At 44.4% G+C, this 72,089-nt stretch overlaps 1 protein-coding gene and 1 long non-coding RNA gene across 4 annotated transcripts in view; both read right to left on the reverse strand.

The window, feature by feature from the left end:
• Positions 1-6,700: 6,700 nt before the first annotated feature.
• p2rx3b (purinergic receptor P2X, ligand-gated ion channel, 3b) lies at positions 6,701-29,707 on the reverse strand. 2 transcript variants are annotated; one of them, XM_056584979.1, is made up of 12 exons: positions 29,139-29,707; positions 27,527-27,662; positions 26,409-26,480; positions 26,012-26,081; positions 19,553-19,646; positions 19,385-19,462; positions 18,840-18,981; positions 18,503-18,639; positions 9,299-9,392; positions 8,753-8,818; positions 8,523-8,600; positions 6,701-7,976 (listed from the first exon to the last, which is right to left on the reverse strand). In XM_056584979.1, the coding sequence occupies exons 1-12, from the start codon at positions 29,258-29,260 to the stop codon at positions 7,863-7,865; spliced, it is 1,203 nt and encodes a 400-aa protein (XP_056440954.1). In that variant the 5' UTR covers positions 29,261-29,707; the 3' UTR covers positions 6,701-7,862. The 2 variants fall into 2 exon arrangements, with proteins under 2 accessions (XP_056440954.1, XP_056440946.1); XM_056584971.1 differs by lacking the exons at positions 18,503-18,639; positions 18,840-18,981; positions 19,385-19,462; ... (3 more) ...; positions 27,527-27,662; positions 29,139-29,707 and adding an exon at positions 11,037-12,860.
• A 40,939-nt stretch (positions 29,708-70,646) lies between these two features.
• The window catches only part of LOC130378043 (uncharacterized), a 3,288-nt gene continuing 1,845 nt past the window's right edge, over positions 70,647-72,089 (reverse strand). Inside the window, exons 1-3 of one of the 2 annotated variants that reach the window (XR_008894453.1) lie at positions 71,112-71,273; positions 70,892-70,960; positions 70,647-70,812 (exon numbers count right to left, since the gene is read on the reverse strand). This is a non-coding gene — a long non-coding RNA (uncharacterized LOC130378043). Of the gene's footprint in view, positions 70,813-70,891; positions 70,961-71,111; positions 71,274-72,089 lie in introns of those variants that run through there. The other variant, XR_008894454.1, reaches the window with a different exon arrangement.

The raw sequence follows: 72,089 nt of genomic DNA on the forward strand, positions 1-72,089 counted from the left end.
TTTGGTGTGAGCCAGGATGGTGTCGCAGACCTCTTCAGACAGCCTCTGCTTCACCTCTTCTGTCAAAGCCGTCCTTGGTCAGCGGTTCCTGATGGCTCTTGCAGCTGGTCAGAGTCTCTGAATGCAAACAAACCAATAATGTGTTTGTTAGGCTGTGTTCAGTACTGTAGTCTATGTGATGATCATGTTCACACTTTATCCAGTAAAAAGATGTCAGCATACCCACTTAAAATGGGCAGGAAGGCATAATGTTAGTGTTAAACATTGTTTTTTATCTATTGTGTTGGTAACCTCACTCATAAATCTATACAGTCAAGTATGCATTTAGAAAAAACGATCAAATATCAATATAATATGGGCAACCTTTTATATGTGGTTGTTCAAGACACACTGAAGGCATGCTGAATATACCCACTTAAAATGGGCAGGGATGCATAATCTTAGTGTTAAAAACTGTTTTTAAGCTATCCATTGTGCCTCGCCTAACCAGGATGTCCAGCACAGAGTAAAGCATTCTAGATTACACCACTGGCAATATATTATAAAAAAGAACACAAATACAATCTCCTTTCATGCATATGTTCTCATAACAAAGCTTTGCTTTGAGATGGATCAAATAATATAAATGTTATCTTACCTAATGGTCTGCACACTGCTTGTGAAGCTCTCGAGGGGCCCTTTGATGAAGACTGCTGCATCAATGTCCTTCTTTTGGAGCTTCTGGTACAGAATGTCGACGTGCAACGTTTTTTTTTTAAATTTTGGTCTTGGAGGTCCTGATGGTTTTAATGCCAATTTATCTGAATTGGATCGTCGACTAAAATAAACTTCTTTCAGAGACGCAACGGAATTGCAGACATCCGCAGCAATGTTGAAATTAGCAAGTGACTTGATCGAAGATATCCCTTCGCGCTCTTTGCCCAGTTGCGTATGACGCAAGCACGTTAGGGCGAGTCCCAAATCCCCATTGAAAATGCATTGAAGGCTCATTTTCCGATAAAGTTTTGACATTAGTTTAATATGAGTCAACGGAGAAGGCTTGGGCGATTTTCCACGTCAATGAATTCGCCCAGAAAGAGGCGGGACCATTAGAAACGCGACTTGAATCTGACGATTCTGATTGGACAATGACAGGTAATATGTCTAGAACACTGAAAACTACTTTTGCTGCGATAGAATTTGTTAGAAAAAAAACACCATCCGCCCCTGCTTGGTATCCAAACCACTATGGATGCACAAGATATCGTCGCTATTGGTGCTGCTGCTTTCCTGTGCCTGCGAAGACGCCGGAGGAGGAGGAGGAATTGGGTCCACGAGATCCTTCAAGGTCGTCTTCAGCACGGCGAGTTCCATCGGCTGGTGCAGGAGCTGAGATTGGACGAGGGCCGGTTCCAGCGCTACTTCAGGCTGGACAGGGAGCAGTTTGACAGCTTGCTGTCGAAGATTGGGCCGCTGATCACAATGCAACGTAACAACTGCCACCGCCCGATTCCACCCGCGGAGCGTGTTGCCATTTGCCTGCGGTTCCTGGCCACGGGGGATTCCTACCATACAATTGCCTACAGCTACCGTGTGGGCAGTACTGTGGCAATCATCGTTGACCAGGTCACCAGGTTCATTTGGGATGCCTTGGTACAGGAGTACATGCCAGTGCCCACCACAGATGATTGGAGCAGCATTGCGGAGGGCTTTCGTGAGAGGTGGGCCTTCCCTAACTGCCTTGGATCAATCGACGGGAAATATCTAGTTATCAGGGCCCCAAACAACTCAGGATCCCTATACTACAACTACAAGGGAACCTACTCCATCGTGCTCCTGGCAGTGGTGGATTCACAGTACTTCTTTCATGTGGTGGATGTGGGCAGCTATGATAGGACCAGTGATGGTGGTGTCCTGGCCAATTCCATCTTTGGCCAGGCTCTGCGGGACGTCACACTTGGCATACCAGAAGATGCTCTGCTACCAGGTGCTGATCATTTGGGACTGCAGCCATTTGTCTTCGTGGCAGATGAGGCCTTTCCGCTGCGCCGTGCCCTCATGCGGCCTTTTCCGGGGACCCACCTGTATGGCAGCCGCAGGGCTTTCAACTTCAGGTTGTCCCATGCTAGGCTGATCGTTGAGAATACCTTTGGTATTCTCACCTCCCAGTGGCGTATGTACAAAGGAGTCATTGGGGTCAGCCCTAGCAATGTGGATGCCTGTGTGAAAGCGACCTGTATACTGCACAACTTCATCAGGAAAACCACCAAGCCAACAAAACGACCACAACCACGACCAGGACCATCTGCAGGACCATCTGCAAACCGTGAAGCTGCTGGCCTGCAGCGTATTCACAGAGCAGGCAGCAACAACGCCACACGGGAGGCCCCCCGTGTCAGGGAAGCGTATGTCTCCTACTTCTCCAATGAGGGAGCTGTTGGCTGGCAACCTGGTGTTTGAGCATTCATTTAAAACGGCTCTTTTAAGAGCCACCAAAATTCAACAAAGAGCATGACTTCCATTTCTGCAATAAATAATACATTATGTGGTAGCTATCCTATATGTTTGATCATCTCACCTGTATATACATAATTCCCAGTGATCCCAGTGTTGCCACAGTCAATGCAATACTCCCCAAGTGGCTAAAATAACTAAACTAAAGGGTGAACATAGATGGCTCCTACACATTACATTGTATACTACATTATAAACCATGGTAGTTGCAGTCATTTAATATGTCCTCAAAGCATAGGCCTATATTTTACAATAACATTGTCGATTTTAAAATAATAAACACAACAGCTTGTTTTTGGAAATATTTATTCAATTTAACAAATCAGCAAATGCTGATAAAAGTGCACATGTGGGAACGTAACAAACAAAGAAACAAACTTGTGTACATGTGAAAGAGAACATCAAAAGAAAGTTGTAAAATTGAAGTGTGTGTGTGTGTGTGTGTGTGTGTGTGTGTGTGTGTGTGTGTGTGTGTGTGTGTGTGTGTGTGTGTGTGTGTATATATAAATGGCATGTGAGGGAGAAGAACAAGGTGCAGCTTACAGCACTGCGAGGGTAATAAGCTTAATATAACACCCCTCACAATGTTGTCAGCTGCACCCCGTTCCCCTCATCTCACATGTCAACCTCACAACACTTGGCCTCGTACACCATCCTGTACATTTCGAACTTTAGATCCTCTCGAGTCTTAAGAGACAGCTTTTTGAAATCCTCTTGGAGGCTTCGAAAGAATAGTGAGACAGAGCCCTCTGGAGGACTCTGACTCACTACTCGATTGCTAACAGCCTCTATAGCTGTGATGAGCCTCTCCGCATCAAGTGCATCACGAGTCTGGTCTCTGCCTCGTCCTGTCTTTCTCCTGCTCTTTCCTGCTGCCTGCTCCTCGGCCTGTGGTGCTAGCTGGTCAGCGGCCTGTGCTCTCTCTGGTGCCTCCTGGTCCTCGACCGGTGCTCTCCCTGGTGCTGCCTGATTATCGACCGGTGCCTCCTGGTCCTGGACCGTTGTTCTCCCTGGTGCTGCCTGGTCTGTGTCCTCCTCACTCTCACTCTCACTCACTGGCCCTGCCATGTTGGTCTGGCTATGGCGGTCTTCCATGAATGGATCTATGAAGGCCATTATGCGGGCATACTTCCATGGCTTCCCTCCACCTGCCCCTGCACCACTCCTCCTCCTTTCCTTTTTCCTATTCTTCCTGTAGGTGTCCCTGAGACCCTTCCATTTCTTGATGCACTCATTAACTATTGAACACAAAACAGAAAACACAGCTGTCATTATCATTATCATATATTGTTTCACTTCTTATGTCAAATGACATATTGTAAGTTGCTTTGGATAAAAGCTAAATGGTCATTTGTCAGCTGTCAATTAAACCACATTGAAGTGAAACGTTTGTTCCGTGCATTATTAATTTGCATTAATATGCGTGCATTATTCCTTTGCACAACGTATTATTCCTTTGCACAACGTATGTATTTTCGATATTTGAAAACGATATCGTCCCATTCAGAGCAAGGGAGATTAGTATGATAGGATCTCGGTTACATATGTATCGCGCCTATTTTACAATAATCTCAAACGTTTCATTAACTCGCATACAGACCAACCAACCACACGTGACACCTCCGCCCAGGCCAGAGCCTTTTTGTTGCGTTCTCTGAAATGAAAAAGGCTCGGATCGTACAACACCGGGTGCCCAGTTACAGCCGCGATTCATTTTTCCGTCGACATTTTGTAGTCAGTAGGAACCAAAACAGTAGGTATAGGAACCAAAGTGCCGGTGTTCGGTGTTCCCTGGGATCCACGCAAGCAAAGAGCGTCTACATTACGATTGGCTGTCAGTGTCTGGCTGCTGAAACGCGTCATAGTAATTTGCATAAAGTTAAACAGTTTTCGACTTTTTTTGGACGCTCTGGTCGCTGAACTTTGGCCGCTGGTAGCGTTGGTCGCTTTGGTCGCTCTTGCCCATAGAAAGTGAATGACTTCCGGCGATTTGGTAGCTCAATTCGCTTCTCGTGTGGACGTACAGTAAGAAGTCTGTGTTTAGGCCCCGTCCACACGGAGCCGATTTTTGGGTGAAACCGCATAGTCTTGTGCGTTTCGGCCGACCGTCCAGACGGAGCCGGCGAATGGAGATTTCTGAAACCACCCTCGGAGGTGGTTTCAAATCTATCCGGACCTATGCGGTTTCTTGTTAGGATTCGTGTGGACGCCTGAAACGCATACGATGACGTCATTAGCCCCCCACCAGCTGGGGGACGTCAGAGTTGCGTTGAATTTTTTATATATTATTTTATTTGTATTCTTTTTGTAACTTTAAATAAAGCCCCTTGATAAATGTAGTTACTAACTGTACATTAAAAAGGTTTTCTGCTCAATTTAAAAGGTTTAATCTCAGGCTTGATGCGCTCCACTTTTTCTGTGGAGAACCAGCGCCTTGAATATTTACCACAGCGTTTCTTCAGCTCAATGCGGTTTCGCAGTGACTCCGTCTTTACGGATATATTCCTGAACCGCATAAAACAAAACCGGATCGTTTACGCCCGTTTCGGCTCCGTGTGGACGAAGTCAAAACATAAGTCAAAACATCGGTCTTCAGCTTGTGCATCTCTTGGAGGGGCACATATGGCGACACATTAGTGCCATAAAGCACTCATGTGATAAAACATGCATTCGGGCGTATTATATCATATCACACGCGTAGATATTAATTGCGAGCGCGCGCACGCACTCAGAGCGCTGCTCCCCGAGCGAGGAAAACAGCTCCTCGAGAGCATTACCTCGTTGCAAGCGAGAGCGGGAAATAACTTCGGTCGCACAAAACAGCCTCAGCCTCTCGCGAATGATGTTCTGCTCTCGCGCGCAAATTTAGTTTTGGCACTATGGGGAGGGAACCAAGGCAGGGCGGGCTTTCCTATGATTCGCCGTTTCTGAAGCGCGATATTTGATTGACAGCCCTCCTCAGCCCTCCTCTCATTCAATTCTGAATTGTACAGTAAATGGCTGAAACGATAATTACGTATTGTAACTCTAGATTCTATGAGTATAGGCGCAGCCTTTTAAGGCTATCGCTATTGGGTTATCCCTAGGCGTGAGCCGTAGCACTGAAAAATGTGTAATCCCCGCCCACCGACAGCGTGGGCCTCAATTACGTCCGCGTGCGCCGTGCCTCAAAGACGTCAGCATTTCGCAGATATAGTCGGGCGCCGGCGGACGTTCTGCTCCCAATAAACAGCTTTTCTTCAGCTATTTAAAGGACAATGAGGCTGAAACTTAAAAGGCTGCGCCTATACTCATAGAATCTAGAGTTACAATACGTAACTATCGTTTCAGCCATTTACTGTACAATTCAGAATTGAATGAGAGGAGGGCTGAGGAGGGCTGTCAATCAAATATCGCGCTTCAGAAACGGCGAATCATAGGAAAGCCCGCCCTGCCTTGGTTCCCTCCCCATAGTGCCAAAACTTAATTTGCGCGCGAGAGCAGAACATCATTCGCGAGAGGCTGAGGCTGTTTTCTGCGACCAAAGTTATTTCCCGCTCTCGCTTGCAACGAGGTAATGCTCTCGAGGAGCTGTTTTCCTCGCTCGGGGAGCAGCGCTCTGAGTGCGCTCGCGCAGAGTTAATTTGCGCGCTCGCAATTAATATCTACGCGTGTGATATAATATAATACGCCCGAATGCATGTTTTATCACATCAGTGCTTTATGGCACTAATGTGTCGCCATAGGCACAGGGTGATTCCCATCAAGGGGTCTTCAGCCTGCGGAGCTCTTCGAGCGACAGGCTGACTCCCATCTAGGCCCCATATGATAGGCCTATCATTGTTTCTGTTTTTTGAGGATTGTTGTTAGTTTGTTGTATGATCGTTGTATGTCACTGTACTGTTTTACCCAAATGTATGAACATAATTGTTATAAGTTCGCTATGACTCTTTATTCTACCCAGTTCGGTCAGGTTATGATTGACATGGCTCAAAATTCCCGCCACACAAGCAACCGTTATATTCCCATAACACAGAGCATATGGCCTTTTGAGAGGACTTGGTGGAATGTGTTTGAGTAGACCTTTCTAGCAAGTTTATGATTCTGAAGAGGCAGGCTCTCAGACATCTAACTCAGCACATCCAAACACATTCATGAGTTACACGTTCCTTTGATGCAGTTGTTCTGCATATTATTAAAAATAAACACAGAAAAACATTACCCTTTCCAGAAACTGTACGTTCCCTTTCAAGATTTTATTTAGGATGTCAAACAATAATGAGGCATTGTGATGCATGTGGAGCTCATTTAAAACCAACCTGACAAGTTGTCAGGGAGAGAACATGGTTATGGAAGAGGGATGCTGTTAAATGTGCTAAATTATCAATCAGTCGCCAATCATCATCATTTTCATCAAGACAAGAGAAATATATCCCTTTTGGCATAGCATGTGTGAGTGACCAGTATCTGTATAATCAACCTGTCAACCCAAGTCTACCCATGGGTTCAGTTCCTCAGCCCTGTCCTGCCAGCCAGTGGCCTCTATCATGTAACGCCAAAAGGGATGGAAAAAGTATAATAAGTCATTTGACCTGAACTCACCAGGATACTTTCTGAGGCTGTTGGAAGGCACGCCAGGCATTAACATGGCTCTGATCAGGCATTATTTGTGAACAACTGTTTCTCGTACTCCTGCCCAATGTGAAAGGCTTTCCTCCAGCTTACTAGTCAGCATTTGGTTGTTCACTTGGCAAGATATGGCCTCATTTATGGTGACAAATGGCCTGTTAGATAGTTGTCATGCTTTTCCAACATGCTTTATCCCTGGCACTTGTTTTTTTTTTAGACAAATGTTTGGTTAATTGCAGAAGAGGAAACTCAGTTAGCCAATTTTCGAGTTTTTCAAGGCACTTCCAGTTTCCAGAATCCTTCGGGTAATTACTCAGTTCTATATATTATGTCAGTCTAGTCTAGTAATTTCATAGAATGCATTAGTAATTTGTTCTAAAACAGGGCTCTTTCCTTTCTCTTTTCTCAGAAAATAATTGTTGCAACCACAATACTAGTCTGCAATGCTGACAACCCATGTGTATTGGCATTGTTTTCTAATGCTATATGATGGAAAAATAAGGTTTTCCCAGAGCTGGAACTTTTTTTCCCATAAATGCTACGTTATTTTGCAATTAATGATAACCTATAATTACATATTTCATGGAATAACCTAACTAATTTAATACATTTTAAGAGGAAGATAAAAGTTTATATGCCTGTATTATTCATTTCTCCTCTAATGAGATGCTTTTGAAAGATCCGTAACTCATCTCATTTTACTGCCCTTGTCCCGCCCTTTTGCTTTTACCACTTCTGGTATTGGCTGTTGCCCTAATCCATTATCCAAAATGTCCAAAGGAGAATGAGTCAGTGGATTGTTTCTCATCATGTCTCAGCGACAGCTGGGAGCGATACAAGCCGTTGATATGGGAGTCGATCTCGGTGTCTGACACCTAAAAAAAGATTCAAGAAAAACGTTGGACCATTTCATAACACTCATTCATTCATTGCACTCCTCACCTGCATTGTGCTGCCTTAAATAACAGACAGATGGTGAATGCAAAGCTCATCATTAGGTTTAGCTGATAGTTCATTACGATATGATTGTACTATGGTACTACTTCACTGCAGAAATCTCTTTTGTTCAAAACTAGAGGGAGTGCCACCAAACAACGAGACCCAGCTACCCCCATTTAGATGGGGTTCATTCAAACACTTCTTCTATCTGAATCAATATGGGTTGGTGGAGAAAGAAGTGAGAAGGTCAGTATTGGCAGAGGGCATTACTAAGAGCTGGAAAGGAAGGGACGTAAAGCCGCCGCTAGCTTTTGAACTGCCAAATGGTTCAAAGCTGTGAATGGGTTGTGTTTAGTATGACACATCGTTTCAAAGGCTGAAGAAAATCCATGGCTGCAGTACAGGGTTGTGTGTATGTTTATTAGTGTTCTGATGAGACGTGACAGAGCTATGGTCGCCTACTTGCTGGGGTCTGGACTTACCTCTTCAAACTTCTTGGCTTTATACTGATCGGCCCCTTTCAGGAAGTTGAGCAGGATGATGTCACAGAGGACCGTGCCCTGGGAAGCACACAGAGACAGAGAAATAAAGTTAAACCCAGGAATGGATCTGGCTTCGTACTGCTCTGCCACATGTCACCTGTGGCCAACCAGAAGGCAGTAGGAAGGGTGCAACTTGGCATCGCGGTCATGTGACCCTGAAGGAGACTCACCACGCCAACAGATGTGAAGGCCGCCACCATGTTTATGAGTGTGGGGATCATGTTGAACTTTCCAGCCTGTGGATTAATACAGTTTGTTTATTACATGAGCGCTAGTGACCCAGTTCCCACTCTTTATAGTCAGTCAAATCCTTATTTTTTATTTAGCATTAGTTTAATTTCATATGAATGTTAAGGTTGACGATCACTGGTAATAATAATAATAATAAGGTCAGCATGCCTCCAACCCTAAAGAGAGGTTTAACAAGAAAAAAGCCAAACACAAATCCCCGCACACAAAGACAGACAGACAGACAGACAGACAGACAGACAGACAGACAGACAGACAGACAGACAGACAGACAGACAGACAGACAGACAGACAGACAGACAGACAGACAGACAGACAGACAGACAGACAGACAGACAGACAGACAGACAGACAGACAGACAGACACACACACACACACACACACACACACACACACAAACACATCAACACAGACAGTCACAAACAAACTTAGACCAACACACACAGATGCACAAACATACACTCACATTTCCATTGACCAGCACATCAAACCTGATAGCAAAGGCTTTGACTAATGTACGATAGTCGGTCCCATTGTCCATTTTGTAATACTTGGCAAACCTTTACATACAAAAAGAAAATTAGAGTGAGCAGAGCCAATACTTTGCATAAATGATGCATTGGTAAACACTGTAGTAAAACAATAAAATCATAATATTTTATTTTATGATAAAGTTTGAAATGGTTGAATCAACTCAGTGTTACGGTCATTGTAAGTAAGTGTTTGTATTCGGTTTGGTGTGGTATGGGGTGTGTGTGTGTGTTGGTGGGTCATCACTTGTGTTATTGACGTTATTCTTTCGCATCTAGTTAATCAAGATAAGATCACTGAATTATAAGGCTTGTACCGTTAGACTCCTTGGAGTCTCTTTCATCGAAATATTGTTTGTCTAGATAGCTTGCCTTGAAAAAGATGGTTTATGTTAGCATTTAGCTTCTACCGGAAGTACACCGGATACGTAAGATGCACCTAGCCTCTAGCTACATAAATGGGGGTCCCCACACACAAACGCCCGATGTAGAACAATCGTATTCCCAATCTATTAATCATCATAGCTCCAGTCAAACAAGAAATAGAAGAAATATTGTAACCGTTCAAGCTTAACATTGTGATTCAAGGTTGACGTTGATAGGCTCTGCAACGTCCAAAATGGTAAGATTGTGTGATAGCCACCATTGGCTAGAGCGGGTGACATCATAACTAACTCTAGCCTCAACGTATGAGGCCAACTGAAAGTATACGAAGCAGGTTTAAAATTAAACAGTTGATTCTGAAAAAACGATATTGAAAATCTGTTTTAATATATTTGAAGATTAAGGCCAGACATGGCAGGTGAATAGGGTAAAAATGTTCAATACAAGGGATCACCATGAAACTTTACCAGTTGATTACATACATCATTATAAGAAAAAAATGTATTACAAGTCTTTGAAGTTTGCATATTTAATTATGCTAATTAGGCTGAATCTCATTAAATATGCACGTTTTTGCATATATTTCCGGTGCATGAATTTTAAACTGTGATAAAGCCAGGACCAAAATTCTTTTTTTATTTTGTTTATATATCAAATGACAAAAAATCCTCACATGGATTTTAGGATATCTGCTTTTATGACCTGGGAAATCAAAATATACTATCCATGGCCTTAAAAACCCTATTTTCGCCATGATTTCCAGGTAAAATGACCCATAAATCTGGCCAGGAACAATTTATAAATAAATCCATGTGTAGATGTCTTCATAACAATGCTATGTGTGAAACTGGGAAGTGTGGTGTACCTAGGTTCTACATAGGCTGAGAAATGTGCACCTAAAAATGGAAAAACACTCATTCTGAGAAAACGGCATTTAAAGATTTATATAGGGGATTTTCATACATTTATACAGCAAAAATCTACTAGAACGCAAAATAAAGGCTCAAGCTCTTAGTCATAACAGTTTTGAATATATAAAGAACATTTAAATAAATAATTTAATAACATGGCAGCCATAGAAAGCCAACAACTGCTGTAACAGGCTGGTTAATTATACGGTATTGTGCAGGTGAATAAGGTAAGATTTGAACTTATACATACTGTATCATCATGAACCAGTTCATAACTTAAATCAAAATGATTACACAAAACATGCAATTCATTTTTTTAATCTAGTTTAAGTAGGCTATGGTAATTAATTGATTTGCATATACAGAACATTGGGCCTACATTTCCATCCCTGCACCATATGTCGCCCCCTCTTCCTGTTCTTGCTGGTGCCTTTTCACTTTTCTTTCATTGCTCTCATGTTTTCTCTTTCCCTTTGTTTGAGGAGACAGGATGGCATTTGCCTTGGTGACCCTCAGCATGTCAGCTTCCCTGATGGTGTTTAGGGTGATTGTTGTGCTCTCCAGCCACAGGTTGGCCATCACATTAAGGATGGCTGACGCACCCTCATTAAAAGATGATATGGCCATGCTTACAGCCGCCTCCACTCTGTTTCTCCCCACAAACACTGTTTTTGGGCAGCGAGCCCATATAACTGAATTGAGGCACTCATTGTTATTTTGTGTGCCCCCATGCTGCATTTTTTGCAGGAGACTGTCACTTGACGTTCGGTGATAAATGGGCACAAGTGTCTGACCCACTTCCCGGGACAAATGGTTTTTTGAGTGAAGCGAGTGGCTGTCAGGGGTCTCTCCGTTGTCTTCCGCCCTCCTAAAGAAGCACCACTGGGGGTTGCATCTGTTGTGCAATGGCACTTCGTCAGTAGACATGCAATGGAGCAGGCCCGCCCATATCTCAGACTTCATGCCCTCAATGTTTCCCTGATTATTTAGAATGGCCCCCCTGTAAAAATTTTGTAGAGATTTGCACTTCTTTGCCGTGAGTTTCCCTGATCCCTTGCCACCCAATTTTTTGCCTACACTTATCTTTCTGAGTGCAGTGCCCATTCTTTTGTGAGCATGGTTAATGCACTCGAGTTTGGTGACCTCCTGACCCGGGTAGGGCTTCAGCTCTACTACCTGCCGGAATGCTGAGCTATCTCCATCCGACAGCATCTCCGTGTACCTGAGCTGATGACGGCTCACTGACCTACCCCACATCCTTTTGGCAGCCTCCTGCTCCATGGCCTTGCTGGAGCCAGCAAAGTTTTTAGCGCAGTCAGCCTTGTGGCCTTCTTTCCAGCTGTCAAACTCCTCCTCACTGATTTCTCCTGCTTTCAACACACTGTTCTTACAGGCGCATGCATGGCAGTAAGATGACAGGATCTCGTAATCTATAACGAGACCTGTCAGGATGTCAATGCAGACACCCACACCGTAGTGTGAGGTGAAGCCTCGCTTCTGCCAGGTCCCATCGAAGGAGACCCCAATGTCTATCACAGCATCCGTATCCTGCCTCAGTGACTCAGCCACCTCCGGATCCATATCTGCATACGCCTGCCTGATGCTCTCCCTGGCCTTGTGCAAGGACCCTAGTCCCCTCTCAATTTCTGCCACTAAAATTAAAATACACACTGTGTCAACATCTGCTCATTTTATTATGTCCTTTTTTTTTATAACATAATCAAAAGAATAACATAATGTATTATTAGCCTAATATAATATTATCTGTTGTATGGTGTATTATGTTTACTACTAGTGGTGTAACATAATTATGTTGGATGTGTATTGAGTTAATACCTATCTACCATAATAATGTGTACATTTACCTAATACAGTAGCCTACATATATTTATTATTACTAGACCTACATTATTATCATCCAAGTCTGTAATCATTCCTCATCTTTCCATAGCCTACCTGTAACTCTTTTGTCATGTCGCTGGTACGTTTTCAAATGAAGGGAAGGGATCCCCAAAACCTTGCTGATCTTTTTCAGCGCAGCATAACCCAAGCCCAACTCGTGTGCCAACAGCACCATTCGCACATTTACGTCAAAGGCGACGTCTCCGCGGGTCTCACTTTGCAGTCGTGTGGATGTATACACGCTTCGCCGATACCCACCCTCAGCTTTACAACGGTTGCACTCCAGAATCAGGCTACTGCAAAAGCCCTGGTTTTTTTGATCAATGTTTATTGACAGATCCGATTCAGCACAGTTAGGACACAGAAGATCATTTATCATCTCATTTAGACGAGAGACATGGACAATCAACCACTGCTGTGTCGCGCAGTCAGTGGCACCCTCTATCACCTCACGGTTAGTAAACAACTTACGACCGGACGCGCTGTTCACTGGAGGGTTATGAGGCAATTCGGCCGGCTGATATATTCTCGTGGATCTTGCTAGACCCATTTGTGTCTTTCTTTTAGCGGACAATTTAGTAAGACGAGCAGTGGCGGCGCCAGGGGGGGGGCTAGGGGGTGCTAGAGCACCCCCTAGATTGGCCATAGCACCCCCATAGCACCCCCAAGAAAATAATGGTAAAATAAGAAAAAAAAATAATAATCATTCTGAGTTCTTAATAAAATGTATTGTGTGATAATAATATTTTAATCACAAAAGAAAATAACAGATTGAAATAAACAGATTGTTCACGTAGCACGACACAGACACGTGGCGTGCCGCGTGCGTGAACGTGATTGTTCAAATGAGTAGTAGGCTAACGGCTAAGTAACAGTAATCCTGGCGATCGGTCAATTAATTTTAAATCAAGTGGTCACAAAATCACGAAAATGGATCGGTATTTGATCCGAAAAAATCCTCGAGTTGAAGGAGACGTTCAAGAGGAAGAAAAAAGGCAGGAGGTAGTGGATGATTCTGATGTAGAACAAGAAGAGGAAAGTCCTGGTCCAAGTAGTCAACCCTTCACCTCTACTGAGGGCGCCGCTGCTAGCCATGATGCTAGCACCCTGGGTGACTTAAGCATGAACGCCCAGGATGGTCCGAAAAGACCAACATTACACAAATATCCAACTCGGATGTTTGGAGTCCAGCAAAGAAGTTTCTGCAAGGGCTGGATGGAACCATATCCGTGGTTGGAATACAGTGTATCCCAGGATGCCGTCTTTTGCTTTGCCTGCAGGCATTTTCTCGGTGGAGGAGGGCACGGGTTTCATCGGGAGCCAACGTATACAACCAGTGGCTTTCATAACTGGCGGAAAGCAACAGCATCTTTTAAGGGCCATCACGAAAGTATGGGACACAAATTTGCCATGGAGGCATGGACTGAGTTTAAGCTAAAAGCTAAAAGCAAAAAGCGGTTCAAAAAGAACAAATATGCTGGATAAAGGACATTCGGTATTGATCCAGGAGAACAGAAGGTACATGATGGGCGTTGTGGAAAGCTTGCGCTATACTGCCTGTCAGGGGATCGCACAGCGAGGCCACATTGAAGATGAGGATTCAGCAAACAGGGGTAATTTCCGCGAGTTGCTGTCTGTAATTGGAAAATTTGACAAAACCGTTCAGAAAAAGTCAGATAACAACCCGTCAAATGCAAAGTATGTGCACCATGACGTGCAGAATGAGATCATCAATGTAATGGCAGAAATGATTAGGAAACAATTAAGGGATGAGGTTAAGGACGCTGAACATTTTGCCATTTTGGTGGATGAAAGCAAAGACATCAGCAAAAAAGAGCAAATTTCAGTGATCGTGCGTTATTTGAACACGGAATCAGAGAGAGTGGTGGAGGAATTCTTGCATTTCACCCCAGCTGATGGACTAGACGCAAACTCGCTCTTTGCAAGCATCAAGCAGACGCTCAGTCGGTGCGGTATTGACCTGAATTGTTGTGTTGGCCAGTGCTATGATGGTGCCTCAGTCATGTCTGGATGTAACAACGGAGTCCAAGAACTTTTCAGAAGAGAGGTGCCGCAAGCAGTTTATATACACTGCCATGCTCATAGGCTTAACCTGGTGTTGGTGGACTGTGTGCATAATGTAGATGCTGCCGCTGAGTTTTTTGAGACGTTGCAAACACTGTACAAGTTTTTTCGGGGTCAGTGGTGCACGATCTCTTTCTGAAGAAACAAAGGGAACTTTCAACGGCACAGCGCATAGAGCTGAAGAGACTGAGTGACACTCGCTGGGCATGCCAGTATGATGCTATCTGTGCAGTCAAGAGAACTCTCCCGGCTATCATCGCTACCCTGCGTGACACTGTTCGCGACAAGAATGCGAAACGGAGGACAGAGGCTAAATCTGTCAGTTCCCTTATGGATGAGCAGTTTGTTCTGCATTTAATTCTTTTTGAGGATGTTTTTAGAACTACCAAATTCATGTCCGATGCGCTACAGTCTCCCAATTTCGATCTCTTGACAGCGGATGACCTGGCCCAATCTGTGATCACGGCCATATCGGAGAAACGTACAGATGACAACTGGGCAGCAATCCGTAAGCAGGCAGGAGACATGTGCGTTAATACCGGGATAGCTACTGTACATCGTGAGAAAAGGCAGACCCAAACAGCTAAACATCTGGAGGGCTTTATTGTGGAGGCCCCGATAGAAAGACCAGGCATGGGCAGCATGGATGAACTGAAAACTCAGTCATTCTATCCTGTCTTAGACAGGTTGTTAATGGAACTCCGGCGACGCTTTTCCATCGAAGCAAATGGTGTACTGGCAGGCTTGCCAGCCCTAAGCCCTAATCACCCATCATTCCTTGACAAGCAAGTTATTCTGCCCATGGCTCGCCATTATGGGGTCAGCGAGGAGAATTTGTGTGCAGAACTCCATCAAGTTCGCCGGCTCCTGAAAAGGAAGGAAGAGCAAGGATGCACCATTAACAGCAACCAGGAGTTCCTATCCCTTATGCGGCCTTACAAAGACGCCTTCGTGGACCTCTACAAATTGATCTCCATATCTCTGACCCTGCCTGTAACATCTGCGAGCTGCGAGCGCAGTTTTTCTTGTCTGCGTCGCTTGAAGAGCTACCTGAGGAATAGCAGTGGGGATGGCCGAACCAGTGACCTTGCACTTCTGGCGATTAACCCTCTGCGAGCACGGGCTTTGGACATCGACAGGATCATAGATGCCTTCGCTCTCAACCACAACAACAGGCGCATTGTCCTGTTATGAAGACGTAGGTAAGTGAACGATTTTTCCGTGTTGTCTGTTGCATTCTGCTGGGTTTTTGCAATCGGGTTTACAATGTGTTTTTCTGTCACATTGTTCTTGTTTAGGTGGAAACTGACACCTGATCTGCTGGCTTGCCTGGATTTTGGTTTTTCTTAAGGATTTTAAGCATAGTTTTGGGTGCACTTTTTGATACACTTTTTGATATCTTATTATTGTGGTTTTGAGTGCCTACTGTTTGGTTTCATGTTTTGATTGTGACCTAAAATAATATAATCTTTTTGAAAGCATTTCTGACTCTTTGCCTGTTTAAATTAATTATATCTGACGTTCTAATCTGCCGTCTTTAGTTAGAAGTGTATTGAACTTGGTATGTTTAGTTTAATTTGTCGCTCATGGTAGTGGTGACCTGGTAGTCATCTGGCGCAAACTTTAATCCACACACTGAAGTAAGTGAAGTATTTCGGATTACGTTATCTATAACATGCTGCATCCATTTTGACCGTCGGATATGAACGCGGCTTTGTGCGCGTCCGTCAGAAGTAGCCTACTGACAATAATAATACGATCGATTTGAATGGCGCTTTTTATGTACCCCAAAGACCCGTTAGAGAGCAAACGTGTAAACATATGTGACGATATGGTGGGGAGGTGTTGTAGTAGAGAAAAATGAGACTCATATGATATCACCCTAATTTCATAGCACCCTCAGTAAAACGCCGAGCACCCCCATAGCACCACCAGAAAAAAATCTCTGGCGCCGCCACTGAAGACGAGGCATTTCTAAAGTTCCCGCGGCCAGCTAACACGGAAATGTCAAAAAGACAACACGTGAGGCACTGAGCGAATCACGTTAGCAGAAAAGCGCCGTCAGCCAATGAATCGACTTTAGTTCTTTAGGACGAAATGGATGCCGCGGCTGAACTAAATCAGTGAAACAGACACATAAATGTGTAATTTTGACGTTTTCTTTACGGTAGTATGAAAGATAACAAGTTAAAGAGGCAAACTAGCTCAAAATCTCAAATTTGACCAGGGCATGAAAAAATCGATATTTCACCTGCCGTGTCTCGCCTTAACCTAGTTGCAAAGTCTGAAGTAGTTGAATTGTCAAAGATAAAAAAAGAAAAATAATTCAACACTAGCGCAGTATTTCAAGCTAATATGAACCTTTTAAAAGTGGAATGTAATGTCTAGGCGGAAAATTGTGGAAGGCGTAGGGTCATATATTGTAGAAATTTAGAGACGTTTGTAGAGAATAGTTGAGCGCTGCTTGCAGCACTTACCTAATAATTATTAATATATACATGTATGTATATATATATATATATATATATATATATATATATATATATATATATATATATATATATATATATACAGATTACCAGTGGCGGTGGGTCAATCGAGAGCACTAGGGTGCCGCCCCTCCGTGAAATATTCACTTGAATATATCTGCCAACTATGAATCAACTATTATAAATACGAAATAGATGAACAAAAATACATAGCGTTTATCCTCGTTAATTGTGCGATAGACTACTTGCCACTGCCAGCAACCATTTAAATGCGTCTGAACGTCAATGATTTGGGCTAGGCTAGTTATTGGTCATTAAAAATAAAGCCCTCCTCCAATTCAGGGGCGCCGGCCACGTTGAAGTCAATGTAAGCTTGCAAACTATTTGCTGTCTGTCAAGCAAAGACAGCTTTTCATTGGCGCAAGAAAATTTGCCGTCGGGTCGCACCAGTGTGCGCCCTAGGCCAATGGTATAGCTCTTCTTTCGTTATCAGCACATGATTGGACCATTCAGCAAATCAATCAAATAGGCTACCTCCCTAAGCAGCATTCGCGAAACACAACTACATGTAGAGAAGAGATAGATTGCTAATTGGCAGAGAGTGGTAAGCACTTTCCAACCAATTCAGTGGAGGATTTGGACTCCCCAAGCAATGTTATACTTAAAGGAGGCATTATATACCACTAGGTGTGAGTGTGATTAGCCTTACAAGCCGTTTCGAAAATCTACCTCATATGACATCACTAGTGGGCGTGTCCACCTAGATCTGTGCTAGATAGATGAGCAACGTTTACTTCAGTCCACTGGGAAGGCTGGTAGACTGATCTATCCAGCACAGATCTAGGTGGACAAACCCACTAGTGATGTCATATGGGGCAGATTTTCGAAACGGCTTGTAAAGCTAATCAAACTCACACCTGGTGGTATAATATGTATTGTTTAATAGGAGCAGGCAAGTTACATATTCATTTAGACTTTCGGCCTGTAGCCTATAAACAACATGAAGCAACTGTCCCATATTTCTAACTGCATTTTGAGACTCACAAAAAAATGGACGCTATAGGACAGTAATCATGATTTGTCTCAATATCAGAATAACAACAATAGGTCAAATAGAAATGGCTGTTGGAATGGCAATAAAGTAGGTCTGTATATGCTTTGTAAGCTTGTCCAGGCCCTGCAAGTCAGTATGTAGGCTATGAATCTGAATTAATAGTAGGTAATAGGTAATAGGTAGTGGCCATGCCCAAAATGCACCCAAATACAGGAAATCAAATCTACCAAATCATTTATTTTTTTTGAGACCCCCCCTCTATTAATGCGCCCCACAAACATTTTTGATCAACAGCCGCCACTGGAGAGTACTAACCTGAAGTTGTAACCGGGGGAGATAGAGTTATTCTGGGACATGGCATCCAGGCGGGTGAAAGAGTAGGACGGGCTGCAGTGTTCGTCTCCCCGGTCCAGGTCACACATCCACGCAATCTTGATCCCTATGACCCCTCCCTGGAGAGAGGGAGATGCATGTGAGGAGGGGAGAGAGCTACAGATACAATACATATTAATATATATGAGAGAGAGAGAGAGAGAGAGAGAGAGAGAGAGAGAGAGAGAGAGAGAGAGAGAGAGAGAGAGAGAGAGAGAGAGAGAGAGAGAGAAAGAGAGAGAGAGCATTATGTTCTGATTTATGTGTCCATAATATGTACTTTATGCGCCAGTTTCATGAAGTCCTGCTGAGCGTATTGGATCACGTCTCCGACCCTGAAGATGGGGCAGTACTTGTGGTGGACCATGTCGAAGTTACAGGAAGAGATGTAGCTCTTATTGATCGTGGGGAGAAAGTTCCCCCTATGACGTGCACACACGCATACACACACACACACACACACACACACACACACACACACACACACACACACACACACACACAACCACACACACACACACACACACACACACACACACACACACACACACACACACACACACACACACAAAATCAGTAACATTCTTTCCATATAAAATACACTGATTTGTCTGTGTATGACGCAATTTGACATAAACTACAACTACACACACACACCCACACAAACACACACAAAGACACACACACACACACACACACACACACACACACACACACACACACACACACACACACACACACACACACACACACATCCCAGAATGAAACAGCTGGAGGTATGGGTATGCTGATGGAGGTTGGGACGTAGGTTGGAACGAGTCCTACTTGGTGTAGTCAAACAGTGGGAAACGTATGCTGTTCTTGATAAAGATGGTGAAATTCTCCACCTCCTTCATCGGTTCGCTGAGAGAGAGAAACAAGGATGTGAGAGGGAAGGATTGAGGTGGGAGACACTGCAGTGGGACAAGGCAGAAGGAAGGTCAACCATCTTACGTCTTGATGTAGTCTATCTCTGCCGGGCACCAGCCCTGGATCTGGCATGTCTTCATGGTGTCGTTGAAACGAACACACTTCCCTGTCGGAATCCCTGCAATGGACGTGGAAGTAATGTAAACAAACACACACACACAGGCACAAATACAATCACACACACACATACACCAACCCAGTCGCCAAGAAAAAACGTCAGTGGTGTACGTTTCCATGAACACTGGATACGTAGCATTTCAACGTAAAAAATAGCGTGTTACACCTACAGTATCCACGTGTGCCGCTGTGGAGGCGGGTTTCGGGGTTTGGGTTTCACGGCTTTCGCGGCAAATTGTGGACACGATTGTTTAGGGGGGGGGGGGGGGAGACTGTTGTGGACCGGGGAGGGGGGGGGGGGGGGGAGACACGTTTGTTGAGGGGGGACGACGACACACGATTGTGGGGGGGGACGACGACGACGACGACACGTTAGTTGAAGGGGGGGGGGGGGGGGACACGTTTGTTGAGGGGGGGGAGACACGTTTGTAGGGGGGGGGCACGCTCGACAACGAGAGTTGGTTTTTATTGAACGCTCGACAACGAGAGTTGGTTTTTATAGAACGAGACTTCAACACGGAACAGCTGCGCGAAACGATGGTCACGTCACTCTCGGTGACGGTGTCGACAATAATGAACACACGGACAATGTTAATAGAACAACACACAACCACATAACATCCCGAACCCATTAACCCCACTTAATCCTAACAACAAAACAAGTTAACAAAAGCCCCATTTGTCAACTGAGAACCCCAATTCCCAGAATCCCCCGCGGCTCCGGAACACGGCGTAGCTTATATTAATCTTTATTATCTGAATGGGAAATGCAATATTTTAGGACAGATACACCATTAAACGCGTTTCTAATGACATTTCTAGCGAGAAATGTACATTTTCCTTACATAATCTTCAGTCAGTGAATGTGTATGATCTTTATTAATCTTTATTATCTGAATGGGAAATGCAATATTTTAGGACCGATTCACCGTTAAACGTGTTTCTAATAACATTTCTAGCGAGAAATATACTTTTTAATTGCATAATCTTCAGTCAGTGATTGTGTCTGATCTTTAGTTTTATAGTTATTAGGAGTTGATCGGCTCGCTCGCATGTTTCAACGACGTCAGGTTGCTTTCGCTAAACTAGCAGCTCACGTGCTTCCTGCGTTTGTGTTATTAAACTGTTACTTTATGTAACTTTTAATGATATCATCTTGTTAGAAACACGTATATCTGAGAGCCAACCCAGTCGCCAAAAACATACCTACGTTGACAGTGTACGTTTCGTGAACACTGGATTACGTCGCATTTCAACATAAAATAGCGTGTTATACACACACACACACGCACGCACATGCACAGACACACACACACAAGCACACACACGCACGCACAGACACACAGACACAGACACAGACACACACACACACACGCACACACGCACACGGTGCATTTCGCTGCTAAAACAACAACAAAAAAATATTCCCTCAAATATTATTACTTTCAAAACGTTGGCCAAAATGGCCAATAATATCTTTTTTTTTGGGATGCTTCTAGGACATTTTGGGTGGATTTTGAACGGTATGTGGGGGGCACGTTTTTTGCAGGACCTGGCAACCCTGCGCTGTTGCCCGAGATCTGGATCCACCCCGGCGTGGCGCTGTCTCCTTTTGACCTTTTGACCCCAGACTTCTGGGGGAATAGCTGAATCAATTCATTAGTCAATCAGAAGCATGTAAATATCTTTCCGGTGGGGTAAGAGGACGAACAAGGTGTCCTTCAACATCTACGCTTCCAGGCGATTGCAACGGTGCCACACATGAGCATATTCGAACATGTTTAATGGTAGTAATTAGCTGTCGAAATTGGAGGCCTTAATCAATACTGAGCAGCTATTGATTTGCTTCCCGATAAAGATTTGTCACAAATGACATGTTATTTAGCATCTACACGTTGAGCTGAGTCCAATGACACCAAGAACGACACTCTAGCTAATGGTAACATGTATTTTACATGGTACACCTAGGTCTAGGACAGGATCTCGGTGTAGCAAGAGGCCGAGCTTGATCTCATTGGACTCAGCTTAACGTGTAGATGCTAATTAACATGTAATTTGTCAAAAATCTCCATCGGGAAGCAAATCTATAGCTGGTCATTATTGATAAAGGCCTCCAAAATCGACAGCTAATTACTACCCCGAAACATATTCAAATATGATCATGTGTGGCACTGTTGCAATCGTCTCGAAACGTAGATGTCAAAGGACACCTTGTTTGCTCTGTTGCACCACCGGGAACATATTTTCATACTTCTAATGGATTGATTCATATTTTAAGGTTCTCGGAGTGAGACTTTAAGTGGCTGCAGCAGAAGTGTTGAGACGAAAGATGATATCAAGAGATTTATAGAATATTCCCATTCACATTATGATTCTTCGTTGTAACATCCGACCAAACATCCTTTACATTCACAGAGCGAAGATTATGGAAGTCCAGGCTCAGCAAGTGCTCCATCTCGTTGCACCTGCACCCAGCGGCTCGCTTGCAAGATTTTGGCCTGAAGTTCTTCCCAGACCAACACCCTAGCCATCCAACATGCATATCTGAGAATCAGGCCTCTCTTTAATAATGACATAAAGTTATGAGAGAAACACACATTAACTTTTTGTTATCTCATAAGCGGCGTGGTGCCGGCTCCTTTTGACCTTTTGACCCCTGACTTCAAAAACGTGGCCACAGGCCAGCTGTGTCTACACACCTTTAGCCACAAATGTACACCTCCATCCCACAAAAAATGGGGACTAGAAACTAACCTCTGTCTTATGTACATTTACTGTACTGTTGGAGGTCACGCCCCTTTGCCGACCTTTTCGAGATAGCTAGGGATGCTAAAATGTTTACACACATTTCCCGGGGCCCCGTGTACGACATATCCGAGATTTGGAGTTCTAGCCCTTAGAGAAAAAAAGTTTTCCCAAATGGAGTGTCATTTGGACAAAGCCCCTTAGAAGTGTAGCCTGCAAGACCTAATGGTTCAGAATGTGGTGGAAAAACAGTTTTTGAGATAGGAAGGTCCTACCACCCTGAAATTTTAATACCTTATTCTAGGGCCTAACTGGGACCTCCGCACCGAAACTTGGCCCGGTCGGACCCCGAGGGGAGGAAGGGGGGGCCCTTCCTGCCCGAGACTTGGCCCGGTCAGACCCCGAGGGCAGGCCCCCCCTTCCTGCCCTCGGGGTCCGACCGGGCCAAGTTTCGGTGCGGGGGTCCCAGTTAGGCCCTAGAATATGGTATTCAAATTTCAGGGCGGTAGGACCTTCCTATCTCAAAAACTTTTTTTCCACCACATTCTGAACCATTAGGTCTCGCAGGCAACACTTCTGAAGGGGCTTTGTCCAAATGACAGTCCATTTGGGAAAACTTTTTTTCTCTATGGGCTAGAACTACAAATCTTGCATATGTCGTTCTCGGGGCCCCGGGAAATGTGTGTCAACATTTTAGCATCCCTAGCTATCTCGAAAAGGCTGGAAAAGGGGCGTGACCTCCAACAGTACAGTCAATGTATATAAGACAGAGGTTAGTTTCTAGGTCCCATTTTTTGCGGGATGGAGGTGTACATTTGTGGCTTAATGTGTGTAGACACCGCTGGCCTGTGGCCACGTCTTTGAAGTCTGGGGTCAAAAGGTCAAAAGGAGCCGGCACCACGCCGCTTATGAGATAACAAAAAGTGAATCTGTATTTCTCTCATTACATTTTGTCATTATTGAAGAGAGGCCTGATTCTCAGATATGTATATTGGACTGTTAGGGTATAGGTCTGGGAAGAACTTCAGGCCAAAATCTTGCAAGCGAGCCGCTGGGTGCAGGTGCAACGAGATGGAGCACTTGCTGAGCCTGGACTTCCATAATCTTCGCTCTGTGAATGTAAAGGATGTTTGGTCGGATGTTACAACGAAGAATCATAATGTGAATGGGAATATTCTATAAATCTCTTGATATCATCTTTCGTCTCAACACTTCTGCTGCAGCCACTTAAAGTCTCACTCCGAGAACCTTAAAATATGAATCAATCCATTAGAAGTATGAAAATATGTTCCCGGTGGTGCAACAGAGCAAACAAGGTGTCCTTTGACATCTACGTTTCGAGACGATTGCAACAGTGCCACACATGATCATATTTGAATATGTTTCGGGGTAGTAATTAGCTGTCGATTTTGGAGGCCTTTATCAATAATGACCAGCTATAGATTTGCTTCCCGATGGAGATTTTTGACAAATTACATGTTAATTAGCATCTACACGTTAAGCTGAGTCCAATGAGATCAAGCTCGGCCTCTTGCTACACCGAGATCATGTCCTAGACCTAGGTGTACCATGTAAAATACATGTTACCATTAGCTAGAGTGTCGTTCTTGGTGTCATTGGACTCAGCTCAACGTGTAGATGCTAAATAACATGTCATTTGTGACAAATCTTTATCGGGAAGCAAATCAATAGCTGCTCAGTATTGATTAAGGCCTCCAATTTCGACAGCTAATTACTACCATTAAACATGTTCGAATATGCTCATGTGTGGCACCGTTGCAATCGCCTGGAAGCGTAGATGTTGAAGGACACCTTGTTCGTCCTCTTACCCCACCGGAAAGATATTTACATGCTTCTGATTGACTAATGAATTGATTCAGCTATTCCCCCAGAAGTCTGGGGTCAAAAGGTCAAAAGGAGACGGCACCACGCCGGGGTGGATCCAGATCTCGGGCAACAGCACAGGGTTGCCAGGTCCTGCAAAAAACGTGCCCCCCACATAACGTTCAAAATCCACCCAAAATGTCCTAGAAGCATCCCAAAAAAAAAAGATATTATTGGCCATTTTGGCCAACGTTTTGAAAGTAATAATATTTGAGGGAATATTTTTTTGTTGTTGTTTTAGCAGCGAAATGCACCGTGTGCGTGTGTGCGTGTGTGCGTGTGTGTGTGTGTGTGTGTGTGTGTGTGTGTGTCTGTGTGTCTGTGCGTGCGTGTGTGTGCTTGTGTGTGTGTGTCTGTGCATGTGCGTGCGTGTGTGTGTGTGTATAACACGCTATTTTATGTTGAAATGCGACGTAATCCAGTGTTCACGAAACGTACACTGTCAACGTAGGTATGATTTTGGCGACTAGGTTGGCTCTCAGATATACGTGTTTCTAACAAGATGATATCATTAAAAGTTACATAAAGTAACAGTTTAATAACACAAACGCAGGAAGCACGTGAGCTGCTAGTTTAGCGAAAGCAACCTGACGTCGTTGAAACATGCGAGCGAGCCGATCAACTCCTAATAACTATAAAACTAAAGATCAGACACAATCACTGACTGAAGATTATGCAATTAAAAAGTATATTTCTCGCTAGAAATGTTGTTAGAAACACGTTTAACGGTGAATCGGTCCTAAAATATTGCATTTCCCATTCAGATAATAAAGATTAATAAAGATCATACACATTCACTGACTGAAGATTATGTAAGGAAAATGTACATTTCTCGCTAGAAATGTCATTAGAAACGCGTTTAATGGTGTATCTGTCCTAAAATATTGCATTTCCCATTCAGATAATAAAGATTAATATAAGCTACGCCGTGTTCCGGAGCCGCGGGGGATTCTGGGAATTGGGGTTCTCAGTTGACAAATGGGGCTTTTGTTAACTTGTTTTGTTGTTAGGATTAAGTGGGGTTAATGGGTTCGGGATGTTATGTGGTTGTGTGTTGTTCTATTAACATTGTTCGTGTGTTCATTATTGTCGACACCGTCACCGAGAGTGACGTGACCATCGTTTCGAGCAGCTGTTCCGTGTTGAAGTCTCGTTCAATAAAAACCAACTCTCGTTGTCGAGCGTTCAATAAAAACCAACTCTCGTTGTCGAGCGTGGCCCCCCCCTACAAACGTGTCTCCCCCCCCCTCAACAAACGTGTCCCCCCCCCCCCCCCCGTGTCCCCCCCCCCCCCCCCCCCCCACAATCGTGTGTCGTCGTCCCCCCTCAACAAACGTGTCTCCCCCCCCCCCCCCCCCCCCTCCCCGGTCAACAACAGTCTCCCCCCCCCCCCCCCCTAAACAATCGTGTCCACAATTTGCCGCGAAAGCCGTGAAACCCAAACCCCGAAACCCGCCTCCACAGCGGCACACGTGGATACTGTAGGTATAACACGCTATTTTTTACGTTGAAATGCTACGTATCCAGTGTTCATGGAAACGTACACCACTGACGTTTTTTCTTGGCGACTGGGTTGCATACACACACCCTCAGAAAAACACACGCATACAAACACATATTGTAATAACGTATAATAATAATAAATATAGTGAATGCTGCACAGTGTAGCAGCTAAGGGCGGCTCCCTGGAGCCTCAGAGTGGACAGGAGGGAGAGGCCAGCAGGGGGCAGCGCTCACCATAGCCTCCTGGCTTGTTCAGGTACTTGGTGCAGTTGTTGTCGTTGATGCAATGGTATTTGGGCTCACTCTGGTCAAGGGACAAGCATAAGTTCACGCACACGCACACACACACACACACACACACACACACACACACACGCACACACACACGCACACACGCACACACACACACACACACACACACACACACACACACACACACACACACACACACACACACACACACACATAGGAGTGTTGAGTATCTGCATGAGGGATACTGGCAGTATCTGATTACATTACTGGTAGGATATTATGGTACCCCTTGCATTGTATGGTTATCACAATTGGTACAGAATGCAGCATGGCACACAAGCTGTGATGACAGAACTACATCAGCACAAGGGAAGCAAACCTCTGGGCAGAAGCCTTGGACCTGGTTCTCTGTAGTGATCAGCTTGGTGATGATGCAGAACACAGAGGCCCCCTGGGGGAAACAGGTGGTTTGTTACACATTGTCTCAGGGTACTCTCCTCGAGGTAGACTTAAAGGACAACTAGCAGAAGATGACTCCCTCTCTATGCTGAACACATGCATGCAGAGCCTGGGATTGGCTGATACGGTGACCCAGCCTCTGATGATTAGGTGCTGATTGGACACACCTTTCCTCGCCTGTTGAACCAGATTGGAGGTTTACAGGGGAGCCGGCAGCCCTGAGGCCCCAGACTGAAGAAGCTCAGGGGGTATGGTTCTCCTTCAAACTTGATGAAGGAGAATGTTACAATCCATCCACTGGGATACATTTGATTTAGAATTATTATTTTTCTGTTTCCTCCTGGCCAACTTTCTAATGTTCTTTCCACACTCCACTGGTGGGGAAACAAAATGGGGAAACCGTTTTGTTCCTGTGGTAGAAATTAACCTTACATTCTATGTTAAACTATGATTATTATTAGGCCTACATATCATATAGATACTTTAATAGTGGAAAACAGCTGATCACCTTTAGCCTAGATGTTATTTGCCGTGTGACACCAGTGAGTGGGTCCAGGACATTCTCACCTGATGGTCCATGTGGCACATCAGTCAGAGAGTCCAGTCTACTCCCATTTTGATGTACTCTCTGAAGACAATGCTTACATTCACACGTGTGCATCATCTCTGTTTGTATAAGGATAATATATGTTCTAAGGTCACATTGGTAGCCAGAAGACATGAGAATATACTGACATCCACATAGTGTGACCCAGAAAAACATTCTATGCACATCAATATTTGATGAAAGTCCAACTTTGTATTGTGTAAAGGATTGGGGATATAAGGAGCTGTCCGGGATTCATTCGGCAGTGTGTATTCGCGAATACCATTCAGCTTTGTTGTCTCTCGTTTGCGGGTGGCAATAAACTCTCCATCTATACTTGACCTGGACTCTCGGATTCCTCTTTGCTTATAGCTAGTTGAAGTGAATTAGATAAGTTGTTATTATTAATGCCACCACATTACCCCCCCCCGTTGGCCCGGGTGGGGTTGTACCTGGGTGGGGGTGACGTAGTCGGCCACATCCATCACCCGGTTGTTGTAGATGCCGAATCCTTTCACCTTGGTCATCACCGACGACTCCACGGCCGTGTCCCGCACCTGGTAGGCCTTCTCGTGGACGAACACCCAGCTGCAGGGTTACCAACACATCAGCACCTTCTCTAGACCAACACCCAGCTGCAGGGTCACACACACATCAGCACCTTCTCTAGACCAACACCCAGCTGCAGGGTCACCCACACATCAGCACCTTCTCTAGACCAACACCCAGCTGCAGGGTCCCACACATCAGCACCTTCTCTAGACCAACACCCAGCTGCAGGGTCACCCACACATCAGCACCTTCTCTAGACCAACACCCAGCTGCAGGGTCACCCACACATCAGCACCTTCTCTAGACCAACACCCAGCTGCAGGGTCACCCACACATCAGCACCTTCTCTAGACCAACACCCAGCTGCAGGGTCACCCACACATCAGCACCTTCTCTAGACCAACACCCAGCTGCAGGGTCACCCACACATCAGCACCTTCTCTAGACCAACACCCAGCTGCAGGGTCCCACACACTTAAGCACCTGGTAGGCCTTCTGATGGACTAATACCCAGCTGCAGGCTCGTACAAACATCAGCACCTGTTAGGCCTTCTCTAGACTAACACCCAGCTGCAGGGTCCCACACACTTAAGAACCTGGTAGGCCTTCTGATGGACGAATACCCAGCTGCAGGCTCACACAAACATCAGCACCAGAATGTGCTGACGTGAGCTTAGTGTGGATCAGGAGCCCTCACCACAGAGTTGGTCTCCCCCACAAGTGAAAAGGCTCTTTGAACGTTATTGCAACCAGTTCCCATCTTGCTTTTAATGTGCGCTAATGCTTCTGTTGTTTCCCCGCTCTGAAGCAGTTCTGTGGGCCCTTAGGGACGCCGCGTGGCTCAGTGTTTATTCAGCGGTGAGGTGGCGGGTCCCTTAAACATGAGCAATGAGCTAACTGGTTCTGAAGCAGTTGTTAAGGAACACGGGGGCATGGTTTGTGGGATAGGGCTCAGGCAGCTTGGTGTTTCTGTAAACATTAAAGATATTGTACCACTTGTTTGACTATTTTGCAGGATGGATAAGCCAGGGAACACAACTGTCCTTCTCTGTTCTGTGTGTGTGTGTGTGTGTGGGTGTGGGTGTGGGTGTGGGTGTATGTATGTGTGTGTGTGTGTGTGTGTGTGTGTGTGTGTGTTTCTATGTGTGTGTGTGTGTGTGTCATGCTATTATCTCTGACATCAGCATGGACTTTACAACTACTATGTTGTAAAGTTCCTTGTTGACAGCACTATTTATGCATATTTACCTGATCGTGCTGACAGGCAGATCTGTGTTATTAACTTGGTTTTGAGTGTTGAACCAATGTTCTCATACCACCTCTGAACTCTACTTTCTATCAGAAAATGTCATTTTTAATTTCCTTATACCATAAGCACAGCATCTCAGACCAACGCTATAAACACACACATATACATACACACACAGAAACACATACACACGCATGCACACAAACATTATCATCATATTCCAGTAAAATAATATAATATGATGTGTTATCATCAGCACCAACCCAATAAAGTAGGCGATGATCAGCAGCTGAACCACGCGGTTGATGATGCCGATGGTCCAGCTCTTAACCACCACCGACTTGGTGGTTTCGTAGGTGAAGAAGTCTGTGATGCAGGACCACATGGTGTGCCCCTGTCTGTCTGTGTGCTGTCTGTCTGTGTGCTGTCTGTCTGTGTGCTGTCTGTCTGTCAATGTGCTTTCTGTCAGTGTGCTGTCCGTCAGTGTGCTATCTCTCTGTGGGCTGTCTGCCTCTCTGTCTGTATCTGAAGGGATGAAGGAAAAAATGGCCAAAGTGCGGCTTAGCGATGCAGAATTCCAGCCTGTTGGAGGGTTGAGTGAGAGAGGCGTTGCATTCTGGTCCGCAAGAAACTTTCCTTCCTCTGGGTGAGGTCTCCCTTTATCCTTTATTTCATTTAAAGAAGATAAATTCTTGCAATCCTGTTACTTTCTGCCTAAAAAGGGGATTTCAATAGGGTCCAACGTTAAAATAGAGCTGGAAAAAATATATTGTTTGTCCCTGTGTCCAAATACCAGCCGCTGTTTCTTTCAAATTCCTGCTTCAGTTTCAAGGGCTGGTCTGCAAGAGAGTGAAACCCTCTCTGTAACTTAGGGAGCTTTGTACCTTCAAATACTTTTCAAACTCCTCCTCCTCTCACAGACACACACATGCACTCACAGCAAACACACACTCTCATAGAAACACACACGCACACACACGCAAACACACACATGCACGCACAGATGAAAACACACACACACAGACACACACACTCACAGACACAGACACACTCGCAGACACACACACTCACAGACACACCAACCACAAGCCATATCCGTGGTATAACATTTCAGTCGACTCCAATGACAATTGCTTCCTTGCTAATTCCATCTACACAATTGTGCGCCATGGCAAAACCATGGCTAATGGCAGAAGTGACGGCAGGGAACGATGGAGCATGATTGATGAAATGAACAGAATTAGATCATCAGGCACAAACATCAGCCCTAGCTTTCTTTTTCTTATTATATGTACTCAGCAAATTGCATTTGACCGTTATCTAGAAATAACACACACACAAGTGCGCATACACACACACACACACACACGTACGACTGTGTGAGAATGCACATTCGTACACACAAAGATACACAAACACACACACACACACGCACATCTGAAGGATCAGATTTCCTCCTAATCCAATGCAGGCCTGGCAGGCCTCCATTAACCGCCAGTCACTTTATGACAAGAAGGCAGACATTAATGGAGTGTGACGAAAAGCATATTAAGTGGTGAAATATCATCTCATGCCTAACCTCACACCAAGTCATCTTCTTTTTAAGGGGCATTGAAAGCATGCTAATTGGACTGATTCAAACGCAATGACGGAAAGTCAATAGAGCACCCTGCACAGAAAATAGGCTACAGCTTCGGATGCAGCTTGCGGCAGTATATGGGAAGGTAAAGTCCACACGTTCAGCCCCGTTTCCTGCAAGTCTGACCGAGGCCATTTAAGAGTAAGAAAGCTGCAGATGGAGTCAATTAGGCACACAGACACCGAGGAGCAGAGGACACAGAGGAGACAGAGGGCAGAGGACGCGAGACACTGAGGAGACAGAGGAGGTTGAGACACCTAGGAGACAGAGGACACTGAAGAGACAGAGGACATGAGACACCAAGGAGACAGAGGACACCGAGGAGCCAGAGGACATGACCAAGGGGACAGAGGACATAAGACACAGAGGAGACAGAGGAGGTGAGACCCCAAGGAGACAGAGGACAGAGGAGGTGAGACACTGAGGAGACAGGACGTGAGACACCTTGGAGACAAAGGACACTGAGGAGACAGAGGACAGAGGAGGTGAGACACAAGGAGAGAGAGGAGGTGAGACACAAGGAGACAGAGGAGGTGAGACACAGAGGAGACAGAGGAGGTGAGACACGAGGAGACATAGGAGGTGAGACACAGAGGAGGTGAGACACAGAGGACAGAGGAGGTGAGACACTGAGGAGAGAGGAGGTGAGACACCGAGGAGACAGAGGACAGAGGATGTGAGACCCGAGGAGACAGAGGAAAGAGGAGTCGAGACACGAGAAGAGAGAGGACAGAGGAGGTGAGGCACTGAGAAGACAGAGGACAGAGGAGGTGAGGCACTGAGGAGACAGAGGACGTGAGACACCGTTCTGTCGAGCTCGAGATATGAGAGTTGAAGTGCCCTCAGAGCAGTGTTCAGAGGCGGGGGCTGACCTGCCGACCAGCTGACGGTGCACACCAGAGTAGGTGATCCAACATCAGGACCCGGTGGAAAACTTCATTCATCAAGGCTTGTTTTTCCGCTGCTCCGGGAAAGGGAATTTCTTCGACTGTTGTTTTCCTCGTCGATGTCAAATCTCAAGTGTATCTTCTCGTGTCATTGACTTTTCTAACGGCCATTGTTAGAAACACCATGGTGAATCATTAATGGGGCATGCTTGAATATTACAGTAAATAATAATCTGAATAATCAACTTCAAACATATATTATAATACAATGTGTGTCCTATACATACTTTATTAAATTGTAATTCCAGCGAAAATTGAACCCAGGGTCTTTGTTTTGGAATGTATACCCATCAAATAAGCCATCTAGATACCGGTAAGTTTTTCCTTGAAAACCGAGTGGAGTTTGCCCGGCGCATTATTTGGCTTCCATGTTATTGGTTAGGGGCACCGCGAACGCTTCCAGATCTGAATTTTTTAACCATTAACATTGCTCAAAATAGCACCAAACCTCTGCAGTAGCATGGGTAGGGTCCCTAAACATAAAACGAAGCACCAACAACTTAGTTAGCGCACCGTGTGTTTATTAAAAAAGACCTACCGGTAAGGCACAGACTTGGAAAGCAGTCTTATTTTAATAAACTCCCGGTACGCTAACTAAGTTGTTGTTGCTTCGTTTTATGTGTAGGGACCCTAATCATGCTACTGCAGGGGTTTGGTGCTATAGGGGTTATGCAGATCACCCAGCGTTCAAACCGGAAAACAGGTCCAAACGGATGTAACCATTTCCGCCTTTCACTTCCGTACACAGCAGTGCCAGGTGATCTCCTCTGAGGTAACGTTGCTTGTTAAAAGAAAATTATTATTTCTGACCCAATTTTAGTGGATCTGTTTTAATTAAAATTTACTAATGTTAACATATCAGAAACAGCAACATCTGAACTACAGCTTTTGTTGTGTGCCGAGATGCTCTGTGTCGGGGAGATTTAACTCTAGCGTAAGTTCCCACCAGTTTCCAAAGGATGAGTCAGTCAGGGCGATATGGGTCCGAAACATTAGGCGTGATAACTTCGTTGTAAGGAGACACACTACTGTCTGCAGTCGGCATTTTATGCCAGAAGATATCATTGAAGGGGGCCGATACCGTTTGAAACCCGAGGCAATTCTGGTGTTGTTCGCCTGGAACAACTACAGCCTGCGGGTTGCTCGGCCAAGTGTGTGGCAAAGGACACAGCGGCAAGAGGAGGATGAGGGTGTGGTGCCGATGATGCCAGCGTGTCTTTGAGGTGTCACGACTATGATAGCAGACCAGAACCTGCATTTATGGACCTGGCCTACGAAAAAAATCACGCACAGCAGCAAGTCATCATAGAGCTACAGAGGCAACTGGAGTTTTCATTGGGGCAGAAATTTGGACTAGAAAGATACAAGACCTCAGATGAGGACATCAGTTTTCAAAAGGTAGGAAACAAGTTATTAATTCACTTCAGTGAATTCTGCTGCTCCTTCTGTGTGTGGCAGTTATTCTGCCAATAAAGCTTCACCACACAAAAGCTACCACCCAAATGTAGGCTAACAAGCAAAGTTACACAAACACAGAAAAAGTAGTCCACTACACAGGAAGCTACTAGTTCTGCTAATTTCACATGACAATCAACATATTCCACATTTTATGCACATATCTATATGTATTGTGTGTTAAAAGTTATTAAATCTGTGATCATTAAGAAGTCTCAAAATCCGAAAGCTATGCCTACAAGATAGTTGAAGTATGTTGCAGGGATATTTTCTATTCTATCTGATTTTTTTAATTGATCAATCAGAAATACCCCCGAAAATTGTATTTTGTGTGGCCCAGAGAGTCAGTTGATCAATATAGGATATACATCTGCTCATGATGTATGGCTACAATCCAACATGGTCTTACAATTGCAACCCCTTACTTACTGAGTGACTGTCAATGTCACAAAGATCTTAGTCTTATGCTGCTATTACGAACTGCATTTTTGCAGAGTGGGAAACGTCATCTTGATTCCTTTGTATGTCTTGGCATGTGAAGTACTTGACAATAAAGCCACTTTGACTTTGAATATGTTCATGCTTTTATCAGTATAGTGTGTGTGTTTAGTATACAAAAGACCAGCATAAACACACAGGACATCGTAGTAATTATACTGTTGGTAGTATAAAACCATCGCTAAAATGAAGTCTTCATCTGATTGTTTTAATGTCTGAGCAAAAATACTGATAAACTAACTGATAGCATACAAGTCTACAACTAGGCTACTTAGTTATATAACGCTAACGAGGGCTATTAGCAAAAGCTACAAATGTACCTTCATAATTATGAATAAATTAGGAGGCGTAAAACTTAAATCCCTTGTCTGACAGAGGACTCGGGGCTCTGGACGTCCATTTAGCAATACTGTGCACATCGGTAATGGTTATTCCGGGTAGCTCCTGTAAATACCGGCTGCAGAAGTTCGCCATAATGAGCTCAGCTGTGTTTAGCTACCTCAGCAATGGACAGCCGGAAGCCGAAACCAGTGTTTTGTAGAACCCGGAAGAATGTTGCGCATTAGGTCTATTTTGAGCAATATTAGTGGTTAAAAAGTGCAGATTTCTTGCTGCCTCTAACCAATGGGATAACCCTTCCTTTTACAGTCCCCTAATTGCTAGGTATTTACCTGGATGAATATATGATAAATCAAAGATTGGGTAATTACCACTGGTAATAAGAAGGTAAATACAGAGGAACTACAGCTGAGGTACTACGAAAAAGTGTGATTTATTTCCTGAAACAATTCCATGGTAACGTCTCTGCCACCAGTCTGTGGGTGTAATTTGTAGACGATCCCAAAACAGGTAGCAGCCAGAACGTAGATGTTCTCGCACAGACAACGATAGCAACAACATGTCTTGTTGGTTGTCTTCGATATGGTGTCCTAAACTGTCCCCAACATACTACACCCGTAATGTAATGCAATTGTGTTGATGAATACGATTGCGTGGTAAGTCAAAACCGAATATCCGGCGAATATCAAACCGGCTGCTAACTTGTACCTGCTGAGGCAGCATGCTCATGAGGTAGATTTGGAGGAACCTGGTAAGGGCTTGGTAAGCCTACAAATCCCAGCTGTGGAGACTGTGGGGAAACCGCACAGAGAGGACACTAAAGAGCCATCTCTCATTCATCGAGTGGACTTATTGGTTGGCGATTTACCACAAAGTTGCTCCCCTAGGCAGATTGCTGCATGGCATTCGCCACTTATTCAAATTGTAGAAGTTGAAGCAGTCTGCATTTTGGTCACTTGCCATAGCACTGTCATGTGTTTTATCAAAACAGCATCAGTAACATTTAAATTGAGTTGATGCGGACAACTTCTTTTTGTGCGTTTTTTTCAGTGTTCAGTGCCTGTTTGTGGGAAATGCATTGTTTGAATGATAAAAAGCTTTTGTTCTATGTCGCATAGGCTTCGCCTTATAAGGCTATCACTATTGGGTTATCCCTAGGCGTGAGCCGTAGCACTGACATTTTTTTGTCCCCGCCCACCAATAGCGTGGGCCTCAATTACTCCGCGGGCCTCAACAACATCCGCATTTCGCAGATATAGGCGGGCGCCGGCGGACGTTCTGCTCCCATTTTCTTCAGGACGATCCTGTAGCATACTGAAGTAAATAAATAGATATTATGGACTCAACGGCGAATGGCATCTGCAAGACATGTAACACGGGTTACATCTTGCCGTATGGCGGCCATTAGGTGTGCGAGTGCTGCCTTGGGCATGAACGTGCCGTCTTGGCGTTCCCTCCACCCTGCCTGTGTCGGCATTATGCTGCGCTGCCCAGACAGCGCAGAGCCGACACTGCCGCCGCCATTGCTGAATGGGCCGACGACTTTACTGTCCCGCTCGACGATGCCCTCTCTCTCCTTGTGAGTTGGAGTCAGATGACTCCGACTGCGACGAGTAGGGGGCGTCTCCCCCGGCATCCCCTCTCCGAATGGAGAGGCCCGGGGCAGCAGCATTGCCCGTCTCTCACCTCACTTCCAGTGGTTGAAGCTTTGGTGGCAGAGCTAACGGGCATTATCGCCGGGACAGCCGCAAACCTTGGCCTTGCGGTGCCCATGCCTCGGGACCCCCAACGCCCGGACCAGCTCCGTCGCATCTGGGGGCTCGAGGCCGCGACACGCCCCGCCCGTCTCGACCCGATCTGGCCGATGTTTCCCGCCATCAGCCCGTACTTCAGTGGGGCTGCGGCGGAGCCCGGGAGGCTCGGTGCCCTGGTGAAAACATTTATGCAGGTCACGAAGACGGAGGGTCTGACAGACCGGGGTTACAGGGCGGTACCGCCGCTGGATCCCGCTCTGTGTGCTGTCTTTTGAATGAAGCCGGGGCTCAGCGACCGCTGCCCCACTCCCAAAGACCAGCTGACGGCCAAGCTTACAGACAGAGCGCATCGGTGCATGATGCAGCAAGAGGCTGTTATGAATAACATCGCCCTGCTGGCGCATAACATCTCCACCATGGCGGTTGACCCTCATCGTCTGGCCGAACAGGCAGTCGACGTGGCGAAAACCGCCGGTGTCATCCTCTGCCTCTGCTCCACCGGCGCGGTGACAGCGGCCCGGACGGCGGCATGGCAGCACCTCATACAGAGGAACCTGTGGCTGCAGCAGACCCCGGGCATCCCTGAGCCGATGAGGCGGCAGTTGCTGGAGTGCCCCATTAGCCCGGACGTGCTGTTCGGGCCCCGTCTGTCATCTATGTTGGATGACATGCAGGCCGCTTCCGAGGAGGCAAAGAAATTCCGGAGACACGTCTCCCACCCTCCGACTCCACCCGGGCGGCAGCGCTCCGCTCCAAGCCCCCGTCGCCGCCATAGGCCCCCGGCAGCCACTGTCGCGGTGCCGTTGGCAGCTCCTCCTCCTGGCCCCCAGGCTCACCAGCCCCGCCCGCCTCCATCGCAGGCTGCGGCGAGCGGCCAGCGAAGGCCCCGGGCAGCGGGCTCATGGGGCTATGTCCCGCCCCACAAGCGCCGGCGAAGGCAATTACGGGGCGAGGGAAAAGCGTGTGACAGCGAGAGACACCTCTTTACTAAAGACAGCTGTTTTTTCCCCACACAGTTAACGCCGGAGCCTACCGGCCCGACCATAACTGTTTCACACTCATCTCCCACCACATATAGGCAGGCCGTCAGTAAACCTCGTATTATTGATCGAGCAAGCCCTTCATTACCATTAGGAAGGCAGCCTCGCCCGGCTTACCAGCCCCGCCCGCCTCCATCGCAGGCTGCGGCGAGCAGCCAACAAAGGCCTCGGGCAACGGGCTCATAGGGCGATGTCCCGCCCGACAAGCGCCGGCTAGTACGGGGCGAGGGAGAAGCGTGTGTAAGCGAGAAACACCTCTTTACTAAAGACGGCTGTTTTCTCCCCGTGCCCCAGTTAACGCCGGAGCCTACCAGCTCGGCCATAACTGTTTCGCACGGATCTTCCACTACGTATGGGCGGGCCGTCAATACACCTCGTATCATTGGTCGAGCCAGCCCTACATTACTTTCCTCTCACCACGTCATGCCTTGCATGACATGCGGCGGGACGGCCGCTAGAACGAGCTCTCTGTCTATGAATGACACGCAGCTCGTTCACAGTGTCAGCAGTCTGCTGCCCAGTCATGTTATTCCTCCTCGCGTCCCAACGCTCAGGAGAGAGGAACCTACACTCTTGTCACAAGCTGAGCAGGCAGGGCATGCCTCTGCTAATTACACACACACCCAGCCCTTTCCAGCAGAGCTCCCCATGGGTTGCGATGAGGACTCCTCCCCTCGCAGCGGCGGCAGGGGCTCAAGCGTGGCTCGTTTCCATGGCAGCCGCATCAAAACAAGAGGCTGCACAGCCGCTTTCAGAGCATTACTCAGAATGGCTGAACGCATGCACCCTGGCCAAATGGATGGACAGGCTGATCAGCAAGGGTCACACCCTGCAGTTCACCTCCGTTCCGCCGCGATTCAACGGGATTGTGGAAACAACGCTGTCATCCAAGGATCAACAGCTGTCACTTTTGGCGGAGCTCCAGCAGCTTCTAGCGAAAAAAGTGATTTCCACGGTTCCGAAGGGAGAGGAAATGCAGGGATTCTATTCCCGTTATTTCCTGGTACCCAAGAGAACCGAAGGGCTGAGACCGATTCTCGATCTAGCCCTATTCAACAAATGCATTGCGGAGAGGCCGGTTCACATGTCAACAATCAGACGAGTGTTACAGTGTGTAAAGCCGGCTGACAGGTCACCTCAATATATTTGAAGGACGCCTACTTCCACGTCACAGTGATCCCCAAACACAGGAAATTCCTGCGTTTCTCATTCCAAGGGTCACACTACCAGTACAACGGCCTCCCATTCGGCTATTCTCGAGCCCCACGAACGTTTTCCAAGTGAGTGGAGACGGCTCTCCGGCCACTTCACGCAACAGGAATGAGAGTACTGTTCTACTTCGACGTTCTGCTTTTGATGGCTCGCTCCAAGGAGGAAGCAGCTATTCAAACAAAAAAGATGGTGATTCACCTGTCGAATCTAGGCTTCGCCATAAATTTGAAGAAGAGCTCCCCCCTCCCCTCACAGAGCGTGATGTATTTGGGGGTAGAGCTAGATTCAGCTGTAATGAGAGCACGGCTCTCACAGCAGAGGATGGAAACGCTGTGGTCTCTCCTCCGCTGCTGTCCCCCAGGCAGCGTTGTGACAGCCCTCTCTGTCATGAGGCTGCTGGGCATGATGTCAGCCGCTCACACGGTGGTGCCGCTGGGGCTGCTTCACATGAGGCGGCTGCAGAGATGGTTTTCTCGCCTGCGACCCGACCTGGTGCGCCAACGGCGGCGCAAAGTGACCATTCCCATCAGTGGGCCCCGATTTGACCCACTGGGGCGATCCCCGAACTCTAGCGAGAGGGGTGCCGTTGGACATAGCGAGACAGCTGTTATGCTGGGCGCACTCGCACTTGCTCTCCATCAGAGCAGCGTACATCCCCGGTGTCCTGAACAGAGGGGCCGACATGTCGAGGGGGGGTCCCCAACCAGGAGACTGGACTCTGCACCACGATCTGATCAATCAGATATGGAGCGAGTTTGGGAAGGCGGAGGTCGACCTATTCGCCACGCGGGAGAACACACAGTGCGAGCTGTGGTTCTCTCTCAGCGCGAACGACAATCCCCCACTCGGGGTGGATGCGTTCGCTCACAGACCGTGGCCGAACACACTCCTGTACGCTTTCCCACCCGTCCCCCTGATTCCCCAAGTCTTGGACCGAGTCCAAGAGGAGCGGCTGTATATGATTCTCATAGCACCGCAACAGCAGGTCTGGTGCTCTGCTGTTTGCTTGAGGCGGGCATCGACGTGGAGGAGTCAGTGCTGAAACTCATTAAAATATATATAATATATATAATATGTGCAACCTTTTATGTGTGGTTGTTCAAGACACACTGAAGGCATGATGCCACCATAGGTTTGCAGAGAACTATATACAATATGCACACTGAAGGCATGATGCCACCATAGGTTTGCAGAGAACTATATACAATATGCACACTGAAAGCATGATGCCACCATAGGTTTGCAGAGAACTATATACAATATGCACACTGAAGGCATGATGCCACCATAGGTTTGCAGAGAACTATATACAATATGCACACTGAAGGCATGATGCCACCATAGGTTTGCAGAGAACTATATACAATATACACTTGCAAGGGTTGGGGTGGTGGTGTGGGGTTGTGAGGGCTGCTGAAACCCAGTGTCCATTCTCAAGGGAAGGGGGGGTGGGGAGGTTGTGAGGGCCGCTGTAACCCAGTGTCCATCCTCTTAATGTCTTTATTCTTTTCAAAGTTGAGAAACATCTCTCAGCTTCAGCTGTTGTCATAGGAGAAGTGAGAATGTTCAACAAACTCACAGTCTCAGAGAATGTCTCCTGGAGGTTGTATCTCATGATAACCTGGTACAGTGCCAGTGCACCACAGCAAGCCTTGATTCAGGATTCAAATAGATCAGAGACAGTTCCGTCTTGAGCTTTGCCTTTTTGGGCGTGGGATATGCCTTCAGAGCGGCATTCAGAGCATCAGCAGGAAATTAATGGCAGTACCTTTCAAACATAGTTCCTTGTACTAAGGTAGCACTCACAAGGTGGCCAGTGAACCTCGCTTTGTTGTGAGCCAGGATGGTGTCGCAGACCTCTTCAGACAGCCTATGCTTCGCCTCTTCTGTCAAAGCCGTCCTTGGTCTGTTGGTTCCTGATGGCTCTTGCAGCTGGTCAGAGTCTCTGAATGCAAACAAACCAATATAGTGTTTGTTTAGCTGTGTACAGTACTGTAGTCTACATGATTCACATGTTCATACGTTATCCCGTAAAAAGATGTCAGCATACCTACTTAAAATGGGCAGGAATGCATAATGTTAGTGTTAAACACTGTTTTTTATCTATTGCGTTGGTAACTTCACTCATAAATCAATCTATGCATTTAGACAACAAAAAAAAAAATCGATATAATATGGCCAACCTTTTATGTGTGGTTGTTCAAGACACAATGAAGGCATGATGAGTATACCCACTTACAATGCCCAGGGATGCATAATGTTAGTGTTAAACACTGTTTTTTAAGCTATCCATTGTGCCTCGCCTAACCAGGATGTCCAGCACAAAGCAAGCTAGATTACACCGCTGGCAATATATTATAAAAAATAACATATATCATAAAAAAGAACACAAATACAGTCTCCTTTCATGCATATATTCTCATAACAAAGCTTTGCTTTGAGAAGGATCAAATTATATAAATGTTATCTTACCTAATGGTCTGCAGACTGCTTGTGAAGCTCTCGAGGGCACTTTTGATTAAGACTGCTGCATCAATGTCCTTCTTCTGGAGCCTCTGGTACAGAATGTCGACGACCAAAGACCACAATTTTTTACTAATTTTGGTCTTGGAGGTCCTGATTGTTTTAATGCCAATATATCTGAATTGGATCGTCGACTTAAAGGAACTTCTTTCGCGCTTTTTGCTCAGTTACGTATGTCGCAAGCACGTTGGGGCGAGTCCCAAATCCCCATTGAAAATGCATTGAAGGCTCAATTTCCGAAAAAAAAAGTCTTAACATTAGAGTCAACTGAGACGGCTTGGGCGATTTTCCACGTCGATGAATTCGCCCAAAAACGCGACGTGAATCTGACGATTCTGATTGGACAATGACAGATAATAAGTCTAGAACACTGAAAACTACTTTTGCCGTGATAGAATAAAAAAAAAAAAAATCCTCTTTCTCCCAGTTGGTAGTGCGTCGCCCAAATCGCCCCTATACACCATCCGCCCCTGACGTATTGTAACTCTTGATTTATGTGGGCGGCGTCATGGCGGCGCGTGTACACGCTGCGGCTAAGCACTCCACGTATTACTCTTTAGTTGGTTCTCTGTCACTCAGCACAGGGGCCCCACAGGGTTGTGTACTGAGCCCTTTACTCTACTCCTTGTACACGCATGACTGTGCCCCATCTCACACTACCAACACCATAGTGAAATTCGCAGATGACACAACTGTGGTGGGTCTGATCACCAAAGGTGATGAGGCCAATTACAGAGAGGAGGTTCAAAGGCTGACAGAGTGGTGCTCAGAGAACAACCTGAGCCTCAACATCAAAAAAACAAAATAACTGATCATTGATTACAGGAAGAAGCAGGACACACACACACCACTACACATCAACGGGGAGATGGTGGAGAGGGTGTCCAGCTTCAAATTCTTGGGCATACACATCTCAGATAACTTATCATGGGCAATAAACACAACAGCAATAGTTAAGAAAGCACAGCAGCGGCTATACTTTCTCCGCACACTCAGGAAAGTCAATCTCTCACAACAGCACCTAATGTCCTTCTATTGCTGCTCCATCGAGAGTGTGCTCACCTACGGAATCCTGTCGTGGTACGGTAGCAGTTCTGCTGCAGACAGGAAGTCACTGCAGAGGATTATTAAAACCGCCCAAAACATCATCAACCAACAGCTACCTACCATGGACACCATCTTCAACTCCCGATGCTTGCAGAAGACACGCAACATTATGAAAGACTCATACCACCCTGCCAACTATCTGTTTGAACTGCTGCCCTCAGGGAAACGTTACAGGTCCATCAGAACACGCACCACAAGATTCATAAACAGTTTCTATCCCAAAGCAGTCACCATACTTAACTCTGACCTGAAAATAAATCCACTAGTTCCGACAGTATTAATCCGTGACGTCCACATGTAATGCAATGCTCAGCACTTTTATACTATTTATGCTACTATTTTAAGGCATACTATTTTATTTTTTAAACTACTTTTTAGGCATACAATGGCTAAAGTTAACGGTATAGTGTATGACGACATGAATGCAGTGAGTGAACGAAATGTTGAATGTATTTTCTTTATTTATTTATTATTTATTATGTTACCTTTTAAATGAGTCCAGTACGTGAGTGCACTGAATTTCGTTGTACTTCTGTCCAATGACAAATAAATATATCTATCTATCTATCTATCTTGATTCTTTGAGTATAGGCGCAGCCTTTTAAGTGTCGGCTTCATTGTCCTTTAAATAGCAGAAGAAAAGCTTTTTATTGGGAGCAGAACAGGGGCGGACTGGCCATCGGGAGGTTCGGGAGATTTCCCGAACGGCCGGACGATTTCAGGCCGAGCCGGCCGGCCGTAATTCTTTTAGATTGTTTTATTTATTTTTTATTATTATATATATATATATTTTTTTTTGTAAAAGATGTAAATAAAAAGGAAAAAGTTGAGTAAGCCATGATTTGGGGTGGCCTGCTGCCGGATATTTACTTACAGCGCGAAACGGAGCTCTTTCCTGACGGTGAAACGGGGCCGATGCGATGTCTATGGGCCGATGTATTACTGTCAATTTAGAGGGGGGAGCACCCCCACAGTGTATGGGGACAAAGCGAGCGGCCAAAGCGAACGGCCGAACGGCCCCTCCCAACATGGACTGCTCCGCGGTCTGTCATTTCTGATTGGCTCAGCCTGACACACGGCCGGGTCACTTACCCGGTACTTCTCGTTGATCTCACTGAAGTTACACAGAAATACGAAAATGTCAAAAAGGAAAAAATGTGGTGGAGAGGCAAAAGAATTGGGTGGCGCTCAGAAGTTGAGGTTGAAAAGGAAAAAAATGTTAGAGCAAGACGCAGCCAAATGTGCTAAATTAACCAACCTTTTCCATGGAAAAGCCAAGGTTGACGGCGACGCCCCTGTCAGCGAGACCAATGGTTAGGCGGGAACAGGACACAGCAGCATAGCTATGACAGGTGCACTAGCGAGCATGTTTGGCAATATAATAATGACTTAAACTAATTATGGAAGTACCAGAGACGTCGGAGAACAATTCATAATATTGTAATGCCCACGGAAGAGGCAGTGAATGAAGTATTGATTAGAGAGCGATTTATTAGATACCACCGCTAATAAACCATTGGAACACTTCAACACCGGTAACCACAGCAACACACAACAAACCCCGGCCCGCCCCCATCTCCCAAACCCTGTGTATGTGTATTAAAATAAAAATTCCACTAAAATAATTGTACCTTGCACTATTTAGATCATTTTCAGCCTTGATTTACCTTCCTAGGCACATGCAATTTCTAATATTTTGTACATGGACAAGATTGCTTATAAAATATTTCCCAGTGATCTTCACAACTAGTTTTTATTATTTTACACCGTGGCAAAATTCAACGCGCGCTATTCCCGCGGTCTCATAAAGGGCCTCTCCATCCCAAAGTCCCGGGCCAAATTTTTGGGCCAGTCCATCCCTGGAGCAGAACGTCCGCCGGCGCCCGCCTATATCTTCGAAGTGCGGACGTCGTTGAGGCCCGCTGACGTAATTAAGGCCCACACGGTTGGTGGGCGGGGATTTCAATTTTTTCACTGCTATGGCTCAAGCTTAGGGATAATAACCCAATAGCGATAGCCTTAAAAGGCTGCGCCTATACTCATAGAATCTAGAGTTGCAATACGTAACTATCGTTTTTGTTTAATTTTAATATGCCTTTCATCAACAGTGGTTTGGGGTTTGTTACGTATTTTAAGCACATAAGCAGAAGTCCATGCTGGCCATAAGCAGAAGTCCACGCTGGCCACTTTGGATCCAAGAGGATGCAGGACAAGATCAGCCAACGCTTCTACTGGAAGACAATTACCAGAGATAGGCGGGAATGGGCAAGTGATGAATTTGTTCAAGTTGTGTTTGATCCAGATCAGCTCTAATATTTCATGTGATACGCTGATGCCGCATGCACATGAGATTTAAAGAATAATTTATAGTGATTGCCTTCTATAAGTAATTGTTCATTCAAACGACTGTGACACGCAAAGAAAATCGCCTCTACTCTAGAGCATATTATTAAATCTGTTGTGTTTAATCTCCTTGTGTCGTAAAGGTGAAAACCTGTATGTCATGCCAGAGGTTTGAGCAAGTGAAAACGGAGGCACCAGAGTTGAAGCCCATCAAACCAAAGTCACCATGGCGTGTGATTGGTGAGATATCTTGCTTTTGGGTTCTGTGAAACGGCTACAACCTCTCGAAGTCATAGTTTAATTTGTATTATTTTCTTAATGTACTGTATTGCCTTTTATATCTCTATAACGTCATGGCCTGTGGGCATGTGTTTATTTCTGTCCCTACTTAGGTGTCGACCTAATTGGACCATTCAAAGCCTCAAAGAATGGGAACCCCTTCTGTCTGACAGCAACTGACTTCTTCAACAAGTGGGTGGAGGTCAGGCCCATCAAAGACAAGACTGCAACTGCCACATCACAGGTGTGTAAATCATAGCAACATTTGCAGCGTAGTCACATATTGTGAATGCAGAATGTTGTTACAACTGACAGAAAAGTTTGGCTTATTTTTTTTGGGGGGGGTGGAGAATGATTTCAGTTTATTTTGATGTTCCAAAGGCTTTGATGGACATTTTCTACACCCATGGTGCTCCTGAGGTCTTCTTGACAGACCAGGGTCGTGAATTCTGGAACAAGGTGAAGTATTTACACATATAGATGTGTAATTTAAAAGTGATTGATTAACACTGGCAAACAAGAAACCTAATAACTTGAATTCCTCAATTCAGGTAAACAAGTCCCTGTTTGAGGAGTTTGGTGTCAAGCACCGAATCACATCAGTATACCATCCATCAGGTATAGTGTATATTATGTATCGGATAATACAGTGAGACGGTCATTATTGAGAAATAAACCCCAACAGGGTGATGCAGGACCCGACGCGAATATGATCAGAACTGCGTCCATAGCAAAAGTCTGTTATTCATAGCAGCGGTCTGCTATACAGTAATAACAGACCGTAGAATGCCCTAATTGACCAATCAGAATCGAATATTCCACAAAGCTGTGTACTATTAACTTATTCATATTTGTATTCCCCTTGCTTGTACTTTGCTGTTTTTACAGACCAACGGACTGGATGAGAGGACCAATCAGACATTGAAGAGGTCCATTGGCAAGACCCTTGATGGATAACAGGAGAGGTGGGAAGACAAATTAAAATAAACAGTTTTTTCAAATTACTGTTGTGTCCAAGCCTCTTCCAGGTATTCGCCCTATCGTCTGATGTATGGACGGGAGCCACGTCTGTGTTCAGAGGTGTGTAGTGGTTGACTTTTTCATATTACCATATTAACAATTTCTAAATCAACATTTTTACTCTTCGGGGAGGAAGTTACACTTTGTATGGTATAAGGAGACGACTTAACAGTGGGGAATCAACATGAAAAGTATATGTGTCAAAATAATAATTTCTATGAGGCTGATTGGCATAGACGGATTATGACATATCGGGCCCCTGGGCATGTGGAGTCCGCAGCCCCCCCCCCCCCCCCCCCCCCCACCTTCCAACATAAACACACGCACCCAGAATACACACACACTTATTGGCGATAATAAGTCATTGGCCTATACCTGCAACTCAGCAGGATTTGTAGCACAGGAAAGGCAAGCTCACAATAATTATTACAAATAAATGCATCTTAATTTACCCAAAACATGATAAAAAAAATACATAATTGATGCATTTTTTGGCGATTTGAACGAATTTCGAATGCACCGCTTTCAACCACAAATAAAAACGACTTAAAGCAACTCAATACAAACAGTTCCTTACATTAATTGACAGTAATGCATTTTTCGGGCTCTGTTCCGTGCAAAATCCTCCATGATATCATCAAACTCCAGTGCATTGGTAAGGTCGCTCTCCATGAGAGAAAGTGCCTTGAGGCGTTTTTGTGACATTTTCGTCCTCAGTTCATTTTTTATCCTGGACAGTAGAGAGAATGCCCGCTCCCCTTCACAATTACTGACGGGCAGAGTCAGAAAAAGCCCTAGCGCTACATACACATTTGGAAACATAGATTGCAGTCCACAATCGAGTATAATTCGTAGCAGTCCTTTTGGGGTTGCATCATCTCCAGGCTTGTTAAATGATCTGAACTGAATAAATTCATTGCTTCAACGCTCCACTTAGAGTTCGCCGTTGCTCCATGTTTAAATGACAGTGACTTGTTCGTGAATGGTCTCAAATTCACAAACTGAAATAGTGCCTCCTAGTGATCTTTTTATTAATTTATTTACTCAGTAGTAATAGGCCTACTATTGCTGTTTTCGCTTGAATTTTTGTATTTCTCTACTGATTGCTTCGACAATGCAACATTAAAAGTTACTAACGCTGGAGCCCTGGGCCCCACTGTAAGTAACTTGTGGGGCGGCTCAGTCTACTTCAGTTACTAACAGTGGGGCCCTGGACCCCACTGTTAGTAACTTGTGGGGCCCTGGGCCCCACAGTTAGTAACTGAAGTAGACTGAGCCTCCCCACAAGTTACTTACAGTGGGGTCCAGGGCCCCACAAGTTACTAACCGTGGGGTCCAGGGCCCCACTGTAAGTAACTTGTGGGGCGGCTCAGGGGGGCCCAAGGGCCCCCCTGAGCCCTTGGGCCCCTGGGCATGTGCCCGGTGTGCCCGTGCAGTAATCCACCCATGCTGATTGGAACGTACTTTTATTGCTTGTCCTTTGCCTTTCCTATGTTACTTAAGACCACTGGAGATCTTCCAGATGATGTGGACATTGCTTCTACAGATAACGAGGACATTGAGAAGTACGTCCAGGCAAGGGCTGAGAGCGATGGAAAGGTCATTGACAAGGCAAGTGTTTTATAAATGGGAAGCAAATCATATACCATCAAGGACAAATGCACAGTCACCCCTTTTCCTGTTTTCAGGCTGGAGAAGTGCAACTGTTCCCTAGAGCCATGAGGTCCCCCACTGCCGAGCCATTCGCCATTGATGTTGATGTGCACTGCCTCTGCAGACGGACCATCGGGCAAGGAAAAGCACCTCTGGTCCCATGCAGGAGGTGTGGTAGGCCCTTTCACCAGTCCTGTCTTTCCCATGCACAGAATATTTATGAATACATTTGTCCAAATTGTCAAATCATATTCTAACTATTCTGCTCAGTTGAGTATGAGTCCCTTTGCTGGAGACTTATTTAGTTCTTGTTAATAATCCGATTTTCCTTAATAGTTCTACTGTCAATATTGCTGTTCATATGTTATGGATATTGTATATATTTAATGCATCTTCTAAACAGTATAATATAGCAACCCGGTATCACGCGATTTCGTGCTCATGCGCACAAACGTTAATCTATTGAATCGTGTTCCAGAGCACGTTAGTCCGACTTTTTTCGTGCTACACAGAATGAAAGTAAGCAAATGCATTCTGAATGGGAGTGTTCTCAGACAATTAACGTGCTCCACAAAACGCTACGAGAGAGAGAGAAAGAGAGAAAGGGAGGGACGGAGAGAGAGCGAGAGAGAGGCTATATATATAATTAGGCTATAATTATATTATTTAGCGTGTAATGAGACAATCTATAGCCAAATTGTCGAAGATGCCCGAGAATCTCCGGAAATATCAGCATGGGAAATCGGCGATTCAGACCCATAAACCTATACAGAAAGACGTCATCTCAAGCGGGAGAGAACGTTTGTGGTGCTGGTTTGTGTCACGTAACTACATGGCTCTCAAGTCTCATTGCATTCGGCATAAGACACACGCAATTCAACCCATGCACACGTTCGAACCTGGTCTCACGAAAATACGTGACACTGTCACGTTATTTAATCTATTGAAACGTGATCAGGGACACGTATTTTCTAAATTTTGTATTTAAATTGGAAGTATTTGTTGTGTCACTAAGCACGACTTCCAAACTAAGGTTCTGCCCGGCAGCGTTCTCCCTAATGTCCCTTAAGGAGCTCCGTACAGATCATTCATTGTTGAAAATTGTCTGTGATAACTAACAAATGACAGCTTTTGGCCAACCGTTTCTACTTAAAATTGTCTGTGATAACTAACAATATGACAGCTTTTGGCCACCCGTTTCTACTTTCACCTTTGATTCTGAGAAATTGTGACAATTCACGGATATATTAAATGCAGGTGCACTGCTCTGTAGGCAAACCGCGAAGGAAAAAAGGGTAGCTGCTTCATCTGTTCTTTTTAGAATTGTATGTCTTGATGTTTATTTTATCTAGCCATCTATTCTCTTGTTTTTGGCTATGTGAATGAAAGTCTGCGTCGATGCCTCGCAAAACCAGTATCGCGAGCGGACATTGCCATGACATCTAGAAATCATACCGTATTTAATGAGTTATCATTAATATTGATGTGTAGGGGTTGATTATAACTCGTGAATAATATTGTTTATACCACGGTCTGGGGGAATACTCGTATTCTGATTGGCTGCAAGGCGTGCATTAACTCCTGATATAGGCCTACAGACACCTGCTAAGTAGTTCCAGTCAGTGTTTAGATTCTCTGCCCTAGCCCGAGCCCGACGCGGGCCGGGTCGGGCCGATGTTTCCCACCACTATCCTAGGGCCGGGCCTTTGATCGAGCGTTTTTATTTTTATTTTATCATTGGTTTATTGGCCTAATCTGAGGAGAAATCTATGCCACAAACAGAAATATTATAGGCCTTTATTACACTGGTCTTCTCAATGCCGTGGAACGCTCCGTTCACTTGCATGGGTAGTAGTCCCGTGACTTGTCAACCCCAGCGTCTTCCGTTGCTAAGCGACGTCACCGTCTTTGCGGACAAATTATTTCTCTGCTGATCAACACTACGAATGGCCAAAAGACTTGTCTGCCCCCCACCCCCCCCCCTTAAATAAATACTATGGCAGAATTATTATTATTATTATTCTCATTCAACTTGAACATGTGTTTTTACAGTAGAGTGGTGGAGGGATGACGTATGTTGGCCAACCCGGAAGTGAGCGTGGCCCTGGATTCCCTTGACAAAAAGCCAACGGGTTTTTCCATTGGATTTTGGAATATTGCAGAAACATTTGCATCTTTGAAGCAACTCCTCAAAAACTGAAAATAAATATATAAATAAAGATAACCGTGCTCCAAAGAACGAAATGTAAACCAATGCATTCTGAATGGGAGTGTTTCTCCGATTTTTCCATGCTACACAGAACGAAATGTAAACCCATGCAAATAAAGACTTCATGGTCATAATAATTTAAATAACATTAATCTCCTGAGTGTGTAGGGTGGCATTCTATTTTTTTCAACGGTGCTGCATCCAGTCACTTGACCGTCATGGTTGCTATGGTGGTTGCTATCGACCGCCCCCCTCTAATCCTTACATGGCTCTAAAAACCGAGCGGCAAAGGAGCTGCCGTCAATTGTCTTGTTTTTGTCGTAAACTAGGGTCCGATGGTTAAAAAATAGACAGATATTCCAAGGTATCCTTAAAAGGAAGCTTGGATGTTTTATTTTCTGCAGTTTAGACTTCTTCAATAACCAATTTTTGAAAGCAAAACACCAAGCTCATTGATTTAACGAGGCAGGGTTATTTGAAACAATTTATTAAATAAAAATTTTGAGAGGTCATTCCTTCTCCTGAGTTTGCTTCCTATTTATGTCTAGTGTACACCCCTACCGTCCACAAGCATCCCCTCCCCATATGGATTTGGAGAATTGTTGCCACGTCCCAGTGGTGGAGGTATCATATATATGAAAGAGGGCATTCAATTATACTACAATGATCACTTAGGAGGCCGAAGCCCTAAAGGAAGTGATGCAATAGGTGACTTAGTCGAGAACCTTTAAGTAAGCTGTACCTTGGGGTCTCTTATCAAAGGGGGTCTCAAAGGATGCATACGCTTCAACCTGTGGCTCCAGCCCTACAGGAAATGACTCAGCAAGTGCTCCATCTCTTTGCACCTCACCCAAAGGCTCGCTTGCAAGATTTTGGCCTGTAGTTCTTCCCAGACCTACACCCTAGCCATCCAACATGCATATCTGAGAATCAGGCCTCACTTTAACAATTTCATGAGACAGTTATGAGAGAAAAGTTATGAGAGAAATGCACATTAACTTTTTGTTATCTCATAAGCGGCGTGGTGCCAGCTCCTTTTGACCTTATGACCCCAGACTTCAAAAAAGTGTCCACAGGCCAGCTGTGTCTACACACCTTGAGCTACAAATGTACACTACCAATGAAGTATGAAAATATTTCCCGGTGGCGTAACGGGGCAAACAAGGTGTCCTTTGACATCTACGTTTCGAGACGATTGCAACGGTGCCACACATGACCATATCTGAATATGTTACAGGGTAGTAATTAGCTGTCGATTTTGGAGGCCTTTATCAATAATGACCAGCTATAGATTTGCATCCCAAAGGAGATTTTTGACAAATGACATGTGTTTTAGCATCTACACGTTGAGCTGAGTCCAATGAGACCAAGCTCGACCTTGTGCCACACCGAGATCATGTCCTAGACCATTGGTGTACCATGTAAAATACATGTACCGTATTGCTAGAGTGTCATGCTTGGTGCCATTGGACTCAACTCAACACGTAGATGCGAAATAACATGTCATTTGTCACAAATTTCTATCGGGAAGCAAATCAATAGCTGATCATCATTGATTAAGGCCTCCGATTTCGACAGCTAATTACTACCACTAAACAATCGCCTGGAAGCGTAGATGTTGAAGGGCACCTTGTTTGCCCTCTTAAGCCACCGGGAAGATATTTACATACTTCTGATTGACTAATGAATTGATTCAGCTATTTTAAGAGACTGCTGTTGTGTCAGGCAACAGCAGTCCAGGTGCAGGGGGGGAGGGGCCCTCCCCTTGATGGGCCATCAATTAAGGCTGAGCTGAAGGCAGAGATGCACCACAGTATTCTCCACTGCTGAACTCTGACTCACAGGCCCAGTCCAGTGTTGAAAATACATAAATTGTATTGATATCATTATCACATATCATTATCAACCTGGGGGTTTCAGCCCTACAAGAATTGACTCAGCAAGTGCTCCATCTCGTTGCACCTCACCAAGGGCGTAACCATGGTTTAGACATTGGGGGGGTCCAATTTTTTATTATTATTTGTTAAGTGCATTGCCTACAATTCTATATTTATATATGAAAATGTGGACGTTTAGAACATAGTTTCGAGGACTACATTGACCATTTTAATTCACATCTAAAGGAATAGTGTAATAATGTAATGTCTGCCCCGCCCCCCCCCCCCACACACACACACACTTTGTTTTGGTTAGCTGCTTACTGACCTTAAACACACCTACCAATTACAATTATGCTCTTCCAGTAGTACTGTAGCAAAAAGGATAGCTTCCAATGGAAAAATACCACATACCCATGACCACATGTCATTATGTTATCAGAAGAACAGTGGCTGAACTTCGTGATCATTTTGGTCTATATATTCTGCTTGTATTAGAAGTAGGCTACTTTTATGTATTTCTGACATGTAGGCCCAGGTTATAAACAATGTTGTAAGGCTGTCTAGTCTCATATTCAAAATTCTCACCTTATCACCTGCATGTCCAGAGCATGTCCCTGTCTGGCCACTGCTTTCAGCATGCCTGTCAAGTTACTTACTGTCTGAAAAAAACTGCGTATGCTTGGCTGTTGGTCCAGTTTCTTCTGCTTTTTAGGTATCCTCAAATCCTCCATTACTCAACTTTACTTTCTTGGCTCTCACTGAAGAAAGAGTGTGGGGTAACCATGACAACGCAGAAAGTCGCGAGGTGGTTTCAAACTAAATCGCACAAGTGTACAATTAGGAGGGGGGATTCACACACTCAACAAACGGAAATAAATTGAAAATAAATAAGACATAACCAGTGATGTTGATAGGTTTTCAATGTAGTGAGTCCCCGGGACCCACAGGTGGCGAGTTGGGTGGGTCCCTGAGAAATTCAATGGGTCCCGAGTCGACTCCCCAGTTTAAAAAATGTGTTTCTTTTTTATTATTATTCTATCTCTTAAATTAAATTAATAGTGTTAAACTCCTTGATGGTGGTATGATATGGTTAGAGCTGGAGTACTCAACCGTTCATGTTTAACACTAGAAACGCCGGGCCATTTTTACTTACTCCTAGCGCCGCAAGAGGGGTCAAATGACCCCTAAGTCATTTTAATGAGAGGCTGTGCATTTGCACATAATGATCACTAGGTGGCGCCAATGAGCTATTACCGCGCGAGCGCCACATTTGTGTGTGTGTGTGTGTGTGTGTCACAAGCCTAGTCCTCACGATTTTGTCATAAATGTACATATATTCAATCAGAAGGATTGCAAAAAAATCCTGTGATTTGCTCATTCGACACGAATGAGCACAGCATCGAGCAGTGGAAACGTGGGTTTATTTACTATGAAGTTCGTATTTTTAATTGTTGAAATGAAATCAGCAGTGACGAGCTAGTTGTTTTGGTAGCGGCTAAATTAGCATGTCGCGATACCTTGTACAGGGGATCACGTCTGCGCCGAGTAGATGCGCAGAGGGTTGAAACAGCGCTTGTCCGATCTGCTCACAAGAAGGTTTCTTTGGCCAGTTACTGTGATTAAACACGAGTTGTTTAATGTTCACAATGTATCGTTTTTCATGGGGAAAATGAGATGCGTCCCCGGGACGCATGGATAGTGAGTTTAGTGCGTCCTTTCAGATTTTAATGAGTCAGGGACGCAGGACGCGTACCTAGCAACATCACTGCATAGCAAGAGACCGATCCATTGACAGGGTTCATAAAAAGAGAACATATATTTTACATTTTATCCTGCTGTATATTGGGGGGGACAGGTTAGTATTTTCTCAACATTGGGGGGGACACGACCCCCCCAAAGAATGCGTGGTTACGCCCTTGCACCTCACCCAGCGGCTCGCTTGCAAGATTTTGGCCTGAAGTTCTTCCCAGACCTACACCCTAGCCATCCAACATGCATATCTGAGAATCAGGCCACTCTTTAATAATGACAAAAAGTTATGAGAGAAATACACATTAACTTTTTGTTATCTCATGAGCAGCGTGGTGACGGCTCCTTTTGACCTTTTGACCCCAGGAAGGGCCCCCCCTTCCGGCCCTCGGGGTCCGACCGGGCCAAGTTTCAGTGCGGGGGTCCCAGTTAGCTATCTCGAAAAGGCCGGAAAAGGGGTGTGACCTCCAACAGTACAGTAAATATATGAAAGAGGTTAGTTTCTGGTCCCCATTTTTTGTGGGATGGAGGTGTAAATGTGTGGCTTAAGGTGTGTAGACACAGCTGGCCAGTGGCCCAGTTTTTGAAGTCTGGGGTCAAAAGGTCAAAAGGAGCCGGCACCACGCCGCTTATGCGATAACAAAAAGTTAATGTGTATTTCTCTCATAACTTTTTGTCATTATTAGAGAGAGGCCTAATTCTCAGATATGCATGTTGGATGGCTAGGGTGTAGGTCTGGGAAGGACTTCAGGCCAAAAATCTTGCAAGCGAGCCGCTGGGTGAGGTGCAACGAGATGGAGCACTTGCTGAGTCATTTCCTGTAGGGCTGGAGCCACAGGTTGAAGCGTATGCATCCTTTGAGACCCCCTTTGATATATAAGAGACCCCAAGGTACAGCTTACTCACAGGTTCTCGACTCAGTCACCTATTGCATCACTTCCTTTAGGGCTTCGGCCTCCTAATTGATCATTGTAGTATAATTGAATGCCCTCTTTCATATACATGATACCTCCACCACTGGGACGTGGCAACAATTCTCCAAATCCATATGGGGAGGGGGGGGGGGGGATGCTTGTGGACGGTAGTGGTGTACACTAGACATAAATAGGAAGCAAACTCAGGCGAAGGAATGACCTCTCACAATTATTTATTCAATAAATTGTTTCAAATAACCCTGCCTCGTTAAATCAATGAGCTTGGTGTTTTGCTTACAAAAATTGGTTACAGAAGAAGTCTAAACTGCAGAAAATAAAAACATCCAAGCTGCCTTTTAAGGATACCTTGGAATATCTGTCTATTTTTTAACCATCGGACCCTAGTTTACGACAAAAACAAGACAATTGACGGCAGCTCCTTTGCCGCGTGGTTTTTAGAGCCATGTAAGGATTAGAGGGGGGCGGTCGATAGCAACCACCATAGCAACCATGACGGTCAAGTGACTGGATGCAGCCCCGTTGAATAAAATAGAATACCACCCTACACACTCAGGAGATTAATGTTATTTAAATTATTATGACCATGAAGTCTTTATTTTATCAGGGGCCGTTTAGGACATAACTAATTGAGACACTCTCACACACATACCTATGAAACACTCTTACACTCACTACTGAAACGCTCACACACTCACTACTGAAACACTCACACATACATACATACTCTTCTGAAACACTTACACATACATATGAGAAACACACACGCATACATGCATACCTCTGTGGCATATACACATACATATGAAATGCATACATTCATACAAGTGAAACATTTATACGTATCTATCTGAAACACTCATGCAAGCACATATTTGTATAAATGTTTCAAATGTATGAATACGTTTTTCAGTTATATGTATGTATGCTCTTACATGAGGATGTGCAAGCGTTTCACATGCAGTATTCATACCAGTAATTTCAGTAGTGACGGTGAGAGCGTTTCAATAGTGAATGTAAGAGTGTTTCATAGGTATGTGTGCATGAAATTCCAAGGTCACAAATAACACAAAAAACCTGAAATGTCAGTCACGCTCTTCACCGTTGGCTTAGATTGGCTGAAATGTCACGCTCTTCACCGTTGGCTTAGAAACCGGCACTCTTTGTTCCCGCCTTCCGGTTTAAATGCCGACCTTGACCTTGGAATTTCATGCACACATACCTATGAAACACTCTTACATTCACTATTGAAACGCTCTCACCATCACTACTGATATTACTGGTATGAATACTACATGTGAAACGCTTGCACATCCTCATGTAAGAGCATACATACATATAACTGAAAAAACGTATTCATACATTTGAAACATTTATACAATATGTGCTTGCATGAGTGTTTCAGATAGATACGTATAAATGTTTCACTTGTATGAATGTAAGCATTTCATATGTATGTGTATATGCCACAGAGGTATGTATGCAGTGGCGGTTTTAGGCACGGGCGAACCGGGCAGCCGCCCGGAGCGCCATATTTGTGGGGGGCGCCAATCACATGGGGGGCGAGGACGAGCAGTAAAAAAAGAACATGACATTGTGTGTGAAATTGGTGTTCTGGCGCCCCCTGGCTGCAGGCGCACACCTGCTCGTTTAGAAGGCGCCGTGCCCAAACCCCACCGAAGTCCGTAGGGTCACTATAAACCCCAAATAATAATAATAATAATTCTGCCATAGTATTTATTTAAGGGAGGGGGGGGGGCATACAAGTCTTTTGGCCATTCGTAGTGTTGATCAGCAGCGAAATAATTTGTCCGCAAAGACGGTGACGTCGCTTAGCAACGGAAGACGTTGGGGTTGACAAGTCACGGGACTACTACCCATGCAAGTGAACGGAGCGTTCCACGGCATTGAGAAGACCCGTGTAATAAAGGCCTATAATATTTATGTTTATGGCATAGATTTCTCCTCAGATTAGGCCAATAAACCAATGATAAAATAAAAATTAAAAACGCTCGATCAAAGGCCCGGCCCTAGGATAGTGGTGGGATATATCGGCCCGACCCGGCCCGCGTCGGGCTCGGGCTCGGGCAGAGAATCTAAACACTGACTGGAACTACTTAGCAGGTGTCTGTGTAGGCCTATATCAGGAGTTAATGCACGCCCTGCAGCCAATCAGAATACGAGTATTCCCCCAGACCGTGGTCTAAACAATATTATTCACGAGTTATAATCCAACCCTACTCATCAATATTAATGATAACCCATCAAATACGGTATGATTTCTAGATTTCACGGCAACGTCCGCTCGCGACACTGGACTTGCGAGGCATCGACGCGGACTTTCATTCACATAGCCAAAAACAAGTGAATAGATGTCTAGATAAAATACAATTCTAAAAAGAACAGATGAAGCAGCTACCCTTTTTTTCCTTCGCGTTTTGCCTACAGAGCAGCGCACCTGCATTTAATCTATCCGTGAATTGTCACAATTTCTCAGAATCAAAGGTGAAAGTAGAACGGGTGGCCAAAAGCTGTTATATTGTTAGTTATCACAGACAATTTTAAGTAGAAACGGGTGGCCAAAAGCTGTCATTTGTTAGTTATCACAGACAATTTTCAACAATGAATGGTCTGTACGGAGCTCCTTGAGGGACATTAGGGAGAACGCTTAGTGACACGACAAATACTACCAATTGAAACACAAAATTTAGAAAATACGTGTCCCTGATCACGTTTTCAATAGATTAAATAACGTGACAGTGTCACGTATTTTCATGAGACCAGGTTCGAGCGTGTGCATGGGTTGAATTGCGTGTGTCTCACGCCGAATGCATGAGACTTGAGAGCCCTGTACTTACGTGACACAAACCAGCACCGCAAACGTTCTCTCCCGCTTGAGATGACGTCTTTCTGTATAGGTTTATGGGTCTGATGCGCCGATTTCCCATGCTGATATTTCCGGAGATTCTTGGGGGCATCTTCGACAATTTGGCTATAGATTGTTTCATTGCACGCTAAATAAAATAATTATAGCCTAATTATATATATAGCCTATATATATATATGTAGCCAATATATATAATTAGGCAATATATTATATATATATATATATATATATATATAGCATTTGTGGTTTTGGCATAAACATAACTAAGGTGCACTGTACTATCTGCGCACACCCTTTCTGAAGCCTCTCTCTCTGTCCCTCCCTCTCTCTCTTTCTCTCTCTCTCTCGTAGCGTTTTGTGGAGCACGTAATTGTCTGGAGAACACTCCCATTCAGAATGCATTGGTTTACTTTCGTTCTGTGTAGCACGAAAAAAGTCGGACTATCGTGCTCTGGAACACGATTCAATAATTAACGTTTGTGCGCATGAGCACGAAATCGCGTGGATACCGGGTTGAATATAGCCTGATAAATTATTAATTTCTGGAATAAATAAAATATGTTTAATGCTTTTGTTATTTTTGGTTGTACAGCACTTTGGTCAACAGTTGTTGTTTTTAAATGTGTTCAATAAATAGATATGAGTTGAGTTGAGTCAGCCTTAAAAAAAAAAACTCTCTAAAGGTCTGTACCTTGACGTCGTTGAGAAGGCTTACTACTAAAACAGACAATTTTTCCTTGCCATTTCTGTTTTTCATTGTGGTTTCCTTCTTTGTCTATCCTTATCTCAAAGACATTGTGACAGGAAGAGTTTACCATGCAGAGGCCAAAGAACACCAGGGACGTCAAGATCAGCATCTTCTGGAAGTGTGGTGCATCAACCTGAACCTGGAACGAGCTAGACCTGTCACTCAGCGCTTATAAATGACATGCATCAAGAAACTGCATTATCACCTTTTTCATTTTATATTGAAGCATGATCATTCACATATAAGATTGTTTTCAATGTTAGTTGTATATCTGAGGCAAATAATTATATGTTATTCATATGTGGCCTTTGCTTGTTTTGTTTATGAATTTAGGTTTTGTTTATAATTCCGTGTATGGTCTTGTCACCCTGGTATTCTGCAGGGTCGTTTAAAATGTAAATCTTCGAGGTTAGTGATGCAATCTGTTTTGGCCTGTTTTCCTTGATCCCCAGGGGAGCGCAGAGACGCATGTGATAAGGAACAGCTGCAACCCCTTATTTATGACATCTTAAGGAACTTCAATCGATAGATTACCATCTGGTTAACAAAGGCTTTTGGTTTGTTGGGAGACAGCTGCCCTCAACAACCCAATCTCAGTGTGTAAGAACTCCTGACCACTCAGCGGACTTCTCTGCGAACCTTTAAGAATGAAGGGAGCCGCATGGAGAACACCCATCTGAGACCTCCGATTATTGTATAGTACGCTTGTTTTATTGTCTGTTGATGCATGTTGTGATGCATCTTCGTCGTACTTTTCTTACTAATGCGTATATAAAGATAAAAGATAAAATGAAAATAAAAATAAGTAAAAGTGTAAATAAAAACAAATGGAGGATAATATACCATGTGTGAATGTCCTCTCTTGTGTTTCAGGGCCACCGTGATAATGGAGGTTACTCCATTATCACCCATTATACACAAGGGGATATTGAAAGCATAACTTCAGATAAAAACAATAAGCATAATTAGGAAATAGTTTTTCATTATAATTGACTTACGATAACATTGTTTCAACACCAACTAACTCCTTTAGGTTCAGTTTTTGTTTTGTTTATTGTGTATCACCATACCTTTAATACCCAGAGGAGCATAATTGTTGTGAGTTTGGATGACTCTTTATTCTACCTAGTTTAGTCCGTTTTGATTGACCTGGCTCAGAATTCCCCCCATAGACTTGATGTCAGACGTAGGATTGCGGCTCTCCTCGGGAGCCTCCGAGCCACACGTCGACTGACTAATCGTTCCTGCGGGTTCTGGAGAGGTGACGGTGGAGCTCATGGGTAGCGGACCGAAGCCAATGCCAGGCAAGGGACATGAAGCCAACGCGTGAGTCGTGGGTGCACGTACAATACGTCTGTGTCACTACCAAGCCAAAAAGGATTTTTATTTTCACCTTATCTGGGTTAGACTACGCGATCCAAGGAGGCTGCCCGCAGAAAGACTCCCAAAACGTACATAGTTAAGTATATACCAATGCTGTAACCCACAAACGTTCGTCTAATTCACAACCCCAACACAGTACCTATCACAGTGGAGATAAACAATCACTGATTGGGTGTAGGCGTGACTGGGCGTGCCCGTGTGTCTTAAAGCCTATCCATGGTCCTTAGCAGACATGGGGGTTATACCCCGTACATATGGAATATGTAGAGAGATGGTCTCGATACGATAGAGAACTACATGGTACTTGGTTGAGTTGATGGGTAATAGTGGAGGTTTTTCTTAGTACTTCAGCTGTAGTTCCTCTGTATTTACCTTCTTATTACCAGTGGTAATTACCCAATAATATACTATATTTACCATTTATTTACCAGGTAAATACCTAGTAATTAGGTGACTGTAAAAGGAAGGGTTACCTAACATGGAAGTCAAACATTCGACTTTTTTCAATTTGAAAAAAATATCTGGAGGGCTTATTTAATGGGTATACATGCCAATACAAAGACCCTGGGTTACATTTTCGCCAGAATTACAATTTAATTACGCTCCTTCCAACTATTGTGTGCTGATGAATTAAAAGATAATGACCCAAATAATCATAACCTGTAATAATGTGATATTTAGAATTCACTTTATTATTGTATAACACTGTGTCCTTAATAAATGTCAACACTCACGCGTCATAGAGGGTTCATGTTAAAAATGCAGTTGAATGCAACATTTATATTTATTATCCATAAACACTTTTTACAAATTGAGACACAAGCCCTACAATCTAGAGGGGAAGGCTTTTCCATGAGGTACCCATGTGGCACAGAATCCATTACTGTGCATGTTGGCTCTGAGAGCAGGGCTTATAGGACCATGGAAGCCCCAGACACATGAGACTGTATTACGCGGTGAATGGTCAGTGATAATGGACGAATTAGAGACTGAAACAGGAGATGAAAAGAACCGTGAAGACATGAAGACGTTTGTATAGATTTTATTTTTTCTTCACTTACTGACAATCAGGAAGCGACAACAGAAATAAAATGGAGCAGTTTTCTTTGTTGTTATTTAAAAACTACACATATGAATACGAACAACTGATACCAACGTATTGATCCACTTCTAACGGATGAGGGACCACCAGAACAAGAGAAACCTTATGATTCACCCGCCCAAAAAGACGTGGGCTTAAAAACTTATTATTTAATTGTCACTTGGTGCCATTCACATAAATAAGATATGTCCATTCTCAATAGAGGAAGAAAAAGGCACACATTGGAGCACAAAGAATCAGTAGAAGGCACCAGTGTGACCCGTAAAATTTCCTGGGGGACATGTCCCGCGTAATGTGTGTCCCCCCTATGTTCAAACTAAGTGTGCGCGTTTGCCCCAGTGGAGACTGCCCCTGTGAGGACCGCCCCGCATTGGGACCCGCCCCCGTGAGATCCCCCGTGAGGCCCACCCTCGTGAGATCCCCCCCCGTGAGCATACCCCCGTGAGGACCGCCCCCGTAAGGACTGTCTCCACGAGGTTTGCCCCCGTGAGATCTCCCCCCCCCCTACCCGTGAGGACTGCCCTTGGGGACCACTCCCGTGAGGACTGCCCCGTGAGGACCGCCCGTGAGTCTGCCCCGTGAGGACCCGTGAGGCAAATATGTATTTTTTCATGCACTTCTGGCCTGTCTGGGGTGTATCTGTTTGTTCCATCGGCCAATACACACACACACACTCATCCTTGGTTTAAATCTGAGGTACTTGAAGCCATCATCGCTAGGGATAAAGCCATGTCTAAGCACAAACTCTCAGGGGACCCAGCTGACTTCTCAATGTTTAAATCCTGCAGGAACGAGGCCCAACATGTAGTCAAAGAGGCCAAAAGGACCTACTTTTCTGAACAGATAAATGAGAACACAGACAAACCCCAACCGTTCTTGAAGACTTAGCTGATCTGAGAGCTCCTGTTATTGCTCATATCATTAATCTGTCCCTAGAACAAGGCACTGTAACTGATGACATGAAACATTCCAAGGTCATCTTACTTTTTAAGAAAGGTATCAGGTCTAATCCGAGAAATTATAGACCGGTCTCTATTTTGAGCGTAACCTCCACGGTCCCTGAGAAAGTGGTTCATGAACAGTTATATGAATATGCTGTTGATTCCAGACTCCTTTATGAATTCCATCAGGGTTCAGACAATCTCATTTAACTGACTCCAGTACCTTACTGACTTCACCAGAGGGGAAATCGACGTTGGCAACTATGTGGCATGATCCTAATTGATTTATAGAAGGCCTTTGACACTGTTGATCATAAGCCTACTGTAGAGCAAGTTATCAGCTTTAGCATGAGCCCTCCCGCCCTTAGGTTGGTTTGTTTCCTGACCTGTCCTATAGATCCCAAAAGAACGGAATTCCAAAGACATCTATCCGGGAACAACCATACCATGTGAAGTCCCACCATTGAGTGTATTAGGCCATTTTGTTTTAGATATATAAACTCATGAGGTCCGCTTGTAATGAAATCAGTTTTATATGCTGATAAGTCAGCTATTCTAGCCTACAATAAAGATGAGTCACAAGCTGCATGACATTCTGCAAGAGGATTTAGTAAGATCGGGGACTGGCTATTTGACAAAAAAATTGGGGGTCAAAGATCATGAGCAAGTTGAAAAGCCAAAACCAGATTCTCAGACTGCTAGCCACTACATTGGTTTTACGCTGCTTCGATTATGGCCTTGGCTCATGTTACAGTGGTCTTAATAAGGCCCTCAAAGACAATTTGCTTGTTTCTCCGAAAAGATTAGTCAGGGTAGTGCTAGGGCTCGCATCAATGGATCATGTGGGTAAGCACCATTTTCAAAAAGGGGCTGGCTCCCCCTGGAGGCTAGGTCAGTTCATCTCCAGCTCAGGGTGGTCCATAATGTTTGCAACAACAAGACACCAGCATACCATAAAAATCACTTCACGATGACCAGGGATACCAATGCTTACCACACCAGAGCTAGCACTGCAGACCTGTTCTGGCCCAAGTTCAAGACAAATATGGGTAAAGGTACTCTCAAATACAGTGGAGTGGTGAACTGGAAAAAGTTACCTATGGTGATTAAGTGTATGGGTAACCATCTTTTTTCAGAAAAAGGGTGGCTCATGGAGAATTTAGAATCCTAGTGGCACTAACCTGCTCTTCCCCCATGTTTCTTGTGTTTGTGTTTATTTATCTCTATCTGCTCAATATGCTTTTATATAGAAAGTGAGTGTAGGGCATTTTCTTTTCTTTGCCACAATGTTTAGTTGATGTTGAATGTTTTACGTTCCTGTCGCTCATCATAAGGGAGGAAAATAAGGAATAGGGTAAGGAAATAAGTGCTTGCACTGTCATGTTGTTGTATATCCCTTGCAGATGTCTGTATTCTAAAAAATCAAATCACACACACACACACACAATCCCCATCTCTGTGTTTTAGAATCATGAGTCAGTGGAAGCTATCCTCTCAACAACCCCAACCATCCACCAGTAATATGTCATTCAGGGGCTTCCTGACCTGGAAAGCACCCTCCATACAGTCTTTATCATCCTTGCCTTTTATCTTAATCATCATCCTCATTTTCGTGAGTTTATCCAGGCCGTGAGGAGGTTGGGAGTCACAGCAAACCAACTCTGTCTGCTGTCGTAATGTCTTTGCTTTTCAGATACACTTTGTCGGAGGATGACCGTTTGCATGTTCTTCGACTTCTTGTCATGCCTAATGCTGCCTCCCACTCCTGGGATGTGGTTGTCTCCTGCCCTCAAACTAGGGTGCACTTACATAAAGTGCAATAAAAGAGGGACCACCATCAACTGTCTGGTCTTCAAACTAAATGTGTTCCCGATTCAACAAAGACTTTCACAGTCAATTGTGGTTATGATGGATAAGACCATTATAAAAATAAAAATACAGTTTGGCTGCTAGGCCAAGAAATAAAGACTTTTGACTAATTCATTTCTCCCAATTTTAATGTTAATACAGTGAGTAAACAATGAATCACGCTCAAGGGTGCGTATACGATTGTCTGTTCTGCTATTATTTTGAATTATTCAGTCCAATAAGATCTGAAGGTCCATTCATATACGGGACAAAGTTATTTCAAATTTATTTCAGGGGACTTTTATTTATTATATTATATTATATTTTTTTAATTTTATATGATGCCACAAAAAATTAACAGAAAAGTGTCGACCCTATTGGGTCTTCAGCCAAAATTATTTTTCATTTTGCCTGAAGAAGCTACCATATTATTTTGATAAATAAATTAACAGCAACGTTTCGACCCTATTGGGTCTTTCCTCAGGCAAAATGATTTAAATATTAGTAAAAAAAAAAAACTGGATTCTGCAGCTATGTGCATGTGTCTTGATGGATTTATACAACAGTTAGTTTTGCAGTTGCATTCCCAAATCTGTATGTGTATGTGTGAGCAAGAGGAAATAGCCAAGAAAATTGGAACCAATTAAATTTAAAGGTTCCAAATATGTCCCAGGAAAAGTTTGGGGGGGGGGGGGGGGGGGGCTTTGCTCATCGCGTGACTTAAATACGATTAGCCACTCCGGGCCTGCTTATTAGTGTGTTTGTTTAACATGCACATTCAGATTTCCCAGCAATCATTGCAGTAAGTCCAGTCAGGCTCAAGTTGATGGTGCACAGGGAAAAGATGGAGAGCAGAACAGAAAAATGCAGGAACAGGGAATCAGAGAGCCGAACACAGGAACCAGAAAGCATGGAGTTGAAACAGGAACAGGGAGAGTCACTAACAATGGCCAGAAAGGAACCCAGTTAGAAATTCAGGCTAGCAATGCAAAGCATAGGACATCAGCTACCCACACTTTGGACTCTTTGGGCTTTGATTGTCTCCACTATGAGGCAAACAACAATTTTGTAGCAAAGGTCTGGTGTTGCACATGCAGAGAATACTACAGCAAACACCAGGGATCCCTCCCACTGCATCCAGGGCAAGAAAGACTTTGCAACACTGAACCGTACATCTCAGGAACTACAAATATAAAGAAAGATACAGCCAACACACATGAAAAGTCCAAGTCCAATATCGCAGCCTTTCAGGCACTCACTACTCCATGGATCCTCAAAGTCCGGACTCAAATTATACTTTCCATATTAATTGTATTATCTGCAAGACATCGCGGCGACTAAAAAATCTTGTTTTTCTTTAATACAAGCACTGAGCAGCGCTCCGAACGTCAATCAATCTCAATGAGCCCAACACAATTGGTCAACCATCAGTGAACGTCATTGGTCTGTGATTAGTCCACTTTGCTTTGAGCCACTCACATTCAGCGACGGTTTGACAGGTCAGATTGAGATTGACAGTGCAGAAGTGAACTAGTTTCGTAAAGACAGTTTTGTCAACAGTTAGTTAGATATGTCAGCAGTTCATTGTTCAATATCAAAAGATTGAAAAGATAACAAAAATAGCATGTTCAAAGAGCAAAAGAAAAGTTGACAGTTAAAAAGCGTCAATTCAAAGATAAATTGACCGAAAAATATTTGCGTTCATCCTTCCCCAAATGAGCACAAAACCGATGTGCATATGCCAAGAAATGGTAGCTATTGTGAAGAGTTGCATTATAAAATACACTAAACTGAGTTACAAGTGTGCGTGCATTATTGCCCTCGGGTTACTACACTTTTGGCGACAAGGAAAAACATCGATGACGGTTAACGTGTAGTTAGTGTCGAAGAAGAACTTCGGTGTAACTTTAGCTTGCAGCATGGCTACTACCACGGTCGGCACACTCAGTGAATTCGTCAAGCTGGATGGTGAGTGGATTGAATATGTCGAGAGACTGGAACACTTATTCCTGGCCGCTTGCCATACTCCCAAAAAAAGGGGCACATAGCCAAGAAGTGCAGAGGTGCTAAAAAGCCATGGAAAAAGGAGTGGGAAGAGTCAAAACCCCAAATGAAAACGCATCATGTGCAAAGTGAAGAGCCGGAGGAGCAGTGTTCTTTTAACATGTTTAATATTGACCTGAGTGAACCCCGGGCAGACCCGATCTGCGCAACGCTGCAAATAAACGGAAAACAGCTGACGATGGAGGTGGACACGGGTGCCTCAGTTTCGGTGATAAGTATAACCACCTACTCCAGGTTGTGCTGCTCTGGAAAAGCACCTGCTTTACGAAAGACTAACATCAGACTGAGACAATACACCGGTGAGTGCATTCCTCTACTTGGAGCTATAGAAGTAGATGTGATGCATGAAGGCCAGTCAGCTAAAGTGAAGCTGTTAGTGGTCGACGGGGAGGGACCTAGTCTGATTGGAGGGACCTCCTAAAGAAAATCTGCCTCGGAGTCGCGCTAAACAGTGCGCATAAACAGGTGAACCTCATGTGGCGACCGGCGGTATTGCATGTACAACACAAAAATGGCGGGACCGGCTAGACATTCTAGGTTGTGAATACTAGCAGCGCCACAAGTGGGATTATAAACATAAATATAACTAAAACAACCTATCGGTTACCTGCACGGATCAGCAAACATAAAGGACAGGTTTATAGCATTTCCTGGTCCGCCTAGACAAAATAAATACAATATTACAAATGGAAACGAAAATCAAAACTCAAATAAAAGAAACAATACAATGCCAAATATCCGAAGAGTGTTTTAAACAACCGTCTAGAGATAAGTGACAATCATAAAATTACTTTAACAAATGTTTCATGCGGACACGTTTTATGCTCAACCTACCTGCAGCAGACATATACATGGCAGCAGATACCGTCTTTTCTGCTGCAGGATATCCGGAATGCAACATTAGCAACATATCAAATAAAAGTCTTGACCCAATGATACAGGATTTAACTATTTACATACTCATTTATTTGCTCCGTTACACGGGCACTGGTGTAGTCCCCAGACATCAAGCAAACATTGAATAAACATTGATTTTCCATCTGAATCATCATGGTTGATATTGAAATTTCAATGCAAAATAAATGTTGAATCATTATTACCATATCGATGAAACCTGATGTTATCTAATGTTGATGGCACCAACATTGATCTATTGTTATCTTTATGATGGAATAAGCATTGATATTTGGGTTACTGGGCGACATTGCCAATGTGTTGAAAAGTCATTGATTTAGAGTTGACTGGGAAACGACCGTTGTTGAAAAGCCATTGACATAGCCTATAGTTGACCGGGAAATAAGGTTGAAAATGAATCGATATATAGTTGACCGGGAAATATGATTGAAATTGCATCGATATATAGTTGACCGGGAAATATGATTGAAAATCCATCGATTTTTGGTTGACCGGGAGATCATCGGGTGGTAGACCAACGTACTTCACCGGACACATCTCATTTCTGGACGCTTGACCCAAACGATCAGGTAAGCCGCTTATGTAATGTTCGATATGAATGAATTGTACCAAATCAACTACTGTTACTCGTTAACATGGTGGTAACCCACGCAGTACTGCAGTCATTGAAATAGATTTTGTTAAATCAATGTCAAAATCTGCCAAAGTTAATGTAACTTCGTGCTGATGGCTATCGTCGTTATCTTCCAACAGGTTACAATAAGTTAGCAAAACCTCAGAGTCCAGTTAATTTTTGTGATAGCTAGCTCGAAATACATAGGCTATCTGTACCATTATACCAATTGCTAAGTAGGCAGCAGATACATGGATGTATGTCGTGAAATCTATTAAAACAGCACCGCTTTTTCTTCTGACCGCCGGTGAACACCGGCACCCACGCTAGCATAGTGCAACCTGCCTTCTACCAATTTCTGCTCCCTTGTCAGTTTTTGCTATCTAGTGGTTCTGCGCATGCGCGCGATGACACTAGTACTGGTGTAAAATACATACTGTACCCCTGAAAACTCCAGTAAAGACGTTATTATACAGTATCAGAGTCTATCGAATCATGCTACCATATCAAAAAGTGCTAACTTATGCGTTTGGTAATCAGTTGATCAACTGTTACACATACACACACACCGGTTGAACGCTGATTGGCTGTTACGTTACACCATGTCACTCAGTGTCCACGCTGTTGAACGCTGATTGGCTGTCATCACGCGAAATTCGTGTCAAAGTTGAAATATTTAAACTCGAGCGAATTTGTCGTGGCACAAATCTTCGTGAACGCGCTTGCCTGTTCAGGGCGAAAGTGTGGCACGACAAATCTAAACTGTCTCCGGTTTTCTCGAGCGAATAATTCGCTGTTCACTTTGGCCCAATCCCGTTTCTGTGCTCACTGTGTCAACCCTGCATCTCAACCCTAAACCTAACCCTTACCCTCATAGCTCATGCTCATTGCTACCCCTAACCGATCCCCTACCAAATGGGACAACCCTACCCTGTGACGTCATCATGGCCTCACGGGACCCCTAGCAGATAACCATGTTACGTAATTCACACATTCATACCAACAGGCCACATATGTCCTTGCATGCGACTAGAGAGGTCTCGTTACCATCCCAAGGAGGGATCCGGCTCCTAGGGAGGCGTCTGGCCCATACAAGAAGCCATTCATTCACGTATCAATTCTACAGATACGAGCGGCCCAGGTGTTCGGCGAACTCAGAAGTTCAGGGCCAGATAACAAATTGTAATGCCAACACATAGCCACAAGGAGCAGCAGAGAGACATACAACATCCAGAGAGGCGGGAGTACAGCACCATGCTTAGCCAATCAGAGCACATAACTAAGTCCACGCCTGCCCAGTATTAAAGTTACAACCCATAGCCCAGGGGGTTAGAACGCTCCAGGTAAAGCATCCTTTTGAATGCCCTACTAAGTGTATCTCCACGCGTGTTTGTACAATTCTCCTCCTTTTGCTTCATAGTATGCTAGTCCAAACCTTTGCTAAATAAAGTGAGTTAAAGCGATCCTGACTCGGCAGACTTTTTCCAAAAAGAACACGGCAACCAGACCCCTGGTAATGTTGCAAGAGACAGACTGGCTGCCATTTTCTCGGGCAACGAGCAAGACCCATTGTAAAGATGTTTAACCTGAAATGGTATTTATATTTTGTAATTGGCATGTTTAAATAAAGGATTTTTTTATTTAATACTATTTGTCCCTTGTAATATACCTTTATTTTGAATGTCACTTAGCTACATGTTAAAGGTGGTTAAAGGTGGTATTAGGGTGCACTCACACTAGGCCATCTGGCCGTGGCCGTTGGCCGTTTTCACACCTAACTGTGCTCAAATGGCCCCATTGTTCTCTGGCCTGCACTCACACTCGGCCATCTGGCCGTGGCCGTTGGCCGTCGCAGCTGTGGCCTGGCCACGGAAGGCTCTTGTACATGCATCATGTCGTAACACGTCATCACCAAGCGTCCGCTGTATGGACCATAATAAAGTCTGCCGCCAGTCAGAGTTTTAACAACAATGGACAACAACACAGAGAACACACCAACAGTTGAACCGCTTGACGCGATGTTTACCGTTTAATGGGAAAGAAGGCTTGTCGCCTTTATTATGTCCGTGGTCGTCGCATTGACTATACGTCATCCAGCTCAGGTTGCGTAGCCGTGCGTGTGCGCGTGTCGGCTAGGGCTGTAACGATACGCGTATTGTAATGAGTGGAAAACCCCCTGCGTCGGAAAAAGAAGCGCAAGGTCCTCCGTTAGCCAATGGGATGAATGCTCATAGCGTCTCTATGTGCAGCCATCGGGTCCCCCGTGAAGCGGTTACATTCTAACGAGTTGAAAACCCCATGCGTCGAAAAAAGAAGCGCAAGGGTACCCTTTTGCGTCAGAAACTGAAGCCAAAGTCACTTCGTCAACCGTTGACCGTTCGTCAAAAATTGACGCGTTCGGAGTGAGAATGTGTTGTCTGAAGAGGTTTCCCATGCCCATGATGCTGTCCTTAAATGGAGGGCAACGCAAAGATGTTTGTCTTCAATTTAAGTCATCATGGTTACAGATGAATTGTTCATTTAATAAATGAAAAATGTATTCTTGAGTCCTTGAGTCATTTTATCTGTAATAAGATGCCGCAGATAATTTAGCAGTCTGAGGTAGCAAGTTTGACGTTTTTTCCAGTCTGCTGGCGAGGTATCATCACACACAAAGATGCTGGGTAAACTACTTGGTGGTGGAAAGATGTACACTGAAGATGTGAGAGGCCATTCAGAACAACCACCAGGATCATCCACTTCATAACATTTTCATGGATCAAGAAAAAAAAGGCAGTGGTGGACATCTCCCCTTTCTTCACTGCAGGATGCAAAGATATAATTGTACTGTTTTTTGCAGGGGAATGGCTTGGTCTGCATTACATAATTTGATCAGAAGAGTGTTCATTGTTGCTAAATAATATAAACTTTCTTTTGGTAATGATTTTCATTCATCATCATCATCATTAAGATATTCCATGGAAGGGGTTGCTTTTTTTTTGTACCACTGCCCTTGATTACCTGGACAAGTCCCAAAATACACTCCACACAAACAGGCAAATACAGTACCAAAGGTTATGACACATCAATAAATAGTGCAAGACGCAGTATGGGTGAGAAAATAGGTCAGGTATAATGATACAAATAAGATAACTAAAGATGAAAGTACAAAGATGGTGGTGTACTGGATGCCCTCTATAGAAATGTAATATTTTAGGGCTGATCAGGAGGTAGGCCTAAAACCTCCTGATAAAGTAAATATTTGAGTAAATAAAATAGTCAGCATGAATACAACTAAACAGAGAGGTTAACAAATTGAGGTTGGCTAAAAAGTGGTTTCTGTTAGTGACATAAACGATGACAAACCTATTATTAATAGCAAAAACACAATATGTCTATGCGAAAGACAGTGCAAACACGGTTTTTATGTTCACTTAATTTTTATTAACAATTAAAAATCAAAAATCTAAATACAAATAAAAAATACAAATAGTAATCTTCAGTCAAATAGTCATATAGTAGGCAATAGGCTACATTGTTGCTATAGTGGAACAATGTGTCTTCACATCAATAATCATTTCAAGTAATTCAATATCTCCATTTATCTTGAAACGTTAGTTTAGTAAACGTTAATGTAGCTACTAGGGTAGGACAACATGAAATCTGACATCCAGGCAAATCCAGGCGCTGCTTCGACCGTATTTCTGTAATTCCGACTGTCCCTGAACAAACCACGATGACGTAGTGCACTCTAAGCAGGGCTTGGTGTGTGACGTGACATGGGCGGGGCTTGACCGGCTGGAGTTCAAGCCCCGCCTTCCCGCAGGCCGCAGCCGTTACCCACTCAAAGTAGGAGTAGGGTCTATCTGCAGCTGGAGCCACTTGCCAAACAAGCCCATTGCTCTGCCAAACACGCCCACCGGCCAAACAAGCCCATTGTTCGTTGCTATCTTATAATTGGTCCATGGTTCTCATGGTGGCCATCAGGGGGAAAAAAATAATCAGCGCCACAGCCACTGTTACCGTCTTTAAACAGCGCTCAATTTGTATAGAATGCAAAAAAACTGGATAAAAACGTGATAAAACGTGCCTTTCCAAATACACGTTACTGTCTCCACGACTCGTCTGTCTATACGAGCTGTTTGTTTTGAAAATAATCCACCCATTGACATCTTAAAGGGGACATTATGAAAACAGCACTTAGCCTGGGATTTGGGGTGCTGTTGTGGGTACATGGTGCTCCCACACGCATACAAAGTTTGAAAAAAGTCTGTACATGATTTTTTGAGTGAGATACACAATTCTGGAAGCAAAGGTTTTCCTCCACTTTTTTCACGTAGGCTACTGACCCTGGCGCCTCTCTTCTTATCCACGGTTTCCTTCGTAAGGGATCACAGCTTTTTCTTAGGTTTACAAACCGTTTTAACATTTGAATAACTTTTAGGCATGCAGCTTTTAGGCATGTTGTGACTGGTTGTGGATCAACCTGGATCATGAACTTAGACGCAAAGAGCCTCTCTCTCCTTCTCCTTAAGGAAAGCCTCATAAGGTATCTGTTAAAAGCATGTTTAATTTTGTAAGCTTGTAAAAATCTCATGCTTAACGCTTGGCAGTAGTTAAGACATTTCAGACTATTTCTATCTAGAATCAACAAAATGATATGAAGCCAGCAGTTGATATAAGACACATTTTATTGAACAAAAATGGAAGCCTTTGTCAAAAAGAACAAGAGCTGTTTCAAAACATTTAACTCCATTCTTTAAATTCTAAATTAAATTCTAAAATGCTTAAGCCTGTACCAATAAATTACTGTGATTAAATGAGAGATGTGTCTTCTTTCAAGCTGAAGACATCTTTGTCCATGGTAACTCCACTTCCCTAAAGGGATACACAAATTCACATGAATACAGCTCTGATGGTGGACATTGTCTTTGTATGAAATTAACTTTATACTAACCATCTCCTTAGAAGGAAAGCTGTAAGGCCTCTTATTGAAAACATGGTCCTCGTCAGAGTCCAACGGCATCTGTAGACCAAACATCATTATTGCGCAATCATGTTTAATATGCAAAGGTTTATTATTTTAAAAAGCGATCCAGGTTGGATTCAGAATGACACAGTACCAAACTAAACATACTGCACGAGCCATAAAGACACATGGAGTACTTAGCACTGACCACTGTGCAGCTTGAAAGTCTCCTTTTTCGTGCAATCCTAAAGGCAGGTGGGACATTGTCTCGGAGGGTTGATTTTCCTTCCTCAGTAAAGTGGGAAAACTTCCTCCCATACCTCCAATTAAAACACCAGAGCATTCCATTTATTACCAGGTCTTACCCCAAAGTCTTGTGATGAAACAGGATGGAAATAAATGCACATACATTGATTTTTAATATGCAGGACACTACACCTTAGGGGAACCATTCAAAATGTAAATTTTACAAATGTTATCATAGATGGACTTGCCACAATACTTCACAACGGACCGCTGGTACCCCCCTGTCTTGTGGCATAACGGACACTGGAAAGTTTCTAACAGATCCAACATTTTAATTGCTGGTAACTAAACCAAATTGAGGTGATTGTTAGCACTTAAGCTAACTGAACCAATGTTAGTTGTTTACAATGTTTCTTAACATAACATCAATGAATGTCTCCTCAGGATCTTGAGAAAGCCTAAAAAGAAGGGTCTAATTAACGGTCAAGTGAAATTGTTCTTACCTCCATTGTTAATTTCCACTATCAGCGGCGGCCATATTAATTCTGTAGCGTTACGCACGCGCACAAGCTATGGGTGTGTTTGGCAGAGCAATGGGCGTGTTTGGCAGAGCAATGGGCGTTTTTGGCAAGTGTCTCCGGCTGCAGATAGACCTACTTGGAGTGTAGCCCAATCTGGCGGGAAAAAACGCCCAATCTGGCATCACTGCTGAACGTCATCACGCTCCAGCGTCAACGTAAATCAATGAGACCAACTGATAACAAAGCTGGTATGAAACTAAAACCCTGATTCTGAATAAAGTTTAAATGATATCGAAATTCCGTTTGGATATTATTGAAGATACAAGTGTGTAGATTTGTCAAAGGGTTTGAACGAAGGTAAACGGTTGAAATGTGACCGAGTTAGATGTCTTAAGTAATTTAAGTGTCAGAATGGGCAG

Source organism: Gadus chalcogrammus, chromosome 3, assembly GCF_026213295.1.
Source record: "Gadus chalcogrammus isolate NIFS_2021 chromosome 3, NIFS_Gcha_1.0, whole genome shotgun sequence".
In the NCBI taxonomy this organism is placed as follows: Eukaryota; Metazoa; Chordata; class Actinopteri; order Gadiformes; family Gadidae; genus Gadus; species Gadus chalcogrammus.

What these genes read in the sequence shown, in the direction of transcription:
- p2rx3b (XM_056584971.1), bottom strand. Translation starts at nt 12,238, where the DNA reads ATGGATCCGGAGGTGGCTGAGTCACTGAGGCAGGATACGGATGCTGTG. An exon ending in ATGTGCTGGTCAATGGAAAT is followed by an intron (nt 8,819 to 9,298) that starts GTGAGTGTATGT and finishes ATTAATCCACAG; the next exon opens with GCTGGAAAGTTCAACATGAT. An exon ending in CCTTCACATCTGTTGGCGTG is followed by an intron (nt 8,601 to 8,752) that starts GTGAGTCTCCTT and finishes TGTGCTTCCCAG; the next exon opens with GGCACGGTCCTCTGTGACAT.